The 72089-nt window shown below is 40.4% G+C and overlaps 2 protein-coding genes across 2 annotated transcripts; both read right to left on the bottom strand.

The window, feature by feature from the left end:
* Positions 1–41671: 41671 nt before the first annotated feature.
* LOC306842989 (extracellular calcium-sensing receptor-like) lies at positions 41672–45006 on the bottom strand (the record flags this gene model as incomplete). The annotated part of the gene is made up of 6 exons (XM_079374243.1): positions 41672–42585; positions 42745–42868; positions 42964–43191; positions 43457–44212; positions 44328–44616; positions 44798–45006. 6 exons carry the CDS (start codon positions 45004–45006, stop codon positions 41672–41674), a joined length of 2520 nt encoding a protein of 839 aa, XP_079230369.1.
* Positions 45007–56220: 11214 nt separating this feature from the next.
* Positions 56221–66419, bottom strand: LOC306843147 (extracellular calcium-sensing receptor-like; the record flags this gene model as incomplete). Its single annotated transcript, XM_079374440.1, has 6 exons — positions 56221–57134; positions 57283–57406; positions 64543–64770; positions 64865–65620; positions 65704–65992; positions 66211–66419. 6 exons carry the CDS (start codon positions 66417–66419, stop codon positions 56221–56223), a joined length of 2520 nt encoding a protein of 839 aa, XP_079230566.1.
* Positions 66420–72089: the final 5670 nt, after the last annotated feature.

Here is a 72089-nt window from a genome sequence, read left to right as displayed (position 1 = left end):
ATCTATTGAGTACTCCTGCCCTGAGAGCAACGCGTAATACACTAAAAATAACACAGTAATATGAATCTATTGAGTACTCCTGCCCTGAGAGCAGCGAGTAATACACTAAAATAACAGCGATTTGAATCTATTGAGTACTCCTGCCCTGAGAGCAGCGCGTAATACACTAAAATAACAGCGATTTGAATATATTGAGTACTCCTGCCCTGAGAGCAGCGCTTAATACACTAAAATAACAGCGATTTGAATATATTGAGTACTCCTGCCACGAGAGTATAGCACTAGGGCGAGAGATGTATCGCGTAAAATATCGCGGAGATTTGAAAGAGTTCTGTTCTCACATCAATTTAACAGACAGCAAGGTAGCATTAGAAAAGCATGTTTTTCACCAGTTTCCCCATAATCAGATTTGTTGTGGTCGACTGATGAAACAGTCAAATCAAAATGCACAAATAGGCCTACGATATTTAGACGATGATGATTAGTTCTGTGCATTTTTACTGTTATCTTATTATCTTAGGAAACGTTAGGATGTTGAATTTGAACGAAATATAATTAAAAATGAACTTACCTTGCAATAAATGCGTTCTCCCACGAAAATATCTGTCTTGTGTTCCGACCATAGACTGTAAAAAATAGGTTCCGACTAACGTACGTTATTCCTCAATCCCTCCGCTGCACGTTCAAACGTCTTGACCCCGCCCTTGCTTCCGTTTCATTGGATGAAGCTGTAAACCAATCATTTTCCTTTCTGCCCTCAGAACAAGTTTGAGTAAGTAAAACTCCTATCTGCGTTGTAAAACCAAGGGTGGCCGGGCTTTTTCAGCTGCAGCCCCTAAACTTTGGAATAGTCTGCCTGTAAATGTGAGACTCACTCCTTCACTAGCTAGTTTTAAGTCTGCTCTTAAATCTTATTTGTTCTCCCTGGCTTTTGAATACTGCCTGCTTAAGGCTCTTTTTTTTTTCTTTGTTTTTGCTGTATTGTACAGCACTTTGGTGCAACTCTGTTGCTTTTAAACGTGCTATAGAAATAGACTTTGACTTGACTTGAAAGTGACCTCATAGGGCAGGATATGAATCAGGCTGAGCAGGAGTGGAATAGAGTAAAGCTAATTTGTGTGTGTAATGTTATCAGTCTATCAGAAGGTAGCAAAAGTGTAAACACTTGCAGTACTTTGTAATAAATACCTAATAAAGCCTATGAAAGCCTACCCAGTTTAATACTTACTACATATTCTTTGATTCATCTTTTTTGCTTGTATGCTTGGTTGCTTTTCTGTAGTTTATTTTTGCATCATAACCATTTCTCTTCAATAATAATTAATTAATTAATTAATTACATCTATATAGCGCTTTTCTTCGCACTCAAAGCACTTTACATTATGAGGGGGGATCTCCTCATCCACCACCAGTGTGCAGCATCCAGATGATGCGATGGCAGCCATAGTGCCCCAGTTCTCCCAGCCCACACCAGCTTACTGGTAGAGAGGAGACAGAGTGATGAAGCCATTCGGCAGATATGGGGATTGTTAGGAGCTCATGATGGTCAGAGGCCAGTGGGCAACTTTAGCCAGGATGCCGAGGTCAGACCTCTACTCTTTTCGAAAGACATCCTGGGATTTTTAATGAACACAAAGAGTCAGGACCTCGGTTTAACATCTCATCCGAAGGATGGTTCTTGTTGACACTATAGTGTCCCCATCACTATATTGGGGTGCTAGGACCACAGGGTGAGCACCCCCTGCCGGCCTCACTAACACCTCTTCCAGCAGCAACCTAGTTTTCCCTGGAGGTCTCCCCATCCAGGTACTGACCAGGCTCAACCCTGCTTAGCTTCAGTGGGAAACCAGTCTTGGGCTACAGGGTGATATGGCTGCCGGTTAATCAATCATGGTACTACCCTATCTGTGCCCTGTATTTTTATTAAGTGTTCAGTGAATTACAACCAAGGCCCTGTAGTGTAGAAACCATTGCATAAAACACGTAACAGAGCAGAAAAGAAGCACATTCAAATTTGCATTAGCTTGTTTGTTAGTGGATATTCACCAAAACGATTCTCTGTTCTCTTGTGTCTATTTTATTTTGCTAACAACATTGATTATTGTCTAAGAATGGACATTACCTTTGTCTAAATCGAAACTACTGATGCTTGCCTGGTGATGGCACTCAGGAATCATGCACACAAATAACAAATATTCCATGTGATCTCTTAATTAAAATTAAATCATAAAAACAAAATGTATTAAAATTATACAAGGACATTACAATAAATGAGTTAATCAGGCAAAATGTTGCATGTCATACTGCAGGAAACTGCTTGATGTCATATTAACTATCCACATCTGAATTAAGTATATATATATATATATATATATATATATATAATTACATATAAACAGCGGAAGACATCTGATTTACACACATTTTTGTACATTTATGTTTCTTTTCTTACTTTGTTATACAACCTGGATTCCGGAAATGTTGGGACATTTTTAAAATTTGAATAAAATTAAAAGTAAAAGACTTCCAAATCACATGAGGCAATATTTTATTCACAATGGAACATAGATAACATAAGAAATTTTACACTTATTTTCGCTAAATGAGCTCATTTGAAATTTGATGACAAATTTGGCACAGGGGCAAGACAGGGCTGAAAAGATTCAGCTGGGAGAACATATAGCAACTAATTAAGTTAACTGACATCAGGTCTGTGACACGATTAGCTATAAAAGGGATGTCTTAGAGAGGCAGAGTCTCTCAGAAGTAAAGATGGGCAGAGGCTCTCCAATCTGTGAAAGAGTGCATAAAAAGATTGCAGAATACATCAAATTGCAAAGGCTTTGCAAATGTAATCATCTACAGTGCATAACATCATCAAAATATTCAGAGAAACTGGAGAAATCTCTGTGCATAAGGGAAAAGGCCGAAGACCTTTGTTGGATGCCTGTGGTCTTCGGGCCCTCAGACGACACTGCATCACTCATCGGCATGATTCTGTCATTGACATTACTAAATGGGACCAGGAATACTTCCCGAAACCACTGTCGGTAAACACAATCCGCCGTGCCATCTGCAGATGCCAACTAAAGCTCTATCATGCAAAAAGGAAGCCATATGTGGACATGGTCCAGAAGCGCCGTTGTGTCCTATGGGCCAAGGCTAATTTAAAATTGACTGTTTCAAAGTGGAAAAGTGTTCTATGGTCAGAAGAGTAGAAGCAGTAGAAGAGTCCGGATGCTGAATTGGCCTGCCTGCAGTCCAGATCTTTCATTAAAAGAAAAAAATCATTAAATCATTAAACAAAAAATATGTCATAGATAGATAGATAGATAGATAGATAGATAGATAGATAGATAGATAGATAGATAGATAGATAGATCTAATTGAACAGAAGGTTACATCAGTTGTTTGTTCATTGCTTTGGTTGTTGAAATCAATTAAATCTGTTTTTGACACTACTGGGTGTAGCTCCCAGCTGTTCTTCAATGAAAGTGTTTCTTGCTTGTCATGACCCCTCTCTAGCTTCTGGGCAAGTACAAGTCACTGGAGTCTTTGCGTCAGCGTGTTTTTCAGGTTGCAACATGTCACCAGTCCTTTTTTTTTTACATCAGTTTGACCCCTACCCAATGATTTCAAACAAAAGATAAAAAGTAAGTGAACAAATACAGGGACAGACAAAAGAGTAGCAGGCCACTAAAGTCTTTATTTCAGTCTTCAATAGTCATTAAGTTGTACAACACTTGTGCAGCATTAGTTGCTAATGGAGACAAAACAAATTAATAAATAAAAATCCTATTTTCCCTTAAATAACTTGAAGTGTCCTTTACAGTTTCTATCAAACACACATATTATTTGATTTCCATGAATATATACTACTGAATAAATATACATGCATTTGTGACGAGACAATTAATAATAATAATACCATTGTAAGACACATGGCTTATCAAGTGTACTATGCATTCCCTATGACATCAAGTTATTATTTTGTTAATTTTGTTGTAATGTTGTAGAGTATCAATTACACAAACAGGAAAATTAGATTTGGCCTTCCTTGCTCTTCTGTTAAAGCTGCTTAAAAACAGTAATCTTCATAGCTCAGCCTTTTATTTATTTATTTGTTTGTTTCCAATTAATCACATCACATCACATCACTGTTGTTGTTTTTTTTCTTTTTTCTCTCTTTCTATTTAATATAGTGGAAAAAAAACTGACATTGACACTATTAAAATTTGCATCTAGCAATAATATAGCTAAGCTATTTTATTTCTCAAAATTTAGCTGGATGTTTTTCCCATCATATGCTGCTTTGTATTTTGTTCAGGCTTGAGTAGGATGATATATACGGTGGCCGAGAGAGCTCAACGCGCTGCAACTTCAGAAAACACATGCAAATAGACAAAACACCAGCAAATCAAGAAAACATCATCATTTTGACAACACATGCGCTGCAAATGCTCACAACACATGCAAATTGAGAAACGCTGCAAATGCTCACAACACATGCAAATTGAGAAACGCTGCAAATGCTCACAACACATGCAAATGTCCTTTCTTTCATTAGCCTACTAAAAGAGCCTGAATACATTTTTAAATATTATTCTTACTGACATTTTTATTTTGACCTGGTTTTAACAATTAATGAAGCATTGCACATTTATTTTCATTAACCTTGAAATTATATTTAGTTGAGGATAAGTTAGCCATCTTACATAATAACGTTAATCGTGTTATTTGTCATTATTAATCTAATGATATCCAAAAGACAAAGAAATCATGCAATCAGGGTGTTAAAATAAACAACAACAACAAAAAAACACTCACCTTTCAGTTCACCAACAACTCAACCAATAGCCACTGCACAATAAGCAAATCCCAGCTGGTCCGTCACTTTTTTTGGGTCCCCTTGAAACATTTCCATTGTGGTCCATGCAGCACGTTTTTGTGAGGATTTGCAGCGTTTCTCAATTTGCATGTGTTGTGAGGATTTGCAGCGTTTCTCAATTTGCAGCGCATGTGTTGTCAATATGATGAAGATGTTTTCTTGATTTGCTGGTGTTTTGTCTATTTGCTGGTGTTTTCTGAAGTTGCAGCGCGTTGAGCTCTCACGGCCACCGTAGATATAGCATTAAGGTGCAAATATGCAGAATAGTAAACCAAAGCTTGAGGCTAAAAATGCCAAATATCTCCACAGCCACAATAAATTTTCCAGGAGAACTGACATAACCTGGAATAAATATGATCCATACATTTATGCATTTAGCAGACGCTTTATCCAAAGGAACTTACATTGCATTCAAGTTACAGTTTTTAAATTTTTATCAGCTCTTGCTTTCCCTGGGAATCGAACCCATGATCTTGGCGTTGCTAGCGCCATGCTCTACTATTTGAGCTACAGGAAAGCTACATCACAAAATATGAGCATACTGAATATGATGAATATGATGAATTTGCCTTCATTGAAGTTGACAGGCAGTGTGTGAGCAAGAAAAGCCTAAATGAAGTGCAAGATAGCTAGTAGGGCAATATATTCCAGCACAGCAGAAAAACCTATTGTAGAACCCAGACTGCACTCAAGAATGATTTTTCATATTTTTGATGGGAAATGGTGACGAAGAATTTGATTGATTAAAATATGAATCGTTCAAGTATAATCAAAGTGAATATAACCATTTATGTATCAAGATATTCTACTAATATAATCTTGTATCTGCATGTGTGTAGAGGCCCGCATGAATGTAACATGCGGATATATGATGATATGAGGGGGCCTTTACTTTCAAGGAACATAAAATTAAGGTCTCCTGTCTGCATTTTGGTAGCAGACTAGAAACAGCCAAAAAAATTAAAACGCATAGGTATGGAATGTATTGAGCACGCCTAGAGGAAAAACTATTTAAAGAGGATACAAAAAGATATTCAGGAGATCTCTCTGCAGTTTTCTTGGCCTTATTGTCTAATGATAATAAATTCTCTCTTCTGGCATCAAAACCTCAAGACGTCAAGAGTGATTCTTCATAGAAAAGGCAGAAGCGACCACAATGGACAAGATAATGTTAGCCACAGCACACAGATAAGAACCTGTATTAGTGTAAAGGCAAGAACATTGAGTCGTTGTTGCGCAGGCCCAAACCATTTCATGATATTACTTCCTGGAAGTGTAGCATTGAAGGCCATTAACACCATTATTGTTTTGCCCAAAACACAGGAGATACAGAGGACAAAAGTGATCCCAAATTCTGTATGACACAACATACAGGACCACTCAGTCGGCCGACCAATGAAAGTAAGTGAACAGAGAAAACAAAGAGTTAATGAGAAGAGCAGCAGGAAGCTCAGTTCTGAGTTGTTAGCTTTTACTATGGGGGTGCCCTTCTTGCTGTAAAACAGGATGGCCACAAACACAGTTAATCCTGCTCCAAACAGTGAGAAAAAGACTAGCACTATACCCATAACTTCTGTGAATAACAGAAACTCTACAGCCTTTAAGACACATTTATTTTTCTCAGTATTAGACCGATATTCCCCTAGACATTGCTTGCAGTTGATTGAATCTGGAAAGGAATTTGCATTTACTGTAGTTGCACATAAAAATAAAATTATTTTATTTATGAACTCCTTTCATAAGAAACTTTATTCTGAGCAATAGAAGAATAATACAACATGAGCCACTAATCAGTTTTCTCTGAAATCTTTGAAACTGTGAGATGGTCTGAAGATTACCCGTCTCATTACTGATTTCTCCTTCTGCACATGGAATACAGTCATAACAACAGAAAGGCCTTCCTATCTGTGCAGCCTTCCTATTGCCTGGAGGACAGCTCTCACTGCACACAGACCTCGCTTCTACATGGAAAAATCACATTATACATAGTTATTTATTCTGAATATAAAGTAGAGGGTGACATGTATGGAGCTTATAATATGACAAAACTATTTGAATTAGAATTTTGTAAATTTTAATTATTGACAAATGTCATTTAACAAAACTGAATATAATGTGGCATTTAACATAGTTCTGAATTAGACTTTTTTAAAACTTGAATAATGAACATTTGAAATTAAACAACTGAATTTTTTATGGCAGTTTTTTTAATAGACATGTATTTTCAAACAGCAGATTTTTTGGTCTAAATTCTTTGACTGCATATATCCAGTTTTAATCAAATGCGTATACATCAAATTCAATATTTAAAATTCAAAGCGCAGAAATTCAGATCGTAAAGAAAGTAGGTCAGAGGTCATCCACAGGGAAGAGTAGATGATCTCCGAAAAGTCGAACAAAGCATTTACTGCGACCCGGAGGGGATATGTTCAGTTCACTTAGGCTAGTTTTGTCCTGGCAACAACATACTAACTCGTGGGAGTGTGATAATATGTCGTGGCCACCATATATATATATATATATATATATATATATATATATATATATATATATATATGTATGTATGTGTATATGTATGTCTATGGAGGGAACAACCATAGATATACTAAACGCCTCATTAGCGACTGTTTCTATGGGCCGCTATACGTAAGCCATCCGCCATATTGTAGCGGTATACTTAACGTTATTCACCATAGTAATCACTGAATATTTGAAAGATGCCACAATCATGCACAGAATGGCTCAACGGCTCTGTGCGAACCTACAGTATGGTGAATGATGTCAAAAATACCGTTCCAAGATGGCGGCCGCATCTACGTGCCTGGAGCGGTCTTATAGGGTGTCTATCTATGTCTATGGGAACAACATCCATTTCTCATGGCCACGAGTTTAATGTGTATAATGTGGTCAGAAGTTACAGTGTTAATTCCTTTCTGCTGTAACAAAAGGATCGAAATTACAGAATTTATAATTTTTCTAAAGACAGCAATCTTGAACATACTGTATTATTGCTTTGTCTTCTGGGTAAATTTCACCTTCATAAAGCCAGAACTATTCATTGTAAACCTAACTTTAGAATGTTTTCATCTGATGTAAAATCTCTTTTTACTTATTTTAAGAATGTGTCCAAACTTTTGAATTCAAAGGCTTCTAAAACATTAAACATTCTTGAATCTGTTGTAAGGTATCTGTAAAGGTTTTTTTTTTTTTTTTGTGACATTATATTATGCTGATTTGTGTAGCTCTTATATCTACATGTGATGTTGCCCATATTTTCTTCTTTTTCCTTCCACTTTTACTGGGAGTGTCGGGGGGAGATATAGACATCTGTCAACTGCTAGGCGTGTGCCTTGAGCAAGGCTCAACTTGTGAGCTGTTAGTGTGTCTTTCACTGTGTCTATCCAGCGTAGTCTTGATCTTCCTCTAGCTCGCCTTCCAGGGTATCTGATGTTGTAAGCTCGGAGTGCTGGTTGATTGGGTGACATCCACATGAGTTGGCCAAACCATTTTATTCTCTGATTCTCGATGTAACTTAGGACTTTTGTTAGGGGCCATGTCTGGCACTGGTAGGTGAGAGTGGGTATGAAGATGGTGTTGATGAGTTTTGCCCTTGTACTAAGGCAGATGTTGGGGTGTTTAAGGAGCGGGGCAAGCTGATTGTGTTATCTTTCTGGCATTGGGTTTCAATTTCCCGGTCTAGCTTGCCATCTTCAGTGAAGATGCTGTAGAGATATTTGAATTCCCTGACCAGTTTCAACGGGGTTCTGCAAATGTTGATGTCCAGTTTGTCAGGATTTCTGCTGACAATCATGACCTCGGTTTTGCTGACGCTGATTTTCATATCATATTTCTCACAGCTTGCACTGAGCTGGTCTATGTGCTCTTGTAGCTTTGTTTTGTTATTGTATATAATTACTTGGTCATCAGCAAACAGAAGTTCATTGAATGCCTCGTCGTTGTCCACATGCCCCATGTTAATTCTCAAATACTGTACTGGTTTGATTTGCAAATAAATAAATAAATAAAAAGAGTTTAATGTGTAAACAAACCTGCATGACCATAGCAACCTGGGATTATCAGAGATGGATAAAATATTTTTCTCCATCCCACAGTCTTTTAAATCCGTTAACTGATCTTGTCTTTTTATTTAATATTTGTATATTATTATTATAAAACTGTAGGCTAATGATAATATTATAATTATATTATTATTTTAACTGGTTAGGTTTATATTTTTATATTTGTTGTTATATATGCTTATATCCCTTTCAATTCGTGTAGAGCTTTACCTAATTAATGTTCTGTATAATTATGCTAGTATTATTAATATGCTGCCATATTTTGCAAATACTATAAGCGCCTGACAATTATCCCAATGAGGTTTTGACTTTATGATTGTATTTACACTCATATGTGACAATGAACGTGTTGTGTTTTCATTTACTAATGAAACTACGCAAGTGATTCATTCCTCCACGAAACACTATATTTATAATAGTCTATTAATTAGCCGAAATAAAATTAAATATATGTTAAATTCAACCTTTAAACTGCACTTCCAGTAAAAAAAATCCCATACGTCATATAGCATAATCAAAGCTTTATTGGCATGTCGGCATTTACAGTAGGCTATATAACTAATAATAATAATAATAATACACAAATGTTATGGAAAAAGATGATCAGTTAATGTACTTTGGATGGATAAAACAAATTTCTTGTAGGCCTATTTTATTTTATGTACTTTATGTAATTTATTCATGATAAACTTCATTCGAATGCTGCATCTACATCGCACGCAATGCAGTCCGGCAGCCTTGGCCTATGGTTAAAATAATTTAACAATGTTACAATTTGTAATAATTAATATAATCTTTTCATTCAAAATTAAATGTTAATAAATCCATCTCTGATAATCCCTGGTTGCTATGGTCATGCAGGTTTGTTTATGCATTAAACTCGTGGCCACGAGAAAAATGTGGTTCCCTCAACCTAGCATCTCAAGGCAGAGTCCTGCACGGGTCCTGTTTGAGACCCGCACCCGCAGTAATTGACAGAACACCCAACCCATTATCCGATCCAAACTACACCCGCATTAAATCTCTTACATGAGGTAGACAAAACTAATTTATTAAAACTTTTATTCAAATTGTGAATAGCAAGAAAATATGCGGTTTCGCTGGAGGTGCGCAAGCGGTGCTCGTGCACCCAAAATCCAGCCGCTCTGTGGCAGGCGCCACCACAGATTTAAAAAGAATTTAAAATAAAATTATTTTTGTCTGCTTTAACCAGGCAGATTATTAATGACTAACAGAACATTTCACTGAGCTCATGTAGGTAGTGTTGAAAACATGAAGATAATTTAAAATGTAATATAATTGACATTGGATGATCCATCAAAAATGTTTTAGAGATATAAATAAATAATTAATAATAAAAAAAAAAATCCAGAGCATGCGTGTACGAGTTGGATTGCCAGGTAAAAATACAATTACATGTAAAATGTCATCGTTAACTATGTCTGACATGAAAACTACGCTATAAGCTAGTCCCATGAAATAAGAAATGACTAAGAAGTAAGAATGACTCTCATTCCCTCCCACTCCCGTGTTGCTGTTTTTTTGTTTGTTTTTTTGGCCAAAATCTGTCACAGTAAAAATATAGCATAGATCACAGCGTGCCCACCTTGAATAAAAACCCAAAATGTAGTTTTTTGTTATATTGAACTGAAAGCCAGCTTTGCACAGTGTGCATTGCAAACATTAAATTTCAGGTAAATCATCCATGCGTTTTATATTTTAATTTTTTTTTTCATTTGAAAGTAGGCATTTCTCTCTATAGATATATTTTTCAAAGACGGAGTTTCAAAGTTTCTCGCTCAAGTTCACAGAGACATAAAGTGCATCCTGTTTGCTTTAAAGCGTAATGTTATTCTGAGTGCACACAAATAAACAGAGTCTTTACAGATTTGAAAGATGTATTAGGCTACTTTTATCTGCATGACCAAAAATTATGGAGATTTTAAGAGCAAGTGAGCTCACCGGCGCCTGTCCTGCAAGCGAGCGCTTCCACTCTCGACACAAACACTTTAATAGCACTCATTTCTCTAGGTTATCATCATATTGCGCGGCAATGTAAAGTTGCTACTACATACATCTTTCAGATGAAAAGTCATATTTGAGGTCGATGAATGATAGATGAGTTCGGATGTCCTGCCCGAGTGCATTACCAGTTACCACATAGACCATCTGTCCGTCACGGACTGCGTCATTCACTTAACCAAACCACACCAAAGCAAACAGGAGGAAAGCATAAAGAGACAGAGCAACTAGAATTGAGTTCAGAATTAAAATATACAGTTTATTTATATAAAAGGTCTATTTGTGTATAAAGTTGGTATCATTACTATTTACGGTCCCGCCCACTCCCGCTGACATTGTTTTCCTGTCCCGTCCCAATCACGTGATTCGTAGCGATTTTGTTTCCCATCCCGCGGGAATCCCGTGACCCGTGGGATTCCTGAAAAACTGTCAGCCTCTAATATAAAGTGAAAACTAAATGGAGTGCCAGTATTATTCAGAAGAGACTAGTGCTTCTTTGATGCATAAAATGGCACAAAATATTCAGTGTAATATAAATACATCTCCAGACCAAAACACTAGTTTGAAAGGTCTGTTTTAGAAAACGGTTATTAAAGCTCAGTCTGTTTAGCAAAATATTGCCTTTTAGCTCACCACTCAACACTCTGCTTAAGTTAATTAAAAAAATATTACTCTCTAAATAAAAAAAAATATTTTTGTTCGTTTAGTCAAATCTGATGTGATTTTTCATTCTAAAAATGTAGCCTGTTATGGACTATAGTTATTTCCTTTCCACCTTAGGCAGGGGCTTTAATCTTTAAACGTTTTTTTTTTTTTTTTTTACTTAAAGTGGAATGCCACAATAGCTAATATCATTTCCCGAGTTCGCACTAACATATAATATGATTGAGCAATTAGTAAGCATATTTGGCGTGCTGTCAGGAGGGAGGGCTCCGAGCTCGGGATGGAGCCCGAACCCAGAGAACTCCCCAAAAGAAGCTTATGGCATGGGACAGCAGCCGGAGAGGAAATTGTTAGTAGCCCCCCAAAAATATGCTTGTCATGAAAAAATGGGTTGTGCGAGGAGGCGAAATGAGGAGCACGATGGAAGGCCAGGTGAGGGACTCTCGCTGCATCCGAAGGGAGCTGCGGCTCTGCTGCACCGGAAGGGAGAGTCCCTCTTGCAGCTGAATACTTGGCGTGGTTTGAAACGTCAGATGCAGGGCTCTCACTGCGACCGAAGGGATCTGTGGCTCTGCTGCACCGGAAGGGAGAGCCCTGTTCGATGCTGAATGAGCCATGAGGCTCGAAACGATGAAGGGCTCTCACTGTGACCGAAGGAGCTGCGGCTCTGATGCACCAGAAGGGAGAGTCCTTCTTGTGGCTGAAAACTTAGCATGGTTTGAAGCATCAGATGGAGGGCTCTCACTGTGACCGAAGGGAGCTGCGGCTCTGCTGCACCGGAAGGGAGAGCCCAGTCTGATACTGGGTAAGCCAGGAGACTCAAAACAATGGATGGAGGGCTCTCACTGCGACCGAAGGGAGCTGCGGCTCTGCTGCTCCGGAAGGGCGAGCCCTGTACAGTGCTGAATGAGCCTTGAAAACTCAGAACAACGGATGGAGGGCTCCCGCTGCGACCGGAGGGAGCCGCAGCTCTGCTGCACCGGAAGGGAGAGCCTCCATCCTCCTTCTATAAAAGAGCGGGGCACTGCTGCGGCAGTATCAAATGAGCGGGGCACTGCTGCGGCAGTATCAAATGAGCGGGGCACTGCTGCGGCAGTATCAAATTGAGCAGGGCACTGTAGCGGCAGTATCAGCTGAGTGGGGCACTGCAATGGCATTATTAAATTAAGCAAGGAACTGCAGTGGTAGTATCGAATTATGCAAGGCACTAGCGGAGGCATTAGCGGAGCACCGGCTGCGATGAAGCCTGGTGCTCGGCGGTGGTGACTGACGGAAAAGGAGTGAGCCTAGAGCTTGCAGTTTCGATGGAGGATACGAAAAATCCCCGGTCCAGGTTCTTTCATTTTCCAGAAAAAGATGCGTCTGTGATATGATAGCAAAGGAGCAAAACCGAGTGCTGGAAAACTGTCATAGAACAGATGTGAGTTGGCTGTATATATATATATATATATATATATATATATACACCTGATGTGCTTGTTAAGGTGATTAGCTGACGAGCTGCACCTGGGCCAGACTGAATATCTGATCGTGCTCCTCCCGAACCTTGTTAATAAAACATAATTTAAACAGTATGCAAATGTAAAGCATTTGTGGAAGCCAACATGTACTTTTGTAGGAGCAGAGTTTTGTAGATGGCAATGTTTTTTTACTTTCTTTCTTATTTTAATACATATTTACCCACATATTGTTGTATTCATTATTTACTTCATAAAGATCAGAACAATGTTTTAGGATTTTGATATTACATTCCCTCAATTTAAACAAACCCTGTTGCACAAACAGATTATTGCCATTTACCTCCAGTCATCCTCTGGCCCAGATTATGTTGTTAGTGTTAAATCACAAAGCATTTATCAAGGGGCAGCGAGGCATCATAGTACCCCACTGATTTAAATTGGAATGTTCCATCTAGGTTAGTGGTGGAAATTTTCGTTCTTTCCAGAGACTCGTTCATTTTTCGTTCGTTCACCAAAATGATTCGTTCAGATTCGTTCACTAACTCGTTCAGTGACCATTTTTCCATATTACACAAATACGTCAGCATGTGCCGTTCAACTAACGTATTTACTTGTTACAAAATAAAAACCGATTTGGCTTCATTAAAAAGTGTGCCCTTCTCATTAAATGAATAAAATAAGTCTAAATAAGTGATCAAAGTCATTACTCTTTTTATCTTTTAAATTACACTCTTTTCGGATGACCAAAGCACAAGTGTTTTTTTATTTGTTTGCATACTAGGCTAGTTAACATTTAATTGTTTAGGCAGAGATTTACACGTTCAAATCTGAGATTATGTTAAACGAGGAGTTATTCTGTATGTAAAATATGAATATAAACAAGCGTGCACAGTACGGATACCTGTGCTTTGCATCCGCTTTCTGCTGATTGATGAACTAGATTGACAGAATGGCCGACCTACCCGGTCAACGAACTGGGTATAGCTACCAGTTCGTTCAATTCGTTCACGAACGGGAGATCTCTCTCTCGTTCAGACTCAAAACAGAGCCATCTCGGTCAATGATGCTATTATATTCGTTCGTTCGATCCAACCAATTACATGCCCCTTCTAAACCCGAGCTGAAATGCTATTTGCTGACGTGAGTCACGTGACGCAAATGAGATGGGATGACGTGATGCAAATAATCAATACTGCCATATTTTTTTATGTTTCACAGTTTTTAAACAAACAAAAGTGCATGACATGACTAACATAATGAAATATTTTTTTATTTAAAAGTATGTAACTGTTCAAACATAAAACAACAATAATATAAATAAATAAAACAAAATGATAAATAAAAAAATAAAACAAAGAACCAGTTGTTCGAACGACGAACGTAATAATGAGACGAGATGTATGTATGTAACAGTTCATTTGACTCTTTCAAACTCAAAGCAACTCAATGAAGGGCGTATTCGTTCACTAGATTCAACAAATCACATGCTCCGTCCTCGTATCATACTCGAAGGCTATTGGCTCGAGGTTTAGTCATTCTTTGACAGAGGAAACGGTCCAGAGCTACGCATGCGCGCAATAGCGGCGCGCTGCGGTGGAGGGAGGAGTTTCAGTGAACGAGAAATATGAGTCTCAGTCAATGGATTACGTGAACGAGAATGATTCGTTCACCTAAAAGATTCGTTCAAAAAGAACGATTCGTTCACGAACGTAACATCACTAATCTAGGTTCTGCTGCCAATTCACAACTTCATACTGGGCCACTGCACCACCAGTGCTGTCAAACCATACACAATCTCCCATCTTTACACGATCTTTCCCATCTTGAAATTTACCTTTTTCAAAGCCTCAACCACCTAATGACATAAGATATAACTATATTATAAGATTATAACTAAGGCATTTTAACACATTGAAAGGCAATAATAGGGTCTCTCGTTTTTTTGTTTGTTTGTTTTACCTGCTGTGGTTGTATTGTCAGGCCTTTCTCACAACCATCTTTGCAGTTGAGTAGACTGTGTAGTGAATGAGCCACAGCATAAACTGCTTTGTAGGCGTAGCTTGGAAATCTTTGTTCAGGCACATCTTCATTGATTTTTCACCACAAATTTTGACATTGACTGCAATTTAATTCAGCATTAGAAGAGCATTCCCAGAATACTTTCATAACAATCAGCAAACCCTTCAAATTGAATTTTTCCTCACTGCAAAGCCCAGAGACCCTCCCAACACTCTTTGGAGTCATCAAACTTTTTGAAGTTGTCCATGCCTCCACACCAGTCATTTGGAGTCCTGTAATATTCTGAATACCTAGCTGCTCGAGTAGACTTTTCCTCTCAAAACCGAAATGTAAGAAATGCAACAACTACTTTAGTGGTGCCTTGTTTGATGAGGTCTACAACATTTCTAAATGTTTAAGGCTCTGTCCTCAGGAATTTCAGAGTATTCCACACAAATCCCCTCTTCTTCAGCTGTTTGTAGAAATGTGGCCATTCTATTGTTTCCATAGTCATTGTCACTGTTCACAGCACCCAACCAAGACCAGCCAAAGTGGTGGTAATCACTAGCAATAGTCCTGAAGAAAGATGGATAATCTTTCCTCTTACTAAGACTTACCTATGAGAAAAAAAACAAAAACAATATAGTATCAATATTATATTTTACTGTACTTGCTACTTACCACTGGAATTTTAAAAGGTTCTGTGGTTCTGGACAAAATCACTGTTGGAAGACTATTTCTCCTCTGATGTATAGGCATGTATAGGAGACTGTCCAATGCATCGGTCTCCTGTTGCAAACTCTAGACCATTCATCAATGCCATAGTTGCACTCATAGAAGACAGTCTTGATACCACAGGTATCATAAATTTGATAACCAACAGAAGCATTTGGGAGCAAACTTATTTTTATTAAAGTATGGAGCTTGACAATACAGAGCAAATGAAAAGAGAAAGTGTGATCTATATTATTATAGTTCTTTATATGAAGCTGTTACGTGCTTGATATTTTTGGGGATGTTTCATAACATTTAAGTGAGACACAACTGGCACTGGGGTAAACCATGAAAGGAAATGACCAGGAAACAAGCAAGCACATTTAACACAAGTTCAATTTATTTAGAGATGTGCAGATTAATTATCATTAAAGAAAATAACTTAATTATTGGAAAAAGGAGGAAACAGTGATGCCAAAATGAAGAAATGATCAAAAGCAAAACGACCCCGATATCTAAACCCCAACCCAACTAATCTAACTATCAAACAGAAAATGTAGAAATAAAACTGCAAACTTAGTACCTACCCTATTTTTTTAAAGATTTATTTATGGTTTTTTATGCCTTTAATTGGACAGGACAGTGTAGAGTAGACCGGAAAGCTTTTTTTGGGTGAAGAGAGAAGGGAGCAGGATTGGCAAAGGACCACGAGCTGGGATTCGAACTCGGGTCACCGTGAGCGCTATATGTCAGTGCAGTAACCGTGAAGCCATTGGCGCCAACTCAATTACTATAATTAATAACAAAACTACATGAGTGGCTGTCACTCCTTAATTAAAATTAACAAGAAAATAACTAAATTAAATCCAAAACCTACCTTCTAACAGGTCTCAAGTGACAAAGGCCACATTGGTCTATATTAGCTGATCTCAGTGTTAACTTTGTGCTTTAATAACTGGTTTGACATGCAGTGCTAATCATTCGGCAACAGGTGTTTCCAAGTTCTAGCGAATGACAAGACAAAAAAAAAAAAAAAGTCAGTACAGCACCCACACCAACCAAACTCACATCAATCTCCAATGTGAAGGACTTTGCACAGTCCGGAGCAACGAGGACAGGTGCATTGCACAACAATGCCTTCACATTTTCAATAGCATTTTTACAGGCATCATTCCATTTAAATGGACATGAAGGAGTATGAAGAGATGCAAGCGGATTAACGGCAGTAGAAAAGTTCTTACAGAAATGTCAATAGTAACCTGCCATTCCCAATAATCTACACAATTCCTTGCATGTAGCAGGAATGGGAAATTCTGCAACAGCGGTAGTGATGGGAAGTTCGGATCATTTTACTGACTTGGACCTTTGAGTCTCTTTCAGCAAAATGAATCTTTTTTCCAAGTCATTTCGTTCATTTTAACAAAACATAATTAAAATGTTACGTGCTACTTCCCTAACACATCTACTACTTATATAGTGGATCACACTACAACCAATACAAAACTATAATGGTATAAGAAACAGAAAAAATAATTCATTGTTTACCTGGGTCTTTAGTCTATGATTAGCTCACCTCACCTCACCTCTTATCTGACAATCTTCTGGTTTGAGTCGTTCGTTCATCACGTGACCGCCTCATAAGCTAAACCTATGCAGTCAGAGCCGGAAAGAGAATTGATTAGTTCATCACTCGAGTCTTTCGAGTCATTTGTTCTTTTGTAATGTGACGTGATAGCATTGGATAGAGAAATTAGTTAATTTACAATCTTCCTTACAAATGGCTGCATAGTTATTATTATTTTTATTATTTACTCCTACAGTTACGTGATGTGTTTCTGGTCTCAAATTGTAGCTTTTTATTTCTTACAGTTTATAAATGTGTGAATTTCTGTCATGATGCTTCTTTTCCATAACACTGAATGTGGTAACAAAAGGTAAGAAACTAAATAGTTGGTTATTAGTATTATTATAAAGTATTTTACCCTCAGACTGCATATGTTTAGCTCATGGGGCTGTCACGTGATGAACAAACGACTCAAACCCGAAGACTCGAGAGATGAACTAATCAATTCTCTTTCCGGCACAGACTGCATAGGTTACGCGTATGGGGCTGTCATGTGATAAACAAATGACTCAAAAAACCCAAAGACTCAAAACAGGTGAGCTAATTCAGTGCAGAACCTATAGGATGTTGCGCATGCACGACTGAACGAATCACTCCCAGAGACGACTCGTTCTTGCCGAGTAACAATAAAGATTCATTCAAAATGAACGAATCGTTCAAGAACGACCCATCACTAAACAGCAGTCACTTTCGCTTCCTCGGGCCTTTACTTGTCCTTGTCCCACTTCTCTCCCCAAGTATGTGATCGTAGCTTGTCCAAACTCGCATTTAGCAAGATTCAAAGTCAGTGAAGCTTCCACAAGGAGTGCAAATACATCTTGCAAAATTGAAACGTTCTTTCCAGTCAGATGAATAAATTACGAGATCGTCTAAATATGCATTACAATCGGAAAAACCAGAAAGTACGATATTAATAAGTAAAAATATTGGAAGCATGAGCTGCCAAAGACACTTGTCAAACTTTCAGCAGGTTTAGTTCACTGACGAATTTAGCAGGACCAAGGGTGTCTACGCAGTCTTCCATGCGAGGCAATGGAAAACAGTCAGGTGTAGTCACAGCATTTACCTTGAGATAATCTGTGCGAAATCAGTGGCAGATCTGTCACTTTTGGTAACCAGTAAGCACGGTGAACTCCATGGACTGCAACTTGGCTTTGCCAAGCCATTTTCCAATAAATACTCAACTTCATCCTTCATGACAGAACGTTTCACTGCATTTACTCTATTAGCATATTGCTTAATCAGAGTGGCGTTACCTACATCGACATTATGCTGCAATACTGTTGTATGAAATAAAGAGGGAAATTTATTAAATAACTGTTCAATATCGAATCTCTGAGAATCAGGCAGATGAGATAAAGAAAAACATAGATTAGCCAAAATGTCAGAGTTCTTAAGTCTGGGACATTGCTGATATGCGCACGAGTAATTATAGGAGCCGTTATTTTCCGCAGCGGAATCGCCTCCGGAAAACATGTCGCAGCACACATTATCGTTAACAAGTACTTCAGAATTCGGTTATACGTTTTCTTAATGCCCAGGTGTCCAGACAAAGCATGATCATGGGCCAAAGTACAACTTATCTGTAACGCACAGTAACAACAATTTGATTTACAGTAGACCATTCAAAATCATCTGAGACATTTGTGCACCATCTAGGCATTAGCATATCCGTTATCCACATAGTAAGCAGTTTTTCTCTCACGTACGATCTTGAAAGGTACAACAGAAGACAAACATTTACGCAGGGTAACATCAGCTCCTTGAGCTGCAATGTTATTTTGAGTCACAGGTAATTTTACATCATTCAAAATTGAATCAGGTTTTTCGTCTGGCTTACCTTCATCAGCCATCAAAATACCATGCTCAAAAGAAGATGCCATAAGTTGAAGCCAAATCATCTGCATCAGCAATTTATGAGCTTGTTCTCACGTCATGGCACAAACAAGAAAGACTTCAGGGAATATTTCGGACATTTCATCAAGCTAATCGGACATATATTGTTTATCGCAAACTTCTAAAAACGGTGTAACCTCTCCACCAGACACATCATTACCGAGGATAAATTTTACCCCGCACACAGGCAAATTTTTATGCACCCTGACCTTAATCATTCCTGTGTACAACTCTGACCGTAAATTAATCCACTGTAAAGGAACTCCATTCCGATACCTCGTACCAAGACATAGCTACCGTAAAAGGTTTCGTCAGAAAAAAGAAACGTGTCTTTAGCCATGATTGTCTGCGTCGCACCTGTACCAACACTTTTAGGAGGATTAGTTTGCTGCTTGCGTTTTAAAGCAAGGCAATCAGCAATCACATGGCCAGTTTTGTGACAATAAAAACACTCTCTCTCTTCCGTAACTTTTGTACCAGTAGACTTAAATCGTGACTGGTCCTTCAAAATAGGGGAAATGGAAGGAACTTTTTCAGTATGGGCAGTGAAAATTATTTTGTGAGTCAGCACAAACTCATCAGCAAGACCAGACGCATTTGACAATGAGCTTACTTTCTGTACATTTAAGTAAACTGCAATATGATCAGGAATGCAACCCTTAAATTCTTCGAGCAAAATTAATTTGTGTAGTGCCTGAAAATCTGTAGCTTTACTTGCTACGCACCATTTGTCAAACATCATAGACTTTTCCCTAGCAAATTCAACGAACGTCTGACTCTTTTTTTTTTTTTTTTTTTATATAATTTCTGAATCACTGCCTATATGCTTCAGGTTCAAGTTCATAAGCTCTCAAAATTGCCGTTTTAACAACATCATAGTTCAAACTGTCCTCCAAAGATAAGACAGCACACACTTCCTAAGCTTTTCCTGTTAGCTTACACTGTAGTAACAAAGACCATACATCTTTAGGCTAATTCAAAGCTGAAGCAATTCGCTCGAAAACATTAAAAAACGAGTCAACCTCAATCTCTCTGTCACAAATCTCTCTAAACTGTGGCACAAGAGCAATATGTTTACTCACATCAAATATACTACCGGATACTCCTACTCTCACCGGATACTCCTACTCTCATCGCAACATCAACGCCTAATGCAGGTGCAGGCTGAACAGGCAAATCGTACAAGGTTACGTATGTAACCCAGGTTCCCTGAAGGGAACGAGAGCTGCGTCCGAAAACGCTATGGGAACGCCTTCAGCGTGACCACGCTCTGAATATCACCTGTCATCAGTCAAAAACAGACGAGGCGTCACGGGCGGGGTGACGTCACGACTAGGAAGTATATAAGCACGTGCGGCGGAGCCCGCGTCAGCTTCAAGTCATGAAGCAAGCGCTGGCAGGGATGCCGGAAGTGTGGCACGAGACGCAGCTCTCGTTCCCTTCAGGGAACCTGGGTTACATACGTAACCTGGTACGTTCCCTTCCAGGAACTTCGAGCTGCATCCGAAAACGCTATGGGAACGCTATACCAACGCCGCCAGACTGACAAGTCCCTGCCTGGTGTCAGGACGAGAGGACGGATGAGCCTGGAGTGGCTCTGATATCGAGGTTATAGAACCTGGAGAATGTCAGGGGAGTGGACCACCCAGCAGCGTTGCAGATGTCCTGAACTGGGACACCTGCCCATAAGGCCTTGGAGGCCGCCACACCTCGGGTCGAGTGCGCTCTGACTCCCAGCGGCGGGGGACGCTCAGAGGCCTCGTACGCCAGATTAATGGCATCCACTATCCACCTACTAAGACTGGGCTTCAAAGCAGGAAGACCCCTCTTAGGCGGACCAAAGCACACGAGCAATTGGTCCGACTTTCTCCACAGGGCAGCTCTGTGGATGTACGCACCCAGTGCTCGCACTGGGCACATACAATTGTGCCTTTCCTGGTCTGGCTCCCTGAAGGGAGGAGGACAGAAGGCCTGAAGCACGACAGGCCATGGTGCGACCGTTGAGACCTTCGGTACATACCCCGCACGGGGGTAGAGAAAGACTTTCGCCGAACCGGGCGCAAAGTCAATACATGAAGGGGCCACAGACAGGGCCTGAAGGTCCCCCACTCTCCTCAGAGAAGTGATGGCCAACAAGAACGCAGTCTTAAGGGTGAGGAGTCTGTCCGAGATCTCCTCAATAGGCTCAAAGGGTGCCATGCACAGAGCCTCCAGTACCACAGCCAGGTCGCACATGGGAACACGTAATTGTACCGGCGGCCTCAGCCTCAGTGTACCGCGGAGGAAACGTGTAACTAGGGGGTGTCTACCCACTGACTGGCCACTACTAGGGGCGTGGTATGACGAAATAGCTGCCACGTAGACCTTAATAGTGGAGTGGGTTAACCCTGCGGAGAAACGGGCCTGCAGGAACTCCAGAACTGCGCGAATCGGGCAGTTGACTGGGTCGAGCTGGCGGTCCCCGTACCAAGAAGTGAAGAGTTTCCACTTCAAGGCGTACAGTTTCCTCATGGAGGGAGCTCTGGATTGGAGGATGGTCTCGACAACCTCGGTTGGCAGACCGGAAGCTATGAGTTACGCCCCTTCAGGGGCCATACCCACAGCTTCCATAACTCCGGGCGAGGGTGTACTATGGTGCCCCTGGCCTGTGAGAGGAGATCTCTCCTGATCGGCACCGGCCACGGGGTGTGAATGTGCCCCAGGAATGTGCACAGCTCTCAAGGATAGGAGCTTGCCCTGGGACCACACAAGGATCTGATGTGCCAGCTTGTACAAGGGGCGCGACCGCAGATCTCCTTGGTGGTTGATGTAAGAGACCACTGCCGTGCTGTCGGTGCGGACCAGCACGTGGTGACCTCTCAGGTCTGGGAGGAAGTGCTTCAGTGCAAGGAACACAGCTAGGATCTCTAGCCAGTTGATATGCCACGCTATGCCAGTTGGCAACCACTCCACAGACCGCGGGCAGGGTGGCCACTCATGACCGCACCCCAACCGGTGAGGGAAGTGTCCGTCGCAAGCGAAACGCGGCGACAAGGAGCTCCCAGCACCAGGCCCCGAGACAAGAACCAAGGTTTCCTCCACATGTCTAAGGCACGGACACAACGGCGTGACACTTTGACAGCGTGGAACGGGTTTCCCCTCAGGGAGACCCCCTTGGTCTTGAGCCACCACTGTAGGGGCCTCATGTACAGCAAGCTGAACGAAATCACGTTGGACGCAGCTGCCATGAGAACAAGCAGCCTCTGAAACTGCCTGACAGTGGATGGCTGGCCCTCTCAAACTCTCCTGACTGCCGTGAGGATCGACTCGATCCGAGCAGGGGTCAAACGAGCCTGCATCGTGGTCGAATCCCACACCACGCCTAGATAAGTGATTCTCTGAACCGGAGAAAGCACACTTTTCCCCAAGTCTTTCATGTGGGCGAGGACGACATCTCGATGCCGAATCGCCAACCGCTCTGATTGAGCGAGGATCAACCAATCGTCGATATAATTCAGTATGCGGATGCCCTGCAGTCGCAACGGGACCAGAGCTGCATCCAAACACTTGGTGAAAGTGCGGGGTGAGAGTGCTAGGCCGAAGGGAAGAACCCGATATTGGTATGCTTTGCTCCCGAAAGCGAACCTCAGGAACTCCCTGTGAGAGGGAAGGATGGAGACATGGAAATAGGCATCTTTGAGGTCTATTGTGACAAACCAGTCCTTGGACCTGATTTGAGACATGACCTGCCTGACCGTGAGCATTTTGAACTTCAGATTTCTGGCTGAGCGGTTCAACAAACGCAAGTCCAGTATGGGTCTCAGCCCCCCATCCTTCTTTGGAACAATGAAGTACCGTCTGTAGAAGCCGGTGTGAACCTCGTGAGGAGGAACCAACTCGATGGCTTCCTTCCTCAGCAAAGTATGGACTTCCTGTTCCAAAACCAGAGCCTGCTCGGGGCGGACCGTAGTCACAACAACCCCGCTGAACGGCGGAGGTGGCCCATTGAACTGGATGGAATAGCCATTCTCTACCGTGCTCAGGACCCAAGGAGACACATCCGGCAGCCGTTGCCAGGCTGCTAGATGATCTACTAAGGGAATCAGTCTCTCGAGACTGACCTCTGGTGTCAGAGAAGCGGCCCGCTGAAATCACAGGCGGAGAAACCTCGCTAGGACCCGCTGCGCCCTGGAACAACGGCAGGGTTGGTAGACAGGTCCCCGGAGGGCACCGAGGGGAGACGGTCACCGAGTACCGCGGTGTAAGCCGCTCCACCCCAGTAGGGGTCGCCCTCCGTAGTCCTGGGGCTTGCCCGTCAGGACTTCTTCGTTGAGGACCTCTTGGTCGACAAGACAGCCCTAAGATATGCCATCGGCCGCGAGATCCCCGGTGCAGAGCGTTGCGGCTCTCGGCTCCGCCGCGGGGGAACACGAGAGGCAACGCTCTGCTTCTGCGCTGCCCTGTATGAGGAGCTGGCATGCGGAGGAGGCTGCTCCCGCCCAGCAGCCTCCAGAGTTAGAGAGCGGCGGGGGAGGAACCGCTGGAATGCCTCCGCCTGCTTGCGAGCCTCCTGAAACCTGTCGACGACGGAGCTCACTGCGTCGCCGAACAGGCCAGAAGGCTGAAGCGGGGCGTCCAGAAGGCAGACCTTGTCCTTTTCCTTAATATCGGACAGGGTCAGCCATAAGTACCTCTCCGTTGCCACCATAGCTGCCATGGAGCGGCCGATAGCGCGGGCCAACTCCTTGGTGGCACGGAGGGCAAGATCAGCGGTCCTCCTGAGCTCAGAGATATCGTCAGCTCTAATATCCCCGCCCTCATCTAACTCCTTCAGCAGTTCGGCCTGGTACGCCTGCAACACTGCCATAGTGTGCAGACACGCACCGGCCTGACCTGCTGCCGCATACCCCCTGCCCACTAAGGATGATGTGGTGCGCAGAGGCTTAGTGGGCAGAGTAGGAGCCTTCAGAGACGATGCCGCGGAAGGAGACAGATAGCTTGCGAGCGTCTGTTCGATCTGGGGCATCGCCTATTACCCGCACACATCCAGTTCCGGATGGGTCTAACCCACGATCTCGACACCTCGGTGTGGAGATCGGGGAAAAACGGAAGGCTCCTGCGTAGAGGTGGCGGCCGCAAGCGTAGAAAACGCTCATCCAACAGGCTATAATGCGGCACAGATGTCTGCTCGGGGGGCCAACTGATGTCAAGCTTAGCCACAGCCCGAGTAACCACCTCTAACAACTCCTCATACTGGGGCGAGAGAGGCGGCGAAACCTCGTCAACGCTCGTCACGTCGACCTCGACAGAGGAAGAGAGACGAAGCGTTGAGTCCTCATCTCGGGGGGGAAGGAACCGCTTCCCCGAGAGACGGGACACCAGATCTGGCGGATACGGGAGGAGATAGGGACATGCCCGTCTCACTCTCGCCAGCCAGATCAGCCTGCGAGCCCCACAAGTGCAGCCGCCGCTCTGCCTCGGCAAAAGCGGGACCAGCACCGCGTGGGGTGCTCACAAAGGCCCCCTTCTCAAAGAGAGCCCTCCGGGTGCGGAGTGTATGCAGCGTGAGCCGCTCGCAATGCGGGCAACCGGCTCCCTCGAGAGCCGATGCCGCATGCTCCGCACCCAGGCAGACCACGCACAGATTGTGTGTGTCCCCACTCGTGATGTAGCGATGGCAGGGACTAACACACAACCTGAAGCGCGATCTGGGATCGCCCAACGTCTTGGCCTTTGCTTTAGGCATCTTATTTCTGGACAGACAACACCAAATAAGACTTACAAGATACAAAACATACTGACAACAGAGCGCTTGCTGAATGACAGAAAGCTGACGCAGGCTCCGCCGCACGTGCTTATATACTTCCTGGTCGTAACGTCACCCCGCCCGTGATGCCTCGCCCGTTTTTTGACTGATGACAGGTGATATTCAGAGCGTGGTCACACTGAAGGCATTCCCATAGCGTTTTCGGATGCAGCTCGAAGTTCCTGGAAGGGAACCGATGGTTCAGGAGGAAGCAATGGCACGGGAGGAGGAATTTATAATTGAGCGGGGGCTGCTGGTGTTCTAGTAGCCCCCACTCCTCCCGTGGCAACTTTCTCTGGCAACTCAATTCGAGCTCCCACAACTTAATCTGCTTATCCACCTCAATATCCAGATGGCGGATTTCAAGCTGCAACTCCAGCTCAGCCTGACGCTCAGGTATCCATGCACGCTCCTCCATCTGAACCTTGGCCAGATGCAAGTTGAGACACGGCAAGAGAAAGAGGATCGAAGGGCGGCAATACCGCTTTGGCTTTGGACTCCTCCACCTCAGCCGTTTCACTTGCTTCCTCCTCACCAAGCACAAGCAGATGGGCATCAGCACTGAACAAATCTTGCTCTACTGCGTCAGCCAACGCTAGCACACCAAGCTCCTGTAGTCCCTTCACCACGACGCTCTTAATCTCCCTGTTCAGCTGCTGCTTATTAACCTTAATTTGGAAATGCTCAGCAACACAGATCAAATCATCCATTCTAACATTCAGTTGCTTGATCGTCGGGCTACTAACACAACTATTCAAAATCAGCCATTTTAATTGCTTCATTAAACAATAAGCAAGCTCAAAGTCAACCACCGGTGATTTTTTTTTATTTTTTTTACACAATTACTTGCTCCACGGTCACTACATGGTAACTCCAGCAACAGTGCATCTCACCATTTTCATCTCCTAAATTATGAAACACTCATAAATGAGTATTCCACCACTGCCACCAATAAATGTTACGTGCTTGATATTTTTGGGGGATGTTTCGTAACATTTAAGTGAGACACAACTGGCACTGGGGTAAACCATGAAAGGAAATGACCAGGAAACAAACAAACATGTTTAACACGAGTTTAATTTATTTTGAGATGTGCAGATTAATAATCATTAAAGAAAATAATTTAAGATAAATTATGGGAAAAAGGAGAAAACTGAGTGACGCCAAAACAAAGAAATAATCAAAAGAAAAACAACCCCCGATATCTAACACCCAACCAAACTAATCTAACTACCAAACAGAAAATGTAGAAATAAAACCGCAAACTTCAGCGTATCCGATGCCCAAGCTAAACTACCCTAATTAATAACAAAAGTACACAAGTGGCCCTCACTCCTTACCTAAAATTAACAAGAAAAGAACTAAATTTATAAAAATAATACAAAAATGTACAAATCTCCTTTTCCTGAAATTATTCTAACAGGTCTCAAGTGACAAAGGCCACCACATTGGTCTGTATTAGCTGATCTCAGTGTTAACTTGGCACACCATGTCAAACCAGTTGTTAAAGCACTAATCATTTGGCAACAGGTGTTTCCAAGTTCTAGCGAATGACACAGGTTTAGTGAACCTAAACACAAAACTCGAAAGTCTCAATAAACTAACAAATAAGTAACAAGTCAACTGAACAATTCAAAAGAACTAATAAACACAATACACAACTCAAACAAACAGAGAAAAATGAATACGGCTGGTAAAAATGGACAGTTGCCCGCTAGCTGGAAAGGAGGACAACTGACAACAGTAAACAAAGCCTGGCCCCCTTTTAAACAGGTAGGTCCATCCTGATTGGTCAACTGGTGAACTGAACAGCCAATAGACAAAACCTAAGAATTCAGAGTAAAAACACCAAGTGAGGAAAAGGGTAAAAAAGAGACATGGAGCAAACAAAAATACAAAACATACGAGGAACGTAACAAAGCATTTAGAATTTATTCAAGTAAGACAAACATATTCATAGTAAGACAAACTTTTTACTGAAAGATGCACAATACCCAACCTTCCAGCCTAGGATGAAGTCACTGACTACGTTTACATGGACATCAGTAATCTAATAATTTACCTTATTCTGAATAAAACAATATTATGATTAAGGTGTTTACACCTTGCTTTTTGAATAATCTTTCATGTTCCCGTTTTACATGTTATAGTACATAGATCGATTAATGGCATGTGTCATTACGTCCCCACGTGACGCCATCCAACGTCCCCTCCAGAATTTCACATATAAACATAGTTCATCTTCGTGATGATGCCATATACATTTTTGGGTGTTTCATTTTTTATTTTATGAAAGCTTCAAGTGCAGTTAATTATTTGTACGTGCATACAGACGAGTGCGGTGTTGAAGCTCTTTTATTTGCCATCAAACGGTTGACCACTGCCATGAGTGTATCCTGTCGCAAAATGCGGTGAAAAGTCCTACACTACGGTAATAGTGATGGGAAGTTCGGATCATTTTACCGACTCGGACCTTTGAGTCTCGTTCAGCAAAATGAACGAATCTTTTTTCGAGTCATTTCGTTCATTTCGTTCATTTTAGCAAAATATAATTCAAAATGTTATCTGTTACTTTCCAAACACATCTACTACTTATGCAAACGTTTATCACACTACAAACAATACAAAACTATGCTATAAGAAACACAAAATATTACTTAATTGTTTACCTGGGTCTTTAGTCTATGATTAGCGCACCACCTCTTATCTGACAAGTGTTCGGATTTGAGTCGTTCGTTCATCACGTGACAGCCCCATACGCTTAACCAATGCAGCCTGAGCCGGAAAGAGAATTGATTAGTTCGTCTATATCGAGTCTCGGGTTTGAGTCGTTCGTTCATCACGTGACAGCCCCATACGCTTAACCAATGCAGCCTGAGCCGGAAAGAGAATTGATTAGTTCGTCTATATCGAGTCTCGGGTTTGAGTCGTTCGTTCATCACGTGACAGCCCCATACGCTTAACCAATGCAGCCTGAGCCGGAAAGAGAATTGATTAGTTCGTCTATATCGAGTCTCGGGTTTGAGTCGTTCGTTCATCACGTGACAGCCCCATACGCTTAACCAATGCAGCCTGAGCCGGAAAGAGAATTGATTAGTTCGTCTATATCGAGTCTCGGGTTTGAGTCGTTCGTTCTTTTGTCACGTGACGTGACAGTTTTGGACAGAGAAATTACTTAATTTACAACCTTCCTTACAAACGGGTGCCTAGTCATTATTATTATTATTAGAATTATTAGTATTATTATTTACTCTTACAGTTATGTGATGCTTTTCTGGTCTCAAATTATTGCTTTTAATTTCTGTCACATGGTTCTTTTCCATAACACCATGTGGTAAAAAAAGATAATAACGAGTTGGTTAACCTCTTCTTGCACTACACATATACCTGCACATTTAGTTTTGTTTTATTTAACTGGTTTGCACTCTATCTATTCTGCCCTTATGCCACTTTATCTCTTTCTTTATAAGTACATATGTTTAAACTGTATTTATCTGTATTTGAACGTCTACTGTCAGTGTCTTAAATGTTAACTGTATGCACCAAGGGTCTGAGAGTAACACAATTTCAGTTCTCTGTATGTATGTGACGTACATGTGGAAGAATTGACAATAAAGCAGACTTGACTTGTTATGCTTTGTTTTTATTTTATTTTTTTTGTCTAATCTTCATAAAATACAATACCTTGTTGTATTTATGTCTTTTGAGTTAACCCTTTAGATTGGACTATAGTGTTACTTACTATACTTTTGTAACATATGACACTTTAGACATTAACACTCTGTACACACTCCTGAATTGTTTTTTATTGTTTATTTTTGTGCCAGAAAAAGCTATAGCAAAGAAGATAACTATTCCAAAATGAATTTAAACTATTTAAATAAAAAATACAAGAAAATTAAAATATACTAAAGCCACAGAGCCTTAAAAAACTAAAACAAAATACTGCACAACAAGCTAGGCCTTTTTTAAATAAATAAAAAATAAATGAGCTTTAAAATAACACTGTGGCTATATTTTAGAACATGCTTTAAGGCATGTTTGCATTCAAAAAAATGAACAGACCATTTTTATTTCTAGGAAAATGCTTATTACACATATTTTGATAATTTTATGATAATTCTTAAATATGATCCAACATACAAAAAATACAGTTTTACTTTATGGTAGCCTATTTGATATGTACTGATCCGGCAAGTGGTCACGTGACAAAAGAACGAAGGACTCAAACCCGAGACTCGATATAGAAGAACTAATAATTTCTCTTTCCGGCTCAGGCTGCATTGGTTAAGCGTATGGGGCTGTCACGTGATGAACGAACGACTCAAACCCGAGACTCGATATAGAAGAACTAATCAATTCTCTTTCCGGCTCAGGCTGCATTGGTTAAGCGTATGGGGCTGTCACGTGATGAACGAAAGACTCAAACCTGAGACTCAATATAGAAGAACTAATCAATTCTCTTTCCGGCTCAGGCTGCATTGGTTAAGCGTATGGGGCTGTCACGTGATGAACGAACGACTCAAACCCGAGACTCGATATGAAGAACTAATCAATTCTCTTTCCGGCTCAGGCTGCATTGGTTAAGCGTATGGGGCTGTCACGTGAAGAACGAACGACTCAAACCCGAGAATGCTGTGCAATGCGCATGTGCGACTGAACGAATCACTCCCCGAGACGACTCGTTCTTCTCGAGTCACATTAAAGATTCATTCAAAATGAACGAATCGTTCAAGAACGACCCATCACTATACGGTAATAGTTTGATTAAGGTGTGTACATGTCTGTACTGCACTTCAATAATGCGACTAAAATAGGAATACTCCACATGTATTAATTCAATTTGTGTTTACTTCGATTATGACTTTAGCCGGATAAAGGTAATCAAAAAATCTCTGTTTACATGGTAGACTCTTAATCAGAGTATTGTCTTAATTGTATTAAAATCGGAGTATTGATGTCCATGTAAACGTAGTCACTATGTACATTAATTGCCTGGAAAAGATGGCTCTATTTTGGGCCCTGAAATACTTCCTCCAGCAGTTAAAAGTCTACCATGTCCTAGTGTGAGTGGACAACACTGGGGCGGTCTCTTAGATAAATCACCTGGGCGAACTGTGTTCGTGCCGCCTGAACAATCTAGCGCAGCAGGTTCTGCTTTTGACACAGGACAAGTTCCTGTCCCTCAGGGTGATTTACATCCCTGGGCATTTGAATGTGGTAGGAGACTTGCTGTCCAGACAAGCTGTGACACACAGGGAGTGTAAACTGGGAGTGTAGACAGCTCAATGGTCCCTCTACTTCTCTCTGATTCCTCCAGCTCCTCTGGGTTTCCCCTGGGTTTGGATTGCTCTGCTCCCAGGAGTCCTGGCCAAGGTCCGTCAACAAGGGTCTCGCCTCTTACTTATAGCACCTTGTTGGCTCTCCAGAGTTTGGTTCTCAGATCTAATATTCCTCCTCAATGGCTCGCTGTTAGTGATTCCGGTCAGGAGAGATTTTCTATCTCAGGCACAGGGGACAGTGTTTCATCCTGGCTCGAGCTCTGGAACCTTCATATCTGGCCCCTGAGGGGGACCAACTAAGTGATGCTGAGCTTCCAACCGACGTAATAGAGACTATTCTAAGTGCTAGCTTTCCCTCCACTAGAGGAAGTCATGCCCTCAGATGGCATGCTTTTCTTATACTTAGAAAAAGTCTAAATATATTTGAGCTATACTTATGCGAGAATCAGTGTTTTCATTTTTATATGGTAGTACACATCGTCTGGACAGAATAAATAAATAAGAAACCAAAACAACTGTAACTTCCATGTGTTAAAACAGCATCAAAACTGTGTAACGTTATGGAATAAAATGTCAATAAAATGTGCGCACACACTACACAACCTTGGAGGGTCCAGACACTTCCAATGCGGCGGCGTTGGTATTCTCGTTCCAGTTAGCGTCATTGAAACACAGCATCGAGAGTACCTTTTGATAGGGAACATCTCGGGTTACTTGACTGTAACCCCGTTCCCTGAAAAAGCAGGAACGAGATGCTGTGTCTCAATGCAGCACTGTGGACTTACCTGGATGTCCTTTCAGACAAAGGTGTAACCTGAAGGTGTGTCCGTTTCACGTCTATTTATAACCTCTCAGGTACATGTAATCAAATGACGTCACCTACTGAGGTTATTTAAGCCAATCCTTTGCATGTTTGACACACATGCTTCACAACCAGTCGAACAAAGAATGCTCTCATTAGCATTATTGCAATGCAGCATTTCGTTCCTGCTTTTTCAGGGAACAGGGTTAAAGTCAAGTAACCCAAGACGAACAAAACATTAAAAATAAGGGTTATGACTGGGCATGAGGTAGGATGCGTGTAAATATCGGAGCAGCTTTTCAACGGTGGAGAGAAACTCGGGGAAGGGCTCGAATTGGACGGAGAGGCTGCGTTGTGTCTTCTTGATAGGTGAGTAATGTTGATTTTGTATTGTTTCACACAACTTATCTTTGTTGGCTTTTGTTTGAATATGCTTGTGTCTTTGTTTGTTTCCGCGATCGTCATTATGCCAGGGTTGTGTACGTACGTGTGGGGCGGAGATATCAAAATAGGGGCGAGGTCATGTGAAGCATGTGTGAAATCACTTTGGGGCCTGCTGTTCTTTCCCAGTCTCTACATTGAGGTGTCGAAATCATGGAATATGCCATATTCAGTCTGGCTCTTTAGCCCCGGAATTAGACCATGCAAATATCAGGAGATTGAATAAGAAGGGTTTGCGAGATATCTTCATACTATGCCTCTGTTGCAGGCATACCAGGCTGACCTAATAAAAGACCTTGATGAGGGACTGAACCCAAGAACTGCACTGGACTACAGATTTGTCTCTTTGGGCCACTAAGAAAATAGCCAGAGCCACCAGTCATTCTATAGCAACCCTTGCGGCCACAGTGAGGCATCTCTTGTTGAACTCTGGTTGAGAGGCATCTTTGGTCCGACATCAGAGAGAAGGAAAAGTTATTTCTCCTGGACACTCCGCTTATGCTTTCTGACCTGTTCAGCAAGTCACCTCAGTTGTTGACAAGTTTCAGGAGGCTAAAAAGCAGGTGGCATCATTACAGCACTACCCCCTTCGCTGGCCTCAGGTCTCAGGGCTGCTGGGTGGGAGCAGCCCCAGCTGTCATACAGCTCCTCACATAACGCTTCACAGAATCAGAGTGTCGTTTCCCGAGCATCCAATTTTAGATCTGCGTCAGCTGAATCACTCTGTCAAATCACTCTGGAGCAGGCATCTACTTCCTTGCCCTACGTTTCTGACCCTACTGGATCAGATCGTTCTGACGTTACGGTAACTGTTCATTGCGCTCAAGGTAAGCGTGAAAATCTGCATGGTACAACCCTCAGTGCATACAAAAGCAGCATAAACCCTGCTTTGAAAAAACACCGCAAACTGAACTTTTTTAAAACCGTCAGTCACTCTCGACTGATCTGGGATCGACAACTCAAACCTAGAGGTCTCTTTGGAGGGCATATGAACATCCGTAGCCTCACCCCAAAGTCTGAACAAATACATCATCTTCTCACTGACTCTAACTTAGACTTTTTAGGCCTGTCTGAATCGTGGTTACATCATAACTCTCCGTCTGCTGCATTATATGTACCAGGGTATAATATCTTTAGACGGGACAGATCTGAGGGAAGAGGGGGAGGGGTCATGATGTATATAAAAGATCATATTAACTGTCATCAGATATGTTGGCCTTTTGACCACAATTTGGAGTGTATTGGGTTGAATATAGTGCTCTCATCTGAAATGTCTTTTGTGCTCATTGTTGTATATCGTCCACCTTCCTCTAATGACTTTTTTATCACTTTTAAAAAGCTACTTCAAGCTTGTGATTTTAAAACTGAGGTAATATTACTTGGTGATCTAAACTGTAATTGGCTAAATAAGACTAATAGGAAACCTCTTAAGCAGATCACAGACAGTCTGGATTTTACCCAATTGTTGGAAGGTCCTACTAGAATAACCACATCATCTCAGACACAGATAGACTTAATTTTCAGTAACAAGCCTGAACGAATTGTAAAAACATTAAATTTTATTACTGGACTGTCTGACCATAATCTGACATTACTGTCAAGAAAACTTACAAAAAAGCGCTTTCATCATTCAAAAAAACTTGTGGAGCAACTCAGGATTCCAAAAAATGAAATGAATAATTTTCAAAGGGCAGTACAGCAGACTAAATGGACAAATATATTTACTGGGATTAACATAGAAGAAGTTAGTAAGATGTTTGCCACCAAGCTACAAAGTCTAGTTAAGGAGTTCACTAGAAAGGTAAAAGGAAAGAAAAAAACAAACGCACTCCCTTGGCTTAATACTGAAATATTTAATCTGATGAAGGAAAGAGACTCTGCTTTAAAAAGATCATTAAAAACCAAGTTACATAGTGATAGGCATAGGTTCACTTCATTACGTAATCAAGTAGTTAAAATGATCAGAAAAGCTAAAGCCAATTTTTTTATAACAATCATTAATGAGGGAAAGGGTAACACAAAGCTGATCTGGGAACAGATTAAGAATGTGATGGGAATTAGCCACAGGCTTAGAAATCGGTTAGAGTTGGACCTGAATGGTAAATTAATACAAGATCCAGTACAAATAGCTGTAGCTTTTAATGAATACTTTATTAATTCTGTGGATGAAATCGCACATAATGTTTCCCTAACAACTGGAGATATTGTTGAAATAGATGAAAGCAAGCCTTCTTTTAGAATTCAACCTATCTCTGAAATTAAAACCCGGGTGTGGTGAGTGGGGCGGGGCCGAGAGCCGTGGGAACGGAGCGAGGCCGGTGGAGTTAATGATAATGAGCGACACCTGCGACACTCACCGGTCTCGAGTCCCACGGAGGAGCTCCGGAAGGATAAAAGGAGGAGTGACGACAGTGGAAGACGAGAGAGGACCAGGCCTGGATTTTATTTTGTGTTTGTGTGCGGCAGTCGTCCGTGAGGGGCTGCCGCTGTACTTTTACGTTTGTTTATTTGGTTATTAAATCGTTAAATGTTTGCCGGTTCCCGCCTCCTTCTTCCCGAATCTACGAACTTTGTTACATTGGTGCCGAAACCCGGGAAGAAGGAGGCGGGAACCGGCAAACATCCTTCCGGAGCTCCTCCGTGGGACTCGAGACCGGTGAGTGTCGCAGGTGTCGCTCATTATCATTAACTCCACCGGCCTCGCTCCGTTCCCACGGCTCTCGGCCCCGCCCCACTCACCACACCGGGCAATTATTAATTCTTTTAAAATTTCAACAGCAAAAGATATTTATGGAATGGATTCAAAAATGCTTAAATCTCTAAATGAATATCTAGCTTTTCCTATCACACAAATTGTTAACCAGTCAGTACTAGAGGGCATATTCCCAACTACCTGGAAGACTGCAATTGTAACTCCCATATTTAAGTCAAATGACCCTTTGAACATAGTTAACTACCGCCCAATCAGTATTTTACCTGTGGTTTCTAAGGTTGCTGAAAAATGTGTATCAGAGCAGCTTGTCTCTTTTTTAAATAACAGTCCATTTACTCTTCATCCGATGCAGTTTGGCTTTAGGGCCAATCACTCTGCAGAAACAGCTAACTGTTTCTTTCTAGAGACTGTTCGAGCAATGGTTGATAAGGGAGGTGTTGTTGGCGCTGTGTTCTTAGACCTTCGTAAAGCTTTTGACACAGTTAACCATCAGGTCCTTATTGCCAAACTCTCTACTTATCATTTTTCCCCTTCTGCAATTAAATGGTTTGAGTCATATTTAACTGGTAGAACTCAATACGTTTCTGTGAACAACCATCGTTCATTAGCTCTTAATTTATGCACAGGGGTACCACAAGGATCGATACTTGGCCCGCTTTTGTTTAGTCTATATATTAATGATCTGCCATTAGTTTGCCCTGATATTAATACATTAATGTATGCGGATGACACGGTAATTTATGTGCATGCCAAGACAAAACATCTGGCTGCTGCCAAATTGACCACAGCTATGGATCAGATCACCAATTGGCTAAATCGTTCATGCCTTCAACTAAATGTAGATAAAACTGTGGGAATGTTTTTCACCAAGAGACAATGTAACATTGTGTCAAATATAATAATATCAGGTCAAAACATTAGTATTGTGCCACAATTTAAGTATTTGGGCGTTATTATTGACTCCAATCTCTCCTTTAAAGCACATATTAAGAAAGTATGCAATAGGGTTAAGTTTAGCTTAGCTAATTTTAAATATATTAGAAATGTAATTACTTTTAATGCTGCTAAATTATTTATGGATGCCATGATTATGTCGCACCTAACATATTGTCTGACAAGCTGGGGACAAACTAATGGTTTATCATTAAAGCCATTAGTAATTCTTTATAAAAAAAAAACTTAAAGTACTGGACCAGAAGCCTAACAGTTCACATCATTGCATTATTCTTAATAAGCATAAACTGCTAAGCTGGGAAGATGTAATCAAATATAAAAATATCTGTCTGGTCTACAAAATTTTGCATAACATCGCTCCTGCTCCTCTTAACTCATTTATAATTCAACGTAACAATAGCAGTCAGATCACCAGAAGCAATACACGAGGTGACCTTCTAATCCCATTCAGCAAAAGCACATTTGGTCAATTATCATTTTCTGTTACAGCAATACAAAGCTGGAACTCATTGCCCACTATAATTAAAGACATACATATGTATTCTACTTTTACTATACACCTTAAAAACTGGCTGTCTGACAATTATAACTGCACACATCAATCTGACAGTTGTGCTGTGTAGTTGATGTGACATGGTCATGTTGCTGCCATTAGCTTTCTGCTGCCTGCTTCAATGTTAGGTCCTGTATGTGTTATTTTGTATGTTGATCTGTACTGTTTTAATGCATGAACTGCTCTTATGCCTTTGCAATTTGTGCTTGCTTGTTTGTGCTTGTCTTAATTGTGTTCCACACGCTTGTATGTTTTGCTTAGCCTTACTGTAATTGTAATGTATTTTATTTGATGTATGCCTTCTAACAACTGGCTAAACAACTAAACCACTCTAACAACTAAAGCTGCTCTTTTTAATAAAAGGGATTGTCCACATTATTATAAATCAAATCAAATCAAATAGTTAAAATGCAAGATGCTCTCATTGAAACAGATTGTGACTCAAATCAGTTCCAAGGACTGGTTTGTCACAATAGATCGGAGGCATACTTCCATGTTTCCATCCTTACACAACACAGGAAGTTCCTGAGGTTTTGTTCAGCACTCATATTGTTTTTCATTAAATTGCATTATATTTGTCCCAAATTAGAGTTAATGTGCCAGTAGAGAAGATGACCTCTCCAGATGCCTTGGGCTGGACGAAAATCTAAGACTACACCCCAGCCCATGAGGGAAGCGTCTGTTGTTAGCATCTTGCGACGATGACACATGCCTAGAGTGGGACTCAAAGTCAGAAACCGGGGATTCGACGTGTGCATCCATGCATTTTGTGTATGTGTGGGGTGACAAGGCTACGCTATGGTAAGCTTTGTAGTAATTTTAGAACTATTATTTTAATTTTTGCTCTTGGAAGTCGGGGCGTATTGATTCGCTATGTATGATTAATTGATATTAATCAAAACGTCCCACTTATACCTTATTAACGATACCTCATTAACGACTTGTCCAGCAAGCATTAAACCAGTATGTCTTAACAATTCAGATTATTCTCGTGGCCACAGTAATATAGAATTGATTAGGTAAATTTTGAGCATAGGTAATTTTTAGCATAGGTAACGCAATTGTCACAGATCGGCCAGGCTCCCCCATCAGGCAATCACAACAATCTGCAGCACCTGAATACTAATCACGAGCACCTGCACCTCATCACCACAGTCATCAAACCACCTATTTAAGCACACTCCACATTCACTCCAGCGTCCGATCTCATACCGACTACGTGGACCCTACTCTGGCAAGACTCTAGCTGAGTATACTGTTCAATAAACTGTTATGTGATTTTACTTACCTCAGTGTCCCGTCTGCATATATTACAGCAATATTTGGCAAATAGTTTCAGACTTGAAAATCACATAGCACCAGACAAAATATCTCTTTATAAATCAAAAGTTTATTTGCTACTCTACAATACTACTAAGCTAAAATAACACAAAACAAAATACGTACACACACAAATATTGCAGGCAAGGAACTTGAAGAAAGCTTAAACTAGCACTCTTTTGCCAGTTACTGAAACTTGCCCTAAGGTAGTTTCAAGCAGAGAACTTGTTTATCTTTGCTCTTATATTACTTCAACCAGTTTCCAGCAGAATTATGGAGAATTATTTGATTACTTGCTTTAAGTTGAGGTTGACAGCTGATCGGGTGTTTCTGCGCGGTCTCCGAGGGGTCTGAGGGAACCTCCGACTGATTGGCTGCTGATGTGTCATCGTTGCGTGATGTCACTGGGGATGCCTTCTTGAAATTGGTTGGTCACTCTGTGAATGAAGAATATATTCTAGCAGTCCCTATAAGTGTTTTAATCATACATTATGAAAAAGTCAACTTTCATCCACCCCAAATTATCGTTGCCGCAACTAGCTTTCATTCAAAATCAAACAACAGGTATTTGGCATACAGAAATTACATACATTAATTTTATATACTATATGGGTTAATGCATCGATTAACATGCTAACTTCTAAATAATCACACCCAGCATATGAAGGACAGGAGTTACAACGTTAGTATATATTGTCTATTGAGTATATTGTTTTAATAGAAATAGGAATAAAGGCATATCTTTTGGCAGAGAGTCAATAAAAGTTTGGGTGTTCTTTGCACAAGAAAAAAAACGCATTCCTTTGGAATGCAGGGAGGATGAAAGGGGAGCTGTCCGGGGGTCATGAGAGTGTCCCGTTGGGCATGTATCTGTGAGACTTCAATGCCCAGTCTCATCATAAAAACGTCTCTCCTGGTTGATACAATCATTGAATTGCATGTTAAGCAGTAAGGAGGTCGTGTCCAGATCCAGAGGTCTTTGTCCCGTTTCTGGTTGAATTATGTTTAAGTGATAAGAAAGCCACAGTAAAGTCCTGTTCTGGAATACATCCAGATGTTCCCTCAAATTTATCCTGGTTTTTAGAGGTCTCCTGAGATAAGGAGATTTAGGGCAGGAAATCGGCCAGCCAGTCAAATGCAGATGCTGGGAGGGGAAGTCTTAACTCCTGCTAAGTAATGTGCTGTCTTGAAATTATTTTGTGTGTGTCCTGCCCTACAAGGCATTACAGCTTCACCCCTGAAAACGAACCTCAGGAACTTCCTGTTGTTGCAAGATTTCTATGTGAAAGTATGCGTCTGTAACGTAATAAAACGTAATATGTAATTTAAAGCAAATAGATCAATTTAGCTCAAAGGGAATCATTCATGATTGTATAGGGAATTTGAACAGACTTACTGTTTTACAGCTGATCACTGAGGTGGCAGCGATTCATTGACCAAGCCATATAACATCAACTTTGCACTGGATATTAAAATCCAAAATATTGTGAAAACACTATTTAATAGCACAGTAACAAAATCGGCAGATTAAGACATTAACTTGTGAGCACAAAACACAAGATACTTCTCTTTTCAAGATAAATAAGATTTTATTTATATAAACCTAAGACATAAACTAATCTAACACATGAACACAAGCATTCACACATTCACACGTTGCATAAAGAGAGAGAGTGAGGAAAGGATGAGTTCAAGAGAATGAAAATGTGAAATCCCAAGTTTACAGCAATATGTGCTATTGCATAGACCTGAACAACCATCTATCACTTATTTAACCCTCGCATTGAGGGCTCAATGAGGCTAATATTTATATTAACTGCACCGATTCAGTTAGAACCTGGAGCGCGTTGCTAAGGGAATCCCTTGTGTCGTCGTCGTTGCAGGAAAAGGGGGTTCCCCGAAGTGGTTGATTGGTTGAGAGTTCAGTAGTCCTGAAGTGACATCTTGGCATTGGCTGCAGATGCGGAGTTGGTTTGGTTGAAGTTTGAAGCGAGTGCAGTCGGAACTGAACTTTGCAGCAAACTTACATTAGAGCACAAAACTCCACGGAAAGAAAAGAAACTAAAATAAAAAGAATAAGAATAAACCGATGTAACAAGACTAGGTGGGTTTTCTTCTCATCGTGGTGTCAAGTAGCCGCTGGCATGTAGGCCAGAGCATGCTCAGAGAGTGCAAATAGGCATCATCTAAACGCAGTGGCAAAAGTTGAAGCAAAAAGGAGCAGGGGAATAAGAGAAGAGTTTGATGGTGTCCTGAGTTTTTAAACTCGGCTTTCAGACCATCCCATCTGGATATCTTGACCAATTAGATACTGTCCTTGCTTGGGGTGTTGTTCTGTTCCTCCACCCAATCAATAAATCAACATGTTATCTGTTCAGTCAGAGGTCCTAACTTTAAAGGCTCTTGCAAAGTATACTTTTGAACATGATTTCTATAACAAGACTATGATGCATTTGACAAATAATTGATTGGAAGAAACATTTAAACCATGATTTTTCAAACTCATACATACCAAACACGCATCTGAATCCTTCAGCTATTCAATAGTGATTAAAAAAACAAAAAAACATAATATTTAATTAAAACATGATAATATAATGTGTGGGTTACAAACATAATATAGATTATTTCTATGCAGAGAAATAATTCATAAGTCCTTTTAAGATGATTTTTAGTGCATATGAAAATATTTTCTCTGTGTGGTTCTATGGAGAATAAGAGGCATGTTCTGTGACGACCAGAGAGAGGTTAAAAGGTCTCCTAAGGAATTCCAGTCTAAGTCTTTGTCTTGTATGTGTGTGGGAGAAAAGTCAATCTAAGGAAGCTCGTGATTTCAATCGTGGAACATGTGATGGCCATCTCTTTGACCATCAGTCTTGATTACGTGCACAAAATTTGACAGTCTTTTTCCAGAATTGGAATTATCAATAAGTGTTATTTTGTCTCAATGTTGCAAGCTGTTTTGTGAAAGAGGCTTGCTGGTTAGGCTTACTTAAGACTAGTTGGCGCAAGGATCTGGACAGATTTATGATGTCCTGTTGGACCTCTCTGGAATTTCAGCTTCTCATGTTTCCATGTTTTGAACGAATCTTAACTTTGTCTGATTCGGTCTCTGATATTCTACATGTCCTTGAGAAAAATTGCTTAGTGCACCTTTAATGTTATGGGTTTTTTTCATTTACGGTGTCAATATGGATTTTTTCTTGCAACTTACTTGGCTGACAGAAGCATTTCACAAAATTGTCAACATTTTCAAACAGTAAAAAAAGTCATTTAAAGTAAAAGTAAAGTAATTTTAATCCAATTGTATAAATAATTGTTTAAATAACTCTTGAGTAAATATATTTTGTACTCCGCTTTCCCTATCAATACAGAGCAAGTTTTTTTTTTTTTTTTATATATATCAAGAGATAAAAAGACAAACATCTAAGAGATTTTGGGACTTCTTTTATTCTGGGTTTCTTTATAGACTTTGTCAGGGTCCATTAGCACATTATGTACAAATAAAACCATGTGGCCAATCATTTATGTGTCAAAGCTTTTAGTGATGTCACTGCCTGTTCTTATCTAAGAAATGACTTTACAAGCACACTATGGCTGTCAAAACAAAACAGAAAAAAAATAATAATAATATTCGTCGATTTAAAAATAAAATTCCACATTCAAATACAGAAATGTTGCATTCGAATTTTAGGTGTGTGTCAGGCAGCCTTATCAGTGGCACACAAAATGTGATGATGATCTGAGTGTTGTTGCTTTTTAATGTTTTTGTTAGCCTATCCAGTTGAACCCACAAGTTGCACAAGTTGCATTGTTCATTCAAAATATTGCAGGAAAACAAGAACATCAATGCAGAGAAGATCATGTTTACAGTAAAACTGAAACCAAGCCATTCACACAGAATGCATATTTTGCACATTTTCAAGAGGGACATCTATCACCGTTGCACTTGCGTCTCGCACAAGAGAGCCGTATGTTTAAATATCCATGTAAAATGAATGCAAGTTCAACATTTAAAAAACATGTCTCCAGACTTTATGCCATTTTTTCCCATCCCACTGCATCTCAAATTTTTAAATTAAAAATATACTCTGTGTGATTGGCCTTCGTCCCTTTGTATTAAACTATGCATACATGATGCTGTTTTGTTCATAATTGTTTAAGCAACTTAATTATATTTGGTTTATAAACATTATGTATTGTTTCACAGATAGTCATACTATTTTATTGCTTTAATAAACATGCATTAGTAATATTTTTTTGATGCGCCCCCAGGAGAGAAGCCAACCCCAAAAAAAAAAACAATAAGTAAATAAATAAAATAAATAAATAAATAAAATTGTGCCTTTAAATTTGAATATTGATAATATTTAAGTGCAACATTTGAATTTAGTTTTTCAGCAATTTTGACAGCCCTAGCGCATACCACTATAATATCAATTTTTAAACATATACAAAATGTATGCTATTGTCTCTTTCAATATGACTTAGGCAGGACTTTTCCCATCATATGCTTTTTTTTATTTTGTTCAGGCTTGAATAGGATAATGTAACATTTTGGTGCAAATATGCAAAATAGTAAACCAAAGCTTGAGGCTAAAATCGCAAATATCTCCACAGCTACGGTGAATTTTCCAGGAGAACTGACATAAGCTGGGATAAAGGTGATCCATACAGCACAGAATATGAGCATGCTGAATGTGATGAATTTGGCTTCATTGAAGTTATCAGGCAGTGTGCGAGCTAGAAAAGCCAGAATGAAGCACAGAACAGCCAGTAGGCCAATGTAACCGAGAACAGCCCAGAAACCTATAATAGAACCCAGACTACACTCAAGAATTACCTTTTCCTTATAATATTTCAAATTTTTGTAGGGAAATGGAGGAAATAATGATAGCCAAAGTACACAGATAAGAACCTGTATAAGTGTAAAGGCAAGAACACTGAGTCGTTGTTGTGCAGGCCCAAACCATTTCATGACATTACTTCCTGGAAGTGTAGCCTTGAAGGCCATTAAGACCACTATAGTTTTCCCCAGAACACAGGAGATACAGAGGACAAAAGTGATCCCAAATGCTGTGTGACGCAACATACAGGACCACTCAGTGGGCCGACCAATGAAAGTAAGAGAACAGAGAAAACACAGAGTCAATGAGAAGAGCAGCAGGAAGCTCAGTTCTGAGTTGTTGGCTTTTACTATGGGGGTGTCCTTCTTACTGTAAAACAGAATGGCGACCATCATAGTTAATCCAACTCCAAACAGTGAGAAAAAGATTAGCACTATACCCATAACTTCTGTGAATGACAGAAATTCTACAGCCTTTAAGACACATTTATTTTTCTCAGCATTAGACCAGTATTCCCCTGGACACTGCTTGCAGTTATTTGAATCTGGAATAGAAGTTTTGATCACTATAGTTACAAACAAAAGCAAGATTATTATGTTACATGTGAACTGTTTGTTAAGACATGCAGAAATCACAAAAGAAGGAAAAACAAAGAAGGAAATAACCAGTTTTCTTTGACACTGTGAGATGGGCTGAAGATTACCTGTCTCATTATTGATTTCTCCTTCGGCACATGGAATACAATCATAACAACAGACAGGTCTTCCTTTCTGTGTAGCCTTCCTAGTGCCTGGAGGGCAATTCTCACTGCACACAGACCTTGGCTTCTACATTGAAAAATTACATTGCACATAACTATTTGTTTATCCTTTGTTCATGTCCCAGTTTCAACTAAATCTTTACAATAAATAGTGTCATTTACCTCCAGCTGTCCTCCAACCCAGATTATGTTTTCAGTTTTGAGCACAAAGCGTTGGTCTGGAGGCAGTGAGGCATCATAGTATCCCACTGGTTTAAATTGGACTGATCCATCAGAGTCCTGCTGCCAGTTTACGATTTCATATTGGGCTACTATGCCACCAGTGCTGTCAAACCACACACGATCACCCATCTTTACAGTGAAATTTACGTTTTTTAGAGCCTCAACCACCTATTGTGGACACATGTAAACAGGAATGTGTTATTCCAGTGGTTATTAATCTGCACATTTTGCATGTCTGCCTTATTTAACAGACCTGATTCAGATCATCAGCTATTAGGAAAGAGCTCCATAAACTGATCTGAATGTGTCAGATAAGGGAGACATACAAAATGTGCAGAGCTGGGGGACACAGGACCAGGATTAAGAACCACTGGGTTATTTTTTTGGTCTTACTTTCTACTTGTCTACCACTCTCTTTTTTAAATGTTATTACCTGCTGTGCTTGTATTTTCACGTCTTTTTCACAACCCTTCATGTCTTTGCACTTGAGTAGACTGTGCAGTGAATGAGCCACAGCATAAACTGCTTTGTAGACATTGCTTGCATATCTTTGTTCAGGCACATCTTCATTGTAGTTTTTCAGCACAAGCAGATCTTGATATACATTGCAACTTAATGCGTATTGAGAGGAATTTCTCTCAGTCCGTAAGCATGGAAAAGTTGTATTCCAGAATGCTTTTATAACATAATCCGAAAAACCTTCAATATCAACTTTTCTCACTGCAAACCCCAATGACCCTCCCAGCACATGAAAACTGTTTGGAGTGATCAAACTCTTTGCAGTTATCCATGACTCGACACCAATCATTTGGAGGCCTGTAATGTTTTCAGTATTTAGCTGCTTGAGTAGGTTGTACATTTCAGAAGTAGTAAGAAATGCAATAATCACTTTTGCTGTGCTTTTTTTAATTGTCTCTACCACTTTTTGGAGTTTGTCAGGCTCTGTTCGGTAGAATTTCACAGAGTACTCCACACAGATCCCCTCTTCCTGGGCTGTATTCAGAAATATGGCCATACCATTGTTTCCATAGTCATTGTCACTGTTCACAGCTCCCACCCAAGTCCAGCCGAAGTGCTTGACTATATAAGCAAGTGCTCTGCTCTGGTGGTAGTCACTAGCAATAGTTCTAAAGAAAGAAGGATAATCTTTCCTTTTACTGAGACATTCACATGAAGCGGAGTGACTTATCTGAAAAACAACAACAATAATAATACATAAATAAATATATCAATAAAAACCAGGATACAGTGATTAAATACATCATTAGTAATTATTTCAGGTTTTTACGGTTATTGCTCCTTACCACAGGAATTTTAAAAGGTCCTGTAGTTCTGGAAAGAATCACTGTAGCAGAAGACTCAGTTTCTCCTATGATTGCATGTATAGGAGATTGTCCATTGCATATTTCCCCAACTACAGACACATGACCATTCAACAATGCCATAATTGCACTTATGGTAGACAGTCTTGAACCACAACTATCATAGATTTGGTAGCCAATGGAAACATTTGGGAGCAAACTTTCACTTCGATTAATCTCATCAATGGCAAAACTCATTGTCTGAGCCATCCGAAAACCTCTTAGATTCACACTGTGAAAACATAAAATAGCAATTTTACAATTTTTTTATTTTTAATTTTTTTCATTTTACATGGTGTTCATACATTGAACACCATAACATTCCAGATATTATGATAGGGTATATTTGTCTTTCTTTTTATCTGGTTGTATTAAATATATTATCTGCTCCAATTGTTTTCAGTGTAACAAACCTGGAGCATGATAGCAGCTGAGGTTTTTTTGTAAACTCAAATGAAGGTAATGTCTCTATGCTCCGGATTGGAAAAAGTGCTCCAATAGTTACATCTCCATCCTTGGATAACAGTGGATACTTTGAGTCTCCCATTAATTGGCAAAGAGACTTTTCTGCTTTTGTATGAAGTTGATGGAAAAGCAGGAGTTTGTAAATAAAGAGAAGCATCTCAAAGGTTGGGCTTAACTGCAGATGTCAAATGCAATGAACCCAATACAGTATGTGCACTTTTATAGACAAAATTCATATGGATGAATGAGTGTGAACGTAGCCAATGACCTCATAGGGTGGTACGTAAGGCAGTTCAAACGAGGTGGAGTCCAGCTAATTTGAAAGGATCCGATTTTCTGAAATTATTAGATAACAGTAAATTGTAAAACTTTTTAAACTGAAATATTCAGTTTGTTGTAAACTTTGATTTAGATCTTAGTTTAGATCTGTAGTTTCTATTTGGTCTTTAAAAAAAAACCCTTCTCAATACCTCTTACAATGTCTTGGTTTTGTTTTGTTTTGATACTGTTATGCTTGCTCACTTGGTTGCTTGTTTATGTGTGAAGGCAGATTTTCACATCATTAAGTACATCACTTGCTATATGAAACATGCATTAGGTAATGCTTCTGTTTGTTCTGTTTTCAGTAAATTGTAATTATGGTCTCTTGAAGCATCTTGGAGACGTTGCCACAGTTCTTCTTGATTTAGTCTCTCTCAGGTTGTTCTGTTTCTTCATGTCATTCCAGATAGACTGGATGTTGATGAGATCAGATCTCTGTGTGGAGCAATCTCACTGGATTATTACGATTAATGGCAAAATGAATGTTTGGAAATATAAACGTGCTGACTTGACTAGCTATAAATAGTAGCCTATATCGCCAATGCCTGCAGAAAGTGTAATAAAGTGTGTGTTTACAAATAATGAAAACATAAATGGGTTTTCCAAGTAATTTTTACTAATTATTTGTGTGAATTATATTTTAAAGTGATATTCTAATATAAATAGGCTATTTTATGTATTAAACTATCAGACACCATCAGAAAAGAAATCTGGCCGTGGTGTTTAACTACAGAATGTTGTTCCTTTCGGCACCTGGTTCTACTCCTTGTTACAAGTATGGTAGAACCATCACCTCTAGCACAAAAGACTGCTTTGTAAGTAATCTTCCTGATTTATCTCAATTCCTCAGTCAAGTCAAGTCACCTTTATTTATATAGCGCTTTTAACGATACAGATTGTGTCAAAGCACTTAACAGTATCAAATTGGAGGATAGAGTGTCAGTAATGTATAATAATAACCTTGGGTGAAACCAGGCTCAGTCGGGGGGCCAGGATATTATTGTTTATTTATGGTTTTAATTAAAATTTTAAATGTATAAATGTATTATATTTCTATTTTTATAGATTTGGGAAAACAAAACTAGAGGTATTTCATATAGCCTGGCAGGAAAATACCCTATCCGACAGAAAAGCATTAAAAACTGCCAGATCTGATTACTTTTCGTCTCTTCTAGAAGAAAAAAAAACATAACCCCTGGTATTTATTTAATACAGTCACTAAATTAACGAAAAATAAAGCATCAACAGGTGTTGGCATTTCCCAAGAGCACAGCAGTAATGACTTTTATGAACTCCTTTACTTCCAAAATCGATTCTATCAGAGATAAAATTGTAACCATGCAGCCGTCAGCTACAGTATCGCATCAGATAGTGCACTATAGATCCCCTGAGGAACAATTCCACTCATTCTCTACTATAGGAGAGAATTGTATAAATTTGTTAAATCATCTAAACCAACAACATGTATGTTAGACCCTATTCCATCTAAACTACTAAAAGAGCTGCTTCCAGAAGTCATAGATCGTCTTTTGGCTATTATTAATTCATCACTGTCATTAGGATATGTCCCCAAAACCTTCAAATTGGCTGTTATTAAGCCTCTTATTAAAAAACCACAACTTGACCCCAAAGATCTAGTTAATTACAGACCGATCTCAAATCTCCCTTTTCTGTCAAAGATACTAGAAAAGGTAGTATCCTCGCAATTATATTCCTTCTTAGAGAAAAAAATTATTTGTGAGGAATTCCAGTCAGGATTTAGACCGTATCATACTGAGACTGCTCTCATTAGAGTTGCAAATGACCTGCTTCTATCATCTCATCATGGTTGTATCTCTTTATTAGTTCTACTGGATCTTAGCGCTGCGTTCGACACTATCGACCACAACATTCTTTTAAATAGACTAGAACACTTTGTTGGCATTAGTGGAAGTGCATTAGCATGGTTCAAATCGTACTTATCTTAACGCCAACAGTTCGTAGCAGTGAATGAAGAGGTATCATATCGATCACAAGTGCAGTAATGGAATACCTCAAGGCTCAATACTAGAGCCATTACTTTTCACGCTTTACATGTTACCCTTGGGAGATATTATCAGGAGACATGGTGTTAGCTTTCACTGTTATGCTGATGATACTCAGCTCTATATCTCTTCGCGGCCCATGAAACACACCAAATTGAGAAACTAACGGAATGCATAGTCGATATAAAAAACTGGATGACGAGTAACTTCTTACTGCTAAATTCTGAAAAAACAGAGGTGTTAATTATCAGACCTAAAAACCACACCTGTAATAACCTGAAACACTATCTAACACTTGACGGCTGCTCTGGCAATTCTTCTTCATCAGTTAGGAACCTAGGTGTGTTGTTTGATAGCAATTTTTCATTTGAAAGCCATGTTTCTTGCATCTTTAAAACTGTGTTTTTCCATCTACTGCATCTACTAGAACCAGGAAGTACGACCATATTAGCCCGGTTCTGTCAACACTGCATTGGCTCCCTATCAAACATCGTATAGATTTGAAAATCTTGTTAATTACTTATAAAGCTCTGAATGGCTTAGCTCCTCAGTACTTGAGCGAGCTCTTATCACGTTTTAGTCCTCCACGTCTGCTGCGTTCTCAAAACTCTGGCCATTTGATAATACCTAGAATATCAAAATCGACTGCGGGCAGCAGATCCTTTTCCTATTTAGCATCCAAACTCTGGAACAATCTGAATACTGTTCGGGTGGCAGACACACTCTGCCAGTTTAAATCTAGATTAAAGACACATTTATTTAACCTGGTTTACACATAACACACTAAAATGCTTCTATTATTAAAATCCGTTAAAGGATTATTAGGCTGCATTAATTAGATCAACCGGAACCGGGGACACTCCCCATAACACATGATGTACTTGTTACATCATAAGAAGAATGGCATGTACGCTAATATTTGTCTGTTTCTATTCTGTTTCTCAGTCCGTGTCCGGATCAGATGGTGGATCGGCGCCGGACACCAGGATGAGCCCCAGGGACATATCCCCAGTGAAGACCTCAACTTAAAATACAATAAAACTTAAAATAAAACAAATAACTAAAAATATAATAAAATACCAAACTACATAATACTATTATTGTTAGAAATTGCAACAATATAAAAATAGAAATATAATACATTTATGCATTTAAAATTTTAACTAAAACAATACGTATACAATAAATAAACAATAATATCCTTGCCACTGTCGCCTCTGGCTTGCTCAGTTGGGGAGACTTAATTTCTAGTGAATATCATCAATTTGATTTCACAAATACTATTTAAACTAAACTGAGCTAGACAATGACATCTCTGAATTCAATAATGAAATGCCTTTAACTGAAAATTTAATGTTTAATCTTATTATTATACATTACTGACACTCTAGCCTCCAATTTGATACCGTTAAGTGCTTTGACACAATCTGTATTGTTAAAAGTGCTATATAAATAAAGGTGAATTGACTTTACTTGACTTGACCTGGTGGATATTGTGTGAAGCACAACAATGTTTTAAAAAATCTGGAAAGTGGCCTGCAGGGAGCTCTGTGATTTAAGTGTGGCGAAACGCTTGCTCCCACGTGATAAAACATGCATTCTTAATAGCTTCATCTCAGCTGGAGTGACAGGCTCAATTGCATCCTTCGCCAGCAGGACCGCAATCTCCTTGAACAGGATGGCGGCCTCAGACTGCCATCAAAGTCTCGAGAATGCCGCTGAATCTGGGGGGGTAGCCTGCCGAACTGAATCACGTAGCCGAGACTAATTGTCCGAATGAGCCAATGGGATGGGGTTGGGTAGTGCTAGCCACGGACCCAAGTGGCACTAAAGGGACAATCGACACACCCGTGGTGGTGCAGTGTTGGGGAATCCTACTGGTCGGCCCAGAAGGCTTAGCATCCTAAGTCACATGGACAGGATTTCGGTGTCCCCGGAGGGACTGGCTAGCAACGCGTGAGGAAGCGGTGCATTCTCAAAACACCATCTCTTGGCCACTGGCGATAGGGTGCATCGTAGGTGAAAGTGAGGAAGTGGTTGCAGGAAGCATGCCTCGGTGTTGCTTCAGCACAGGATGGGGCTGCTGTGGAAGACAGGAGGGCGCCCACGGCGATGAGCAGACTGTTGGCTGACCCTCAATGGAATGGTGGCAGATGATTACGTCGGGGCAAGATGTGCTTGATGGCCTCAGTCTGCTTCTGTACTGCCGATAACTGCTTGGCAAAGTCCTTGACACAGTCGCCAAACAGGCCAGCCTGGGAGATGGGAGCATCAAGAAAGAGGACTTTGCAAATGTCTCTCATCTCGACCAGGTTGAGCCAGAGATGACACTGTTGGACCACAAAATTGGACATCACCTCCTCGAGGGGCCGCACCGTGAGTCAGTCACCATACACAGCTTCTACATCAATCTCGGGTCAGTATTACCCTTGTGCATTTGTTTAAGTGCCTTGGCTTGGTGGACCTACAGTATTGCCATGGCATGCAAGACAGAGCCTGGCCTGGCCTGCAGCACTGTAAGCTTTGGCAGCAAGTGTTGACGTCAGCTTATAGGCTTTGGAGGGGAAGTGCCAAGTCAAGTCACTATTATTTGTACAGTATAGTGTTTTTAATAATGCTGTGGCGAGGGGGAGGTGGTTCAGCGGAGTCTGCAGCGGGAGAGAGCATTGGGAGACGAGCGGGGAGAAAGTAGGTCAAGTGCAAAATGATGAACACCTGTGTCTGATTGCAGTGACTGGCGTGGAGAGACCGCTTAAGAAGCTTGGGGAGAGCTTCACGGGGAGAGAGAGACCGTGGAGACTCGTGTGCTGTACTGCCCTGTATTCCAAGAGAAAGGCTGGAAACTGCGTGTATCAGAAAGCTGCGCTTTTGAGAATTGTGCCATTGTGGCAACCTTTACTTTTGTGCTTTCTTTATTTCTGAATAAAAACCACACGAGCCTCCTACGCCAACCTTGTCCTCTTCCTTCCTCAGCTACGAACTTTATCACACTGGTGCCGAAACCCGGGAAGGAAGAAGGAAAAGCCGCTGCCATCATGTCGTCCCCGTCGACTTCGCCGTTCGCGGACGTTATCCATTCGCTCGCGCGGCTCCACCAGGAGCATCATCAAGCGCTACTGGACATGAGGGAGGACCAGGAAAGTTGCTTCCGGACCCTTGTCCAGGCGCAGCAAGAGGACCGTGAGCTGTTCCGGAGTTGGATGGACCGGGAGGTTCGGGCCGGGGGAGCAACACCGGCCCCGGCCCTGCCCACCCACATGCCGTTGAACAAGATGGGCCCGCAGGACGATCCGGAGGCCTTCATTGACCTCTTTGAGAGGACGGCCGAGGCATGTGGGTGGCCTTCGACGAACTGGCCTGTGCGTCTCATTCCGCTGCTGTCAGGCGAGGCCCAGATGGCGGCGCAACAGTTGCCAGTTCAGAATCTCCTGGTCTACAACGACCTCAAGAGAGCCATCCTCCAGCGGGTCGGCTTGAACCCAGAGCAACATCGTCAGCGCTTCCGATCGCTGGAGCTGGGGGAAAACAGCCGGCCCTTCGTGATGGCTCAACAGCTCCGGGACGCGCACCGCAGATGGTTGTTGGCCGGGGGAGACGATGTCGACCTAATAGTAGATCGAGTGGTGATGGAGCAGTTCATCGCGCGGCTGCCCAAGAAGACCGCGCAGTGGGTCCAGTGCCACCGGCCGACATCGTTGGACCTGGCCATTCAACTGGCGGAGGACCAGATGGTGGCGTGCCACGGGGTTGGCGAGACCCTCCCAGCTGTTTCTCTCTCTCTCTCTCTCTCCCCCCTCCTTCCTCTCCCAAACCTGTTCCTCTCCCTAGGACACGGCTGAATCCCCCGCCTCGAGCCCCACCCCGCTGGAGGGGTGGGCCGCCACCGGAGTCCGGAGGCCTGAGATCCGGGGGGCGGGGCCTACTGGGCCGAGCGGCGTCCCCGATTCTGGTCCCTCGTTCTCTCCACGCCAAAACCTTGACCCGCTTCCCGCCCCTAGAGCGGCGGGGAGGTCTGGGCCGGTCTGTTGGCGTTGCAGGGACCCAGGGCATTTTATTGATCGGTGCCCGGTGATGGAAGTAGGGACACTGATCCGGGTTCCGGGCAGGCCGCCCCCCGATCAGGCTGACCTGTACCAAATACCTGTGAGTATTAAGGGGGGTACTTATTGGGCTTTGGTGGACTCGGGGTGTAACCAAACCTCGATCCATCAAAGCCTAATTCAACCCGATGCATTGGATAAGAGCTGCATGGTTCAGGTACGGTGCATACACGGGGATGTGATGAAATATCCGGTAATGCTCCTAGCCATCCAATTACGGGGACAAAAGCATAATGTGGAGGTGGCTGTTAACCAGCACCTCAGACATCCGCTGATTTTGGGGACCAATTGGCCAGCGTTTAGTCAGTTATTGGGGTATTTGTGTGCGGATGTCGCTTGGGAAGGGAAGCGCGCGGGGGAGGTGGCCGTGCAGGCGAGGGAGGCGGACGGTAGACTGACCGGGGCGGGGCCAGGGGAACCGAGCGCAATCAAGAAGCTGATCCTTTCTGAGCGTGATGACTTTCCCCTGGAGCAGTCTCGGGACGAGATGCTAAAAAATGCGTTCGAGCAGGTTTGTGCCATCGACGGTCAGCCTCTCCAACCAGCACGACCCCTTTCCTATCCCTATTTTGCTGTGTTGAAAGATCGGTTGTATCGAGTGACCCAAGACACTCAAACAAAGCAGGATACAACTCAGTTGTTAGTGCCTAAAAGTTGTAATCCCATGGCAGGGCATTTGGGGCAGACAGCTACACTAAACCGTCTAATGACCCGATTTTTTTGGCCGGGCATTCACGAGAACGTGCGCAGGTGGTGCGCGGCTTGTCGTGAGTGTCAGTTAGTGAATCCCCCGGCCTCCCCAAAAGCGCCTTTGCGCCCCCTTCCTCTTGTGCAGGTCCCCTTCGCTAGAATTGGCATGGACCTCATCGGGCCATTGGAATGGTCAGCACGGGGGCATCGCTTTGCATTGGTCCTAGTGGATTATGCAACGCGTTACCCCGAGGCAGTGGCATTTTGGCGAAAAGTGTAGCGGAGGCGCTGTTTCGTGTAATCTCCCGTGTGGGAATCCCGAAAGAGATTCTCACGGACCAAGGCACGGCGTTTATGTCACGTACAATACGCGAGCTTTACGAGTTGTTGGGCATTAAATCGGTTCGCACCAGCGTTTTCCACCCACAAACAGACGGTCTGGTGGAACGATTTAATCGCACATTAAAAACCATGATTCGTAAGTTCGTTCACGACGACGCAAAAAATTGGGACAAGTGGCTGGAACCCCTTTTGTTCGCGGTACGCGAGGTCCCGCAAGCCTCCACGGGGTTTTCCCCCTTCGAGCTCCTGTACGGACGCCAGCCCCGGGGGGTTTTGGATGTCCTAAGGGAGACTTGGGAGGAGGGACCTTCAGCGAGCAAAAACGAAATTCAGCATGTGCTGGACCTGAGAACAAAACTCCACACTTTGGGGCAGCTCTCGATGTAGAATTTGTTACAGGCCCAGGACAGGCAAAGCCAGTTGTACAATCGGGGTGCCAGGCTACGCAAATTTACACCGGGAGAGAAAGTACTTGTATTACTCCCAACTGCTAGTTCTAAATTGCTCGCCAAGTGGCAAGGGCCTTTTGAGGTCACACGGCGAATAGGAGATCTCAATTATGAGGTGATTCGAACGGACAGGAACGGGGCACGTCAAATTTACCACCTCAACCTCTTAACAAATGGACAGAGGTGGAGCCCGTGATGCTGGCGACGGCAGTGAGTGAAGAGGAAGATCTCGGGCCAGAAGTGAACACAAAAACCCATTCTCTCACTCTGGCTCCAGGGGGAGATCACCTCTCGCCCTCCCAGCTCACGGACGTGGCGAGGGTGCAGGCTGAGTTTGCCGATGTGTTCTCGTCCCTGCCCGGTCGAACCAACCTCATTCAGCACCATATTGAGACGGAACCGGGAGTAATAGTGCGCAGCCGCCCGTACAGACTACCTGAACACAAAAAACAAGTAGTTCAGGCAGAATTAGGAGCAATGCTAAAGATGGGAGTGATAGAGGAATCCCACAGTGATTGGGCGAGCCCGATAGTTTTGGTACCCAAAACCGACGGCTCGGTGCGTTTCTGTGTGGATTATCGAAAGGTGAATGCGGTGTCGAAGTTCGACGCCTATCCAATGCCGCGGGTTGACAAATTGCTTGATCGGCTGGGTACAGCTCGTTTTTATTCAACTCTGGATTTAACTAAAGGATATTGGCAGATCCCCTTATCGCCCTTATCCAAAGAAAAGACAGCCTTCACCACGCCGTTTGGATTACACCAATTCGTGATGCTTCCTTTCGGTTTGTTCGGGGCACCGGCCACTTTTCAGCGTCTCATGGACCGAATCCTCCGTCCGCATATGGCCTATGCCGCTGCCTACCTGGATGACATCATCATCTATAGTCAGGACTGGCAGCGTCATATGGCCCACCTACGGGCGGTCCTGCGAATTATTCGGACCTCACCAGCCTGCTGACTGACCTCACTAAAAAGGAATTCCCAGATCCGGTCCAGTGGACGGAGCTGTGTCAGCAGGCTTTTACCCAGGTGAAGGCTGCTCTGTGTGGCGGCCCGCTGTTACATTCTCCTAATTTTTCTCTCCCTTTCTTGCTGCAGACAGACGCGTCGGACAGGGGGCTTGGAGCGGTTCTGTCCCAGGAGATAGGGGGTGAGGAACGGCCGGTGCTGTACATCAGTCGGAAGCTCTCTAAGAGGGAGACGAGGTACAGCACCATCGAGAAAGAATGCTTAGCCATCCGGTGGGCCGTGCTCACCCTCCGCTATTATCTCCTGGGGCGGGAGTTCGCTCTCTGTTCGGACCATGCGCCCCTGCAGTGGCTCCACCGCATGAAGGATACCAAAGCGCGGATCACCCGTTGGTATCTGGCGTTACAGCCCTTTAAATTCAAGGTGATCCACAGGCCGGGGGCACAGATGGTGGTGGCCGACTTTCTCTCCAGAAATGCCGGCCTGAGGCGGGCAGTGGGGGTATGTGGCGAGGGGGGCGTGGTTCAGCGGAGTCTGCAGCGGGAGAGAGCATTGGGAGACGAGCGGGGAGAAAATAGGTCAAGTGCAAAATGATGAACACCTGTGTCTGATTGCAGTGACTGGCGTGGAGAGACCGCTTAAGAAGCTTGGGGAGAGCTTCACTGGGAGAGAGAGACCGTGGAGACTCGTGTGCTGTACTGCCCTGCATTCCAGGAGAAAGGCTGGAAACTGCATGTATCAGAAAGCTGCGCTTTTGAGAATTGTGCCATTGTGGCAACCTTTACTTTTGTGTTTTCTTTATTTCTGAATAAAAACCACACGAGCCTCCTACGCCAACCTTGTCCTCTTCCTTCCTCAGCTATGAACTTTATCACAAATGCAAATTGTGTCAAAGCAGCTTTACATCAGCTTCTTTTTTTTAATACTTTAAGAAATTTTCAAATGACAAAATATGTGTCTTTTAATCACAAAAAGTAAAACAATGCATTTGTATTTTGAAATGTTTTAACTAATCTAGGGCTTAATTGACTATTATTTTGCTAATCAAGTAATCTACTGATTATTTTGATAAGTGAGTAATCTGATATTTTTTACTAATACAAATAGAACTAAGTGAACAACAGGCTTTATTATGACTATATTTATATATAAACTAGCAATGAGGCAATAATAATTAGCTCAAATAAAGTATCAAAACCAAGTACATGGTTTTATTGAACAACACTGTTAAAATACGTAATATGCTATTATAACAAGTACCTGCAGAGGGTGCCAACAACCTGGTGATGTTTTGTGATTAAACAATGTTTAAATCCATTTAATTTTAATATTTGGCCACATGCAAAGTCAGACACTTTTATTTTGAAATTGCGATGTACAATAAATTGCATATTTAGAAATATGTTGATGTACTCTCCTGTGTTGGCGTAGGTTTATAAATTATTTACGTTACAAATCAAGTGAGCTTTCCCAGATGAAGAGTTTACCGTAGATCATGTGTGAACAGGACCTTTTCAAAACTAGCCTAAATTTGTTCTGGCACTCATATCGTTCTTATGGAGATGACGTGATTACTCTGAGCTACTACTTTAAATAGCTTTTCTATGCAAATATGGCACTAGATGGACATCTTTGACCATGCCTCGCAGCTTTTTCAATGTGTCATGCTTGAGACCCAGGCTTCTTTTCCATTCATCAACTGGATAATATTATACGCGCCTTGTATTTGTGTTTATAAGAGCAAATTTCTGATTAGTTAGTTTGTTTGAGAGTAAAAGCTGTGCTCCTCTCATACATTGGTAGGGGAACTCATGAACTCGAACGTGATATCAACAAGTGTTTTTAAATGTAGGAGGACTCTCTATTTTTTCCGCCGGGGATCCAGCACGGTGCCGGAGAACTTTAAGCCCTGGAAATAACATTTAACATTTCCACACTTCTTCTCAAAATCACAAAGAGAGCCTTTTGATTGACAACAAGTTCCCTGCACAAGATCTACATTGCACCCTTGCACCTTCTCAAACTGTTAATGTTATGGCCTTGCTCATTTATAGTATCTGTAGGGATTGTTTTCCCCTTAAACTTGATTAGCTAATAAATACAGCTTTTTTATCCCATTAACCTGTTAACGTTTGCCAGAGCGACGGCACACTGAAGCGTTTTTTTCCCCACTAGTTTAATGTTTATGAATGGATTTAACGTGAAAGAATATCATTAACCTGTTAACCTTGCTGCTTTCTCTGTCATTTTTCTGTTCCTTATTTGTTTTAATGATACAATATAAAAGCATCATAGAGGAGGAACTCCTTTATTTTTCTTATAGGTTTGTTTATTAAAGAGTTTGTCAGGGTCAGTCTGGACACATCATGTACAAATGAAGTATGAAATTACTAAGGCATTACTTGCATTTAAATCAGCTTGTTGAACAACTAAATGCCATTACATTTATGATGTTAATAATTTTATTTTCTCTATCAGTGGGATTTGGATGGAAGCTTTCCCATCATATGTTGTTTTGTATTTTGTTCAGGCTTAAGCATGATGATGTAACATTTAGGTGCAAATATGCAGAATAGTAAACCAAAGGTTGAGGCTAAAATGGCAAATATCTCCACAGCTACAGTAAATTTTCCAGGAGAACTGACATAAGATGGTATGAATGTGATCCATACAGCACAGAATATGAGCATACTGAATGTAATGAATTTGGCTTCGTTGAAGTTATCAGGCAGTGTGCGTGCCAGAAAAGCCAGAATGAAGCACAAGACAGCCAGAAGGCCAATGTAACCCAGAACAGCAGAAAAACCTATAGTAGAACCCAGACTGCACTCAAGAATGATCTTTTCATTGTAATATTTCATATTTTTGTACGGAAATGGAGGAGATATTGTTAGCCAAAGCACACAGATAAGAACTTGTATAAGTGTAACGGCAAGAACACTGAGTCGTTGTTGTGCAGGCCCAAACCATTTCATGACATTATTTCCCGGAAGTGTAGCCTTAAAGGCCATTAACACCACTATTGTTTTCCCAAGAACACAGGAGATACAGAGGACAAATGTGATTCCAAATGCTGTGTGACGCAACATACAGGACCACTCAGTGGGACGACCGATGAAAGTAAGTGAACAAAGAAAACACAGACACAATGAGAAGAGCAGCAGGAAGCTCAGCTCTGAGTTGTTGGCTTTTACTATGGGGGTGTCCTTTTTTCTGTAAAACAGGATGGCCACCAGTGCAGTTAATCCTACTCCAAAGAGTGAGAAAAAGACCAGAACTATACCCATAACTTCTATGAATGAGAGAAACTCTACAGCCTTTAACACACAATTATTTTTCTCAGCATTAGACCAGTATTCCCCTGGACACTGCTTGCAGTTATTTGAATCTGAAAAGGAAGTTAAAAATTGTAGTTATAAATGAAAGAAAAATGGTTTTATTTATGAGCTCCTTTGCTAAGACTTTGTTTGTAGAAACTGTAAGTGTAGGGGGAAAACACTCACAAAAAAGGATCTGAAAGGTGAGATAAAGATTACCTGTCTCATTACTGATTTCTCCTTCTGCACATGGAATACAATCATAACAGCAGACTGGTCTTCCTTTCTGTGCAGCTTTCCTAGTGCCTGGAGGACAGTTCTCACTGCACACAGACCTTGGCTTCTACATAGAAATATACAGTGTACATAATTATTTAACGGAGTGCCTATTGTATAAATAGCACACTTTGCTGGCAGAGGCTACAAAAGACACATCAGACAACAGGATAGGGCATAGGACGTAAATAGTTGTCGTGGCATATTTTGACGTGATTGTCCTGAGTTTGAATTTGTCTTTTGCCAAGTTCATTCTTTTCCCATCACCTATCAAATCGGAAAGACGTGTATTTTCAACGAAAATAAAGGAAATATTTGAAAAATGGAAATAAATTGCGAAACTGATATTTAAATAATATATTTATATATTTATGATATTTAAAGTTATAATAGATAAATAAATAAATAAATAAATAAATAGAGTGGATGCGAGGAGTTTATGTGGGTGTAATTAAAAAGTAACTAAAAAAGTTAGTGTCCCTTGTGGGCTGACCCGCATAGGAATGAATGGAATTTATTGGAAAAAAAATTGTTTTTTAAAGATATTTAGTAGTAGTAGTAATAGTAGTAGTATACAAAATCTGACACAATGCAGTAAGGATGCATATCCAAAGGAAGAGCTAACTAACTAACACACACACACACACACATGTAGACATACTCACAGAGAAGCACATTATAACATGAATGATATTAATGCTGGGGAATTACTTTTTTTTTTTCAAACTATTTATTTTCTCTAAATGTACATTTAAATGCATAAACAAAGAATTAAGCTTCAAATTGGACTGTTTGCATGTTTCCCTTTTTGTTCAGTTAAGAATCTCCATAGGGATCCTATAGGCCCCTCTAGTGGCACTAACTATAAAATGCTATTTTATGTAATTTCTTCTCCAACAGATGACATCAGAGACACTCTGTGACCCAGTCCAAAGTGGATCCGTAGGTTTTTAATAATAAAAAAAAGGCTTTTTTTTGGTGAAATAATGTAAACAAATTGCTTATTTGCTCATATTTTCTTAAAAATATCCAAAATAGTATAGAAAGGTAAATAAAATACAAATCACCCAAACATAAGAAGAAGAAGAAACTGCATAAATATTTATTAGAAAAAAAATAAAAATAAAGGATCAATAAAATCTTTCTGGACCAAAAACAATAAATAAAAGAAAGTGTAATTTTTACCTTTCAGGTCATTTTTCAGGTCACAGGGGGACGGTTTGATATTTATAAATGTATAATATATATATATATATATATATATATATATATATATATATATATATATATATATATATATATATATTCATGTCCCTGTTACACTTAATGTTTTCGTATTTTATTAACATTATTTTCATTTTATTTCATATTTTAAATAATAATTATACATTTCATAGTGGTTTTTTAATGCATTTCACATTTATTCCAAAATAATAACGAAAGGCGGTAACAATTTGAACAATATTTGGGAAATACTTCATTAGTTAGGCTAACTTTAGTTAACATGAACAAAGACAATACTTGCTATTGTTCAATAGCACAACAATAAACAGTGTAAATATAATCTATAGTTATTTGCACTTTATGTTAAAATAGCAGACTTTTCTGCTATTTATACTAATTTAAAATAGTGGCAATAATCTGGACCTTAGTATTGTAGAACATTAAAGTGGAAGTGAAGCAGTCAGTTAAGTTAACATTATTTAGTAAAGTGATTTCAACTTCGATTAAAAAATATATAACGAACATGATTAATGTAACCATTTTAAAGGAAAAAAATTGTTTTGTGATAGCTTTTGGAGCAAGGTACCGCCATCTTGCAGTACCACAGTGTGTGACGTCACCGGGTTGGTTCGCTCCCATGGCCAGTATAGTAATGCGGTAAATGTTGAACGTCACATGATGAAACCCGGAAAACAGGTCTCATCGCTTCCGCTTCTCGGAGAGTGCATTAATAACAGTATTAAATAATAGTGATATCAATGGACTTTTAAGGTAATCAGTTAAATTAGCTAGCTGTTTTTATTATTGACACTTTATTCGACTTATATATAAATGTTAGTGAAAATAATAAAAATAAAAAAACATTTATTAATCAACCCACATATGTGATAGACATTAGTTATGATTATCTTTAGTGTCTACTTTGAAGGCATCTTGAGTAAAACAGCTTCATATTTAACGAGGCATATGCAAAATGCGTGAACCGGAAGCAACGAGACCAGGTTAGCAGAATACGGAAGTCTGTTGTGCATATATCCAATATAAGCATTTCTTTACATTCTGAACACACGCTTGTTTTGAAATGGAGGACGATGACCTTGAAAGCACTGTTGAGTAGGGCTGTATACCTTGGAGAACCTGGCGATACGATACATACCTCGATACACAGGTCACGATTCGATACGTACCTCGATACAGAGCTGTCTCGATACGATTTGATACAATGTGACACGATTCGATACGATTCAATAAAAATACATGGGCCAGAGCCAATTAGTTAATGCTGAACACATTTACTCAACAAACAGAACTCTGCATTTTTCTTCAATTTATTGAAGACAAAAGTGCAGGGCTTGACGCTTACCTATTCCCCAAGGAGCACATGTGCTCCTAAGTCAAAAAATTTAGGAGCGCATTAAAAACATTTAGGGCCGCAATGCAAATTTTTCTAATTAGGTGTTTTAGCTTAATAAGGGGATACAAAGAGACATTTACAAGCACCATTATTTAATTTATCAGAATACAGAAAGTACACAAGGTTCTTAAATAATTTTACTTCAGACACTATTTAATAGGCAAATTATGTAATTAGTTATAATCCTATTAAATGTGTCGGTATAAAATTTTCACAATAATCATTGAAGCTTTTGTCACGGTATATGTTTTTGTTTTTAAATCACAATATATAATTTCTAAGTGAAAAAAAGTGTTGTCGTCCTAACAGGTTAAATAACTTTATTAAAGATAATTTACTAAAAGACTTTTATAAAAAATACATAAAAATATAAAGTAAACAAGTGTTTCAAGATTAGAGTGCAAAAGATTGTTCAAATGAACGAAAGAACAATAGGTTGGTCCCATTTGTTAACATTAGTTAAAGCAGGTTAACATTAACTAAAAATGTGCAATAGCTAATTGTTGCAGTAGTTAATATTCTTTGTTAATGTTGATTTAATAAAAAAATACAACTATGTTAGTTAATGTTAGCTCCATTTAATTATATTAAGACAACTTTTGATTTTATAATGTATTATTAAAAGTTGAAATTAAGATAGCATTATTAATAAATGCAGTCATTGTTTTTTTCATGTTAACTAATGGACCTTGTGTTACTGAACAATAATAACGAATCAGTCGTTGATATATAGATAGGCCCACTGTTCTCTATTATAGATCAGTGGATGGGCCATGTTTTAGCTTAGAAAAAATGTTTGAAAATAAATAGCTCATTAAGTCTTTAAGTAAGACTTATTTGATGCTATTGTGAAGACTAAAGCGAATATAAATATCTAAATGACTGTGAGTGTGAAATATTATTTACACACTTTTAGAAAAGTAGCGCAGCTGATTTGTTTACTGGGTTACCGGGGTAACGGCAGCGCCCTCTAGTGGCGAATGTGCGTCATTCAGCGCGTCTTTAACTCGCTCCGCTTTTCTTCTCATCTGTGCTCATTTAAATTAAACCGTTGCCTTTTTAAAGTTCTAAAGTAATCATATGAGGCTGCATCGCAATTTTTCCATAAATAAACAGAATAAATTAATACGTTTGTTATAGGCTACTGTATAAGTTAGGCTGTTTTGTATTTTGTTTTGTATTCGCACTTGCGCTCCTAAATACATTTTCCAGTTCGCACACATCTATTTTTAGTCGCAAATGCGAGTGAAATGCTCGCTCTGTCGAGCCCTGAAGTGCATTATAACAAAGTGCATTTTGCTTAAATATGTGCAACTTTAAGTGCTCTGATTAATTGTACACAAATTGTATTAATCTGGAAATTACCACAAGTCAACATTTAACTTTCCAAGGGTACAGTCTGAGCTCACACAAGCACAAAATCTTCTTATTATTATTCTTAACTTCTTATTAAATCTTCTTATAATTCTTTTTTGTGACACCATGTACTGCCATAACATATTTCACTATGAAATCACTTAAATGCTACATCTTGCTTTTAATGCTTTAACATTTTCCATGAGTTTTTTGAAACTCGCGGGCGCCGCTGCGCCCCCTAAAGGCTGGGCGGAGTATCGATACTAAGGGCTAGAATATCGATACTGTATCTTTTTTTATTAGATCGGTATGTATCTAAGAATCGATATTTTGAGCACACCCCTACTGTTGAGTCCATAATAAGTGCACCTGCTGGTTTGGGGTAAAGTGCGTATCGGAAACACTACTCGTTTACGTGGATACTCCTCAAGACTGTCATTCTGATTTGCTTTTGTGTGCATTTGCTGATAAAGGCGCGAAAGAAAGCTCAATTTGGTACTCACGTGCTGTCCGAGCCGAGCCATGGCTTTTAGTGTGTGTGCGGAGCCACCAGCACGAACAGAAATGATCTATCACAACATGCGAGTACCGCATTTAAATCTCTTTCAGAAAATGTCTATCACAGCGTGTAAGTACTAATTAAAGTAACTGAAATCTATGTTGTGCTGTCTCATGCTTGAATGGCTTAAAACACTTTAATATTTAAACTGACAAGGCTTAAAACATGTGAGAATGATAAACTTTGAGGAAGCAGCACTGGCCCGATCATTCAGAGAGTTGATTAGTTAAACACCATGGCCTGTTAGTGTTAACAGCAGGAAAGCTAACTGTATTCGCAGGTGAACATAAAATATGATACATACAACTGCTGAACCAGTCAATACAATGCATATGTCTGAATGGTCTGAATAACAGTAAAATGTGACATGAATGATACTGTATGAAGCCTTGTTTGTTTAGTTGTGCCTCGCATTATGAAAACAATGTTTGGGATACCACGATCAAAACTTATCATATAGACAGTTTGATGTTGAATATTCATCCAAATGATGGTGAAAACCAAATTGTTTGTGTGTTAATAAACATCTGTGTGTTCAAAATGTAAAGAAATGCTTATATTACCATACTGGCCATCGGAGCGAACCAACCCTGTGACGTCACATGCTGTGGTACTGCAAGATGGCGGTGCCCTTGCTCCAAAAGCTATCACAAAACAACCTTTTTTGTTTTTAAATGGTTACATTAATCATGTTCGTAATCTTTACTAAATAAGGTAAACTTTACTGACTGCTTCACTTCCACAAAAGCAGTATGTAATAAGTAAGAATAAGAGTAAATTATAATTTTAATTCAAATGGATGCCACCATATTGTGAAAATATAAGCCCTCCCTACACCTACCCAATGTGATATGAGATTTGAAAATGGAGAGAAAAAAGTTAGGTAAAGGGTGGAATTGAACCAGGGTCGATTGCATCAAAAATTACTTCTGCACATGCTTTACCACGCCACTGGACTTGTTGATTAATAGTAGTCTTTTGTAGTAACCTTACATTGATGGGCGGAGTTACTGTAAATAGCTTCTGCAAACTATTAGCTCTTAGTGTAATAGACACTCCGTTTTTTAATAGTGAACTGATATTCAGCTATTCTTTTTAATAGTCAACTTATTTTCGAGTCATAGTCATAAAAGCCCTGTAAACAGAAACGAAGATACATCTTTCATTTCATCAAGCTGAATGCTCACTAACTGACACGGTCATCACGTTTTCAGGCCATTTTAAGTTTTATTTTGATGTGACACAGTGATATCTAAGCGGGGGAGTTGTTTACTTACTTAATATCTAGTTAATAACGCCATAATTTTCTTCATTCAGGCCGAGAGCTCGCACGAAAACAAGAGGCAGAATTTATCGCATGAACTAATGACATTCAATCATACCCGATCATATCCAATTATAGTTTTCAAAACTGTCCTGGAGCATCCTAGCACTGTCTCCCTCATCTAACACACTCGATTCAACTCGTCAGCTCATTAGAAGAGACTGAAATGGGTCAGAAAAGGTAGAGTTGAGAGATGTTTTTCCGTTTCTGAAACAAAATAAAATAATAATAATAATAATAGGCTAATAAAAATAATAATAATTATTATTATTATTGTAAAATTTATTTCTTTATGTGTGTTTTTTGATTTGTTGTTAAATCAAACTTAAGTAATTTAAATGGAGAAATATAAAATCATTTCAGCAGCGTGCAGATATTCGTTTATGTCAGGACTGTGGAGACAGCAGCACGGACAATCGCTTAACCACTCACATAATGTACCATATATCTATTATAATGGGAAAACATATTGTTTTTATGACATAATATATCATTATTACGAGAAAAATACAATGTTTTAACGAGAAAAATGTCGTTTAACAAGATAATTATATATTTTTAGTGACATCTCGTTATTACAAGATAATTATGTCGTTTTAATGACATAACCCTGTTTTTTACGAGAAAAGATGTCGTTTTAACGAGAAAACATCTCGTTATTATGAGAAAACATCTTGTTATTACGAAAAAAGATGTGGAAAAAAATAATATGTGTGTGGCAGCAATGTGTCACCGTAAGAAGGTATTATTTCAAGAAATATAAAGCATTTTGGCTCTTCTATGTCTGAAAGTTTTTCTTCATCTATAGGGCCCTACTTGCAATGTTCATTGTCAATCTCCAAAATTTGTTTATTTTTTAATTATTTAAAACATCATTATTGTATTTGAAGTTATTCATTTTCATTTTATTTTATTTTACTTCTTATGACAATATATTTCATATATGGAAACTTATATGTGTACATATATGTATTACTGTCCTTTTGCTTAGAACCTGTTCAGTAATGCTCTCTGCTGTTATATTTGTCTGCTTTATAAAGTTATTGTCATTTAAATGTACAGTAATGTTTGTTTTCCAATATGTCCAGTTAATTCTTAGAGATGTCATATTAAGATTTTTTTAAACCCACTTGAAATTATATAATACTGAAAGTAAATTAATAGTTTTGTGCAAGGGATCCAGATTTGTTCCTGAATTTTAACAACTGGCACTGTTTATTTATTTATTTATTGTTTGTGTGGTATACTTTAATTTATTGCACATACTATAGGTCAGTGCAAGTATTCTGACATTTTGTTTTAAATAAACATGTTATTGTCATTTACCTCCAGCTGTCCTCCAGTCCAGATTATGTTTGCAGTGTTGAGTACAAAGCGCTGGTCAGGGGGCAGTGAGGCATCATAGTATCCCACTGGTTTAAATTGGATTGAGCCATCAGAGTCCTTCTGCCAGTTCACAACTTCATATTGGGCTACTGTGGCACCAGTGCTGTCAAACCACACATGATCTCCCATTTTTACAGTGAAATTTACTCTTCTCAGAGCTTCAACGACCTATATGAGAAAAATATATTTCAAACATTTTCAAACAGAAACCCATCTTGCTCTCCCTTTCGGTCTGTCACTCACATTTTTTAAATTTTATTACCTGCTGAGGTTGTATTTTCAGGTCATTCTCACAACCTTCCTTTTCTTTACACTTGAGTAGATTGTGTAGTGAATGAGCCACAGCATAAACTGCTTTGTATACATTGCTTGAATATCTTTGTTCAGGCACATCTTCATTGTAGTTTTTAAGCAAAAGCAAATCCTGATATATGTTGCAACTTGATGTATATTGAGAAGAATTTATCTCTGGCTGTGAGCATGGAAAAGCTGTTTCCCAGAATGATTTTATGACATAGTCTGAAAAACCTTCAATATTGATTTTTCTCACTGCAAACCCCAGCGACCCTCCAAGAACATGAAAGCTGTTTGGAGTGATCAAACTCTTAGCAGTTATCCATGCCTCCACCCCAATAATTTGGAGGCCTGTAATATTCTCTATACTTAGTTGCTCGAGCAAATTTTCCATTTCAAAACTGGTAAGAAATGCAACAATCACTTTTGCTGTGCTTTTTTTAATAGTGTCGACCACTTTTCTAAGTTTTTCAGGCTCTGTACGGTAGAATTTCTCAGAGTACTCCACACAAATTCCCTCCTCCTGGGCTGTATTCAGGAATATGGACATTCCATTGTTTCCGTAGTCATTATCACTGTTCACAGCTCCCACCCAAGACCAGCCGAAGTGCTTGACTATATATGCAAGTGCTCTGCTTTGATGGTAATCACTAGCAATAGTTCTGAAGAAAGAGGGATAATTTTTCCTGTTACTGAGACATTCACATGTGGCTGAGTGACTTATCTGAAAAAGAAAGAACAGAAAACAGTGATACAATCATCAGGATGGAGATCATTATTAGACTTACTGTATAGGCAGACCCTCACCACTGGAATTTTAAAAGGTCCTGTAGTTCTGGACAGAATCACTGTGGCTGATGATTCTGTTTCTCCTATGATGGCATGTATAGGTGAATGCCCATTGCATGTGTCCTCTGCTGCAAATACTTGTCCATTCATTAATGCCATAGTTGCACTCATAGAAGACAGTCTTGAACCACAGGTATCATAAATTCGGTAACCAATATACACATTTGGGAGTAAATGTTTACTTTTGTTAATCTCCTCAATGGCAAATATCATGGTCTGAGCCATCCGAAAATCTCTTAGATTTACACTGTGAAAACATTTAGGAGATAGGGTTAGAATCACAAAAAAAGAGTAAAGGCAATCTAAATTGTAAAATGTTACATCTGGTTCATTTGTGAAACATCACGACATTACAGATGTTATGGTATACGTATTTATAAATATATTTATTGCAGCAAATAAATGATCATATTAAATGCATCATCTTCTCTTTTTTTTCTTTCCAATTAGTTAAATGTAGGAAACCTGGAGCATGATAGCAGCTGAGGTTTTTGAGTAAACTCAAATGAAGGCAATGTCTCTATGCTCCGGATTGGAAAAAGTGCTCCAATTGTTATATCTCCATCTTTGGATATCAGCGGGTAATTAGGGTTTCCCATCATTTGACAAAAAGGCTTTCCTGCTTTTGTATGAAGCTGAATTAAAAGCAAGAGTGTGAAAGGAAAGAAAAGCATCCCAAAGATTGAGCTCAACCGCATATGTCAAATACAATTGACCAAATACATTATTTTCATTTTTATAGACATAATTAATATGGATGATTGATTATAAACGTAGCCAATGACCTTATAGGGCAGGGCATGAGGCAGGTTAAGTGGGGTGGAACAGAGTCTAAGTAATACGATGAATATATTTTCTCAAACAATCAAATGTAGTAAACTGTAAAACAATATTGAAATAATCGCTTTTGTCTGTGCAATCATATTTGCATTACCTAATATCTCATAAAATGTTTGCATTACATGACCAGTTTGATACTTCTTAAATATCATTTTGTTTTAATTTTTTTAACTCACATTTCATCAGTTGGTTTGTTTGTATGAGAAAATACATTATCGTAATTACTTCTGCCATTGTCAAGGAACGTTGCTATATGTACTCCATTTTTTATTTTAATAGTTATTTTTGCCTTGTATTGTATACCATTTTCAAATACGTTTAGCAAAAAACAAAATAAAGGTACATTCTGATTATATTTGCTGCATTGGATACTGACTCATGAACAGAATCTTGAATGAACAGAATCATGAAGCAATTCTATCTCAGGTTATTTCTAAACTACAGTGGGGCAAATAAGTATTTGATACACTGCCGTTTTTTCAAGTTTTCCCACTTACAAAGAATGGAGAGATCTGTAATTTTCATCGGAGGTACACCTCAACTGTGAGAGACAATATAATTTTTTTTTTTTTAAATCCAGAAAATCACATTGTATGATTTTTGAATAATTGATGTCCATTGTATTGCATGAAATAAGTATTTGATACAATAGAACGTAATATTTGGTACAGAAACCTTTGTTTACAATTACAGAGGTCAGGCGTTTCCTGTAGTTCTTGACCAGGTTTGCACACACTGCAGCAGGGATTTTGGACCACTCCTCCATACAGGTCTTCTCCAGATCTTTCAGGTTTTGGGGCTGTCGCTGGGCAACACAGAGTTTCAGCTCCCTCCATAGATTTTCTATTGGATTCAGGTCTGGAGACTGGCTAGGCCACTCCAGGACCTTGAAATGCTTCTTACGGAGCCACCCCTTAGTTGCCCTTGCTGTGTGTTTGGGGTCATTGTCATGCTGGAAGACACAGCCATGACCCATCTTCAATGCTCTTATTGAGGGAAGGAGATTGTTGCCCAAAATCTTGCGATACATGGCCCCATCCATCCTCCTCTCAATACGGTGCAGTCGTCCTGTCCCCTTTGCAGAAAAGCACCCCCAAAGCATGATGTTTCCAACCCCATGCATCACGGTTGGGATGGTGTTCTTGGGATTGTACTCATCCTTCTTCCTCCAAACACAGCGAGTGGAGTTTATACCAAAAAGTTCTATTTTGGTCTCATCTGACCACATGACCTTCTCCCATGCCTCCTCTGGATCATCCAGATGGTCTTTGGCAAACTTCAGACGGGCCTGGACATGATAGTGTGTTACTAATGGTAACCGTTGAGACTGTGGTCCCAGCTCTCTTCAGGTCATTGACCAGGTCCTACCGTGTAGTTCTAGGCTCATCCCTCACCTTTCTCAGGATCATTGATACTCCACGAGGCGAGATCTTGCATGGAGTCCCAGTCCGAGGGAGACTGACAGTCATCTTGAATTTCTTCCATTTTCTAATAGTTGCGCCAACAGTTGTTGCCTTCTCACCAAGCTGTTTGCCTATTGTCCTGTAGCCCATCCCAGCCTTGTGCAGGTCTACAATTTTGTCCCTAGTGTCCTTAGACAGCTCTTTGGTCTTGCCCATAGTGGAGAGGTTGGAGTTTGATTGATTGAGTGTGTGAACAGGTGTCTTTTTATACAGGTAACAAGTTCAAACAGGTGCAATTAATACAGGTAATGAGTGGAGGATAGGAGGGCTTCTTAAAGACAAACTAGCAGGTCTGTGAGAGCCAGAATTCTTGCTGGTTGGTAGGTGATCAAATACGTATTTCATGCAATAAAATGGAAGTTAATTATTTAAAAATCCTACAATGTGATTTTCTGGATTTTTTTTTATATTCTGTCTCTCACAGTTGAGGTGTACCTACGATGAAAATTACAGATCTTTCCATTCTTTGCCGATTTTTCAAGTTTTCCCTCTTACAGTGTATCAAATACTTATTTGCCCCACTGTACCTACTATGTGAGCACTTACTACTGGTCACGAATTGTAGCCCTTGTCTTTTTGTCATTCAGAGACAACCTAAGCACTAAACTGTGTCCTACGCAGTAACACAAATATGACCACATATTTTCTGGTCTATGTGCATGGGTATTTGGCAGAATACACACATACAAACCTTGTTTTGCTATATCAAGGTTTTAGGTATACAATATGAAAGTGAAAGTGTGAAGTTTATACCATAGCACTCTAGAATGCTTAATCATGATAGGCTAAAAGATATAAAGCAGTGGTTCTCTAAGTGTGGTACGCGTACCACTAGTAGAACGTGAGCTTCCTCTAGTGTTACGCAGAGGAATCTCTGAATTAAATATAAATTAGGCCGTGTCCACCAAAGCGTTTTTTTGTTTTATTTTTTCCCAAGGCTCGCAAATTTTTTTAATTGTTTTAAATGGGAGCGTTTTTTTCATGCTGAGCACACGGGTGTTTTTTTGTTTTTTTTCTCGGCGCCAAGAGTTGAAGAATATCCAACTTTGGGTAAAACTTAGCGCTCATCACTGTCACTTTTTAGTCAGCTAACCAATCACAGTGGAGGAGGGGCGGGACTAATACCGTCACACCCTGCTTGTACTACGACTGAACAACAATGGAGAAGTTAATATTGCTTGTCTCTGAGTATTTATGTCTTTACCAGATGGAATTGCCAGAGTATCATAATATTGTTATGAAAAATAATGCTTGGAGAAACATTTCATTCACGATGCGTCTAAATGTTAAGTACAATACATTTTCATTTAATCTTTAAGTACAGCTTTTTTAAGTACAGTACAGTTTTTATTTCAGTTTTAGGTACAATATATTTTAATTTAATAATTAAGTTTTTTATTTACCTGGAAGTAAACACAGTGCAGTGTTGATGTTCAAACTGTGTATTTACAATGTTTAAAGAGACTGACAATAATAAATATTCTTATTAGGAATAAAACTGACTGAGTTTTTTTGTTTTTGTTTTTTTAACTATGCATAATGCTACTGCATATTAATGTTGGTCATAATGGTGGTACTTGGAAAGCTAAATATTTTCTGAGGTGGTACATGGTGTAAAAAGTTTGAAAACCACTGTTAAAGGCACAATGTTTCAAAGTTTTTTCAAAGATTAAAGTTTTTTTGTTTCAAAGATTAAAGGCACATTGTCCCAAATAGTCTGCAGTAATGTGGTAAATGCTAAAATGTGGGGTTTTAATGATGTTAGCATTCTGACACTAGGAATTTTAAGATATAAAATAGTAAACACCTGTTTGTATTGAATAATCAAATGTTTTTGCGTGGTAGTCTTATGTTTGTTTGTTTTTTTGGTTTGCAATGCCCAAGAAAAGCTTCACATTTAAATGATTTAGTCGTTAATCAGATAAGAATATGACTATTAAATATAATATTTATTTATTTTTTTTAGACAGAATTTTGTATTAAAAAAAAATGAAAAGGGGACAAAGTCAGGCACAGCAGCAATACATTCAAGGTTTCTTCAAGAAGAAACCATGTCAAAGACAGGTAGATGCAGTAGCCTAGAGTGCAGTGCAGGTCAGAGCCAATCCACCAGGCAGGGCCAAGTTGGCCAGCAAATTAGCAGCCCTGAACCTGGTAGCACAGTTTCAGAACCAGCCAGACAGGGCCAGTGAGGACTACACCAGCAGCCATCTATCTGCAGCAACAGGTGAAAGTCAGAACATGAACAGTTTTTAAAAAAAGATCACAAGACACACACACAGCCTGTTTGGAACAAGTGTTGTCTAGTCTACCACATACAGTTCCTAAAAATCTTGTGAACAAATATTATGTATGTGTTTCATGGCCTTATTTCAGCAACTTTTCACTAACCACGCATAAACATTGTTTTCTCAAAAACACAAACATGTACATTCTTGCTGCTCATATATTATTGTAGCCCAGTTTGTGCTGAATAGTGTTATCAGACTTTAGCCATTTATATTTTTAAGATATTGAAAAGAGAAAAAAAAAAAAAAAAAACACAAATGTCGGCATGTCAAAACTTCTCCAGGGCCCCAAATCAGCCTCAGACCCCAGAGGGTTGATACTCACCAGAATTTAATGACTGAAAAGTCTTGGTTGTAACGTCGGGAGAGTGACTGTTCCCCACTGGGGAAAAGGCACTACGGAGATCACATCCTGCCCAATGGGGAGGTAACATGTAAGGATCCACCTATGGACTTACAAAGGAAGTACCACATAGGGAAAATTCTGAGGTGGGCTACATGTAAGGAGAGAACTACCAAAACACAAAACCTTGTGACAGATAGAGTGTTAGGTGTAGCCCAACCCACAGCTCTACAGATTTCTGCTAGAGAGGCACTGTTTTCCAGGGCTGCTGAAGCAGCCATGACCCTGGTTGAGTGAGCCCTCACTCCCAGTGGGCATGGTAAACCTCTGACCAGATAGGCTATCTGAATTGCATCCACAATCCAGTGGGAGATCCTCTGTTTAGAGACAGCATTCCCCTTCTACTGTCCCACATAGCAGATAAAGAGCTGTTCAGAATGTCTGAAACTCTGTGTGTGATCTAGGTATGTGCGCAGGGCTCGCACTGGGCACAACAAATACAGGTCTGTCCAGGCCTTGGAGGCAGGAGAGCACAGAGCCAATGCTACATTTCCGAGGGTCCTTCCCCTGGGAAGAACACCAATTCACAAAAATGTGCCATTTCAAGTCCAAACGCCGTGTAGAGGGGGCTCTTGCCTGAATAATGGTATTCACCACTGCTGGTGAGAGGTCTCTGAGTTCCTCCTGGTCACATCCAGGGACCAAATAAGGAGGTTCCTGAGATCTGGGCGTGGATGCCAGATTGTGCCCCTCCCCTGAGAAAGGACGTCCTTCCTTAGCAGAATTTGCCAGGGAGGAGCTGATGCCAGGAGCATGAGCTCCGAGAACCAAGTCCTGTTGGGCCAATGAGGGGCCACAAACAGGAGCTGTTCTCCATCCTCCCTGACCTTGTACAGCATCTATGCGATGAGGCAGGATGTGAGAAGCATGCAGAGACTTGAATCTGTGCTGGCTCCAAAGTTAGAGATGGTGGGCGAGTTGTGACATGCGACGGGAGCGAAAACCACCCTGATGGTTGATGTATGCAACCGTTGCTGTGTTGTCCATACGGACCAACACGTGCTTGCCATGGATCAATAGTCGAAACCTCCTCAAGGCCAAAGGCACAGTCAGCATCTTCAGGCAAATGATATGCCAATGCAGTCGAGGGCCTGTCAAGACCTCAGAGGCCGCATGCCCATTGCACACAGTGCCCCAGCCTGTCTCAGAAGTATCTGTTGTAACAACAATTCACCTGAACACCTGTTCCAAGGGCAATCCTTCCTGTAGAAAAGAGATGTCCTCCCAAGGGCTGAAAGTACGAAGACAAAGCGGAGTGATGTTCACACGGTGTATGCCGTGGCGCCATGCCCAACTCAGAACTCGGGAATGAAGCCAGTGCTGAAGCGGTCTCATATGCATCAGTCCCAG

This window comes from Barbus barbus (genome assembly GCF_936440315.1).
Source record: "Barbus barbus genome assembly, chromosome: 23".
NCBI lineage: Eukaryota > Metazoa > Chordata > Actinopteri > Cypriniformes > Cyprinidae > Barbus > Barbus barbus.
This window is presented reverse-complemented; position numbering and strand designations above follow the sequence as displayed.